Source organism: Neofelis nebulosa, chromosome 9, assembly GCF_028018385.1.
Source record: "Neofelis nebulosa isolate mNeoNeb1 chromosome 9, mNeoNeb1.pri, whole genome shotgun sequence".
Lineage (NCBI taxonomy): Eukaryota > Metazoa > Chordata > Mammalia > Carnivora > Felidae > Neofelis > Neofelis nebulosa.
In genome coordinates, this window is record NC_080790.1 from 115767697 (window position 1) to 115827813 (window position 60117).

The 60117-nt window shown below is 51.9% G+C and overlaps 2 protein-coding genes and 1 long non-coding RNA gene across 3 annotated transcripts in view; all 3 read left to right on the forward strand.

The window, feature by feature from the left end:
* The window catches only part of BPIFB3 (BPI fold containing family B member 3), a 16661-nt gene extending 4282 nt beyond the window's left edge, over positions 1-12379 (forward strand). The window contains exons 5-15 of the mRNA XM_058686364.1: positions 406-469; positions 2735-2795; positions 3458-3549; positions 3668-3847; positions 5487-5540; positions 7433-7603; positions 8483-8550; positions 9727-9769; positions 10523-10586; positions 11298-11374; positions 12070-12379. Coding sequence (XP_058542347.1) covers positions 406-469; positions 2735-2795; positions 3458-3549; positions 3668-3847; positions 5487-5540; positions 7433-7603; positions 8483-8550; positions 9727-9769; positions 10523-10586; positions 11298-11374; positions 12070-12099 — 904 coding nt within the window. The 3' untranslated portion in view covers positions 12100-12379. The remainder of the gene's footprint in view (positions 1-405; positions 470-2734; positions 2796-3457; positions 3550-3667; positions 3848-5486; positions 5541-7432; positions 7604-8482; positions 8551-9726; positions 9770-10522; positions 10587-11297; positions 11375-12069) is intronic.
* Positions 12380-18151: 5772 nt separating this feature from the next.
* BPIFB4 (BPI fold containing family B member 4) lies at positions 18152-46083 on the forward strand. The gene is made up of 16 exons (XM_058685305.1): positions 18152-18266; positions 19035-19097; positions 19863-20382; positions 21350-21454; positions 22266-22409; positions 25374-25437; positions 25895-25955; positions 27062-27153; positions 28513-28716; positions 30690-30743; positions 33833-34003; positions 35112-35179; positions 37394-37436; positions 39377-39440; positions 42542-42618; positions 45731-46083. The coding sequence occupies exons 1-16, from the start codon at positions 18161-18163 to the stop codon at positions 45752-45754; spliced, it is 1860 nt and encodes a 619-aa protein (XP_058541288.1). The 5' UTR covers positions 18152-18160; the 3' UTR covers positions 45755-46083.
* Positions 46084-57505: 11422 nt separating this feature from the next.
* Positions 57506-59059, forward strand: LOC131486251 (uncharacterized). Its single transcript, XR_009249263.1, has 3 exons — positions 57506-57732; positions 57949-58145; positions 58793-59059. It is a non-coding gene; the product is annotated as an uncharacterized LOC131486251 (long non-coding RNA).
* The last annotated feature ends 1058 nt before the right edge of the window (positions 59060-60117 follow it).

The following is a 60117-nucleotide window of genomic DNA, read 5'->3' on the forward strand; positions in this document are numbered from 1 at the left end:
ATGAATTCACTCAACAGATATTTATTGAGCCCCCGCTCTAAGCCAGGTCCTGTTCTGGACCCAAATGTCATTTGTCTATAAACGTTGGAGGAGACGCAGGGAACAGACATTTACGGAGCACAGACTGTATACCAGACATGAGTACATTCCCACTTAATCTCGGCAGCCAACAATTCTTTAAGGTGGGCATTGTACAGGTGGGGAAACTGAAGTCATCCCCCTGCTTTCCATGGCAAGACAGAGCCAAGATTTAAACCCAGGTCTCCAAAGCCTGAGTCAACCCCCTCAGCCCCAGGAGAGGAGACAGGAGACCTCCAGAGCCCCCAGTGCCCACTCTGCCTTGTCATCCCAGTTGGTGCTGTCCCTGTGTGGTGGCCACACCCTCACACTTCTCTCTCTACCCAGGCTGCTGCCCGCACCGCTCTTTGGGGTCGTGGAGCAGACCCTCTTCAAGGTGCTCCCGGGATTGGTGAGTGTGTGAGTCACGGGCCAGGCATGCCCCTCCCCATGACTGTGCCTCTCCTTCCTCGGCTTTGAGTAAATCTGGGCGCCAGGCAGGATTAGGCTGTTCCTCCCTTCCACGCCCACTGGGTAATCCCATCCTGGCCTGCCCACGAGTCCCCCAGGTGCCTCCGGCAAGTCTGCAGGTGGCAGGACACAATCCATCCCCAGCCTTCCGGATCCTGACTTTATAGCTCCAGATGACCTGAGTCCCCTGCTCCCAAATCCAAGCCCCTTTCTTCCTCCCTGCTCTGTCTTTGCCTCCTACATTATTGACTTAATAGTTTTCTTGATTTCTTTATTTTTTAAAGTTTATTTATTAACTTTGAGGGAGAGAAAGAGAGAGCAAGAGGGGGCAGAGAGAGAGAGGGAGAGAGAGAATCCCAAGCCGGCTCCACACCGTCAGCGCAGAGCCCGGCACAGGGCTTGATCCCACAAACCCTGAGATCGTGACCTGAGCCGAAATCAAGAGTTGGACACTTAACCGACTGAGCCACCCAGGCGCCCCTATGGTTTTCTTTAAACTAACTTTGAATTAAATTAAAGCAGAGCCCTGGGCTTGGCAAACATGTTCAGGAAACTGCATACACATATATTGATACATCAGAAGTTAAACGTGTTATAGTTAAGCTGCTCTAGGATGCCTGCTCATGGCCTGCCCCAGCCGTCCTGGTTTCCTCCAGGGGACGTGAGCCACACCTGAGAAAAGCTGGTCTGTCCACAGCCCCCTTTCACCAAGGCCAGTGAGGGGATGGTCTTGCTGGGGTCATACAGCCAGCAAAGGGCGGCCAGACCTCCAGACCCACAGTTCTGGCAGGACCTCTCTTGCGAGTCCTTGTGAGGGATAGCTGCGGGAGCCTGTGGTTGGCAAAGCTGGCCTGGGCTTGACAAAGCCAGTCGGGAACGAAGTGCAGGAGGAGGAGAGAAGGTCCCGGCTGCAAGGACCCTGACCCAGGCCCATTTCAGGCGGATTTCAACAAGCGGGAGTGGGTACGTTTATATCACCGTCCCTAGGGACACCTGGGTGGCTCAGTGGGTTGAGCGTTCGACTTCGGCTCAGGTCATGATCTCGCCGTCCGTGAGTTTGAGCCCCCCGTCGGGCTCTGTGCTGACAGCTCAGAGCCTGGCGCCTGCTTTGGATTCTGTGCCTCTCTCTCTCTCTCTCTCTCTCTCTCTCTCTCTGCCCCAACCCACTCGCCTTCTGTCTCTGTCTCTCAAAAATAAATAAACATTAAAAATAAATAAATAAATAAATAAATCACCGCCCCTAACCTGGACAACTGACTGCAAAACAGGATTTGTGTAGCTCTAAGAAGTTTTAAAAATAAGACTTAGTTACTAGCATTTAGAGATTGGAGGTTTCTCGTAGCAATCCAATTTCTGGCTTCTCTGGTGCAGCCAGCCACCCTAGCCGCACAGAGCCTCCTTCCTGCAGGTGACACGCACCGGCACCCAGGAGCCCTGCCCGGCCCGGGGCCCTCTGGTCTCCTCCTCCTGTTTCTGTGACATGCCTGACCCCAGAAGCCCTGGAGTTGGGGGCCCTGAGTGTAATGAAAACGCAGCCCTCTCTTGTCTCTCTGTGACCTTCTTGTCTCTCTGGGACCTTGGGCCGATCACCTTTCTTCTCCTGTCTCAGCTGTAGAATGAAGGGGCTGGACTGGGTCACTCTGGGGTTCCTGCTCCGGTGGACTCAGATTCTATGACTTCCAGACCTGGGATTCTGGAAGCCACACCACTGTCTCTCTGTCCTCAGAGCCCAGTGAACACACAGTGATGTGTGTGCAGCAGATGCCCCAGGGCACAGGCCTGACTCTCTGGGGCTGCCCCCCCGCCTCAGTGTCTGAATCCTAGGTTGCCCAGTGCCCCCCCGGATAGCGGGAGGGGCCCGAGACCTCAAAGGGGGCAGCTGCCTTTGCTCCACAGTGGAGGGCTCTGTCCCCACACCCCAGCTGGCCTCTGAACAGTGCCTCCCCCGCTCCTCCGGCATCCTTCGAGGTTTTCTGAGGGGGCCCATGGAACTGGCCCTCTGTACCACCCCCTGCCCCTTCGGACACTTCAGGCTCCAGTCCCCCCCTTGCCTCCCGCCCGTGTGTCCCCCAATCTGTCTCACGTTCTGACTTGCCTTGGTCCCCAGGACCACAGAGCAAATCATCTAGAGAAAATGTAGCCTGTCCCCTGCACTGGGCTGGGGCCACTTCCATTTTCCTGTAACACTTGTCTCTTCCGGACACAGCTGTGCCCCATGGTGGACAGTGTGCTGGGCGTGGTGAATGAGCTCCTGGGGACTGCGCTGAGTAAGCGGGGGCCCAACCCCCTCCCCCTTGCCTCTTCTCCTACCCTTCCCTCCCGGTGGGTGGGGGTACCAAGGGAAACAGGAAGGGGCAGAATTCCGGGACCTTTCACTCCCTCCTCAGACTGATGAGGCCGCCACATGGAAGAGGTCTAATGGTGGGGTTCCGGGCTGAGGCCAGTTCAGCAGGGCTTAGAGGCCCTGAGCCACCCAGGCCTCTCCCTGCCAGGGGCTGCAGGCCACTTGTCCACACTGATGGTGTGTTTGGCACCGTCCGGAGCGCGAGGCAGATATTATTATCTGGACAGACCAGATGACTGAGGCCCAGAGCTTAATTTAAGTCAGGAACCCAAAGTCCCACAGCAGCAGTGGTCCCCAGTCTCCCTGAGCCTTACAGAGACAGGGATGCCTTTGAAAAATACCAAACGGCAGAACCAGGATAAGGAGAATTAGGGGCACCTCTGTCTCTATATGTGGCGTTGTGTGACCTTGAGCTGGTAACTTCTCTGCCTGAGCCTCAGTTTCTTTATCTATAAAATGGGGACGACCATAGTGTTCAGGTGAATGCTTAGTGGAAGGCCAGGCACTCAATAAATAGTAGTTGGGCCTATTGTTATTGGGGGCTGGGCTCACGGCGTCTTTCTCCCTCCTCCCCTCCCCATACAGGCCTGGTGCCCATTGGGGCTCTTGGGTCCGTGGAATTTACTCTGGCCACGCTGCCTCTTATCTCTAACCAGTACATAGAGTTGGATATCAACGTGAGTCCCCGTCAAGGCCCTGCCCACAGCCGGGGTGTGCTGGGGCGCTGGCAGAGGCTGGGTAGGGGATGCTGGCTCAGAGCGAGGTGGATAAGCCATTCTGTCTCCTCCCATACAGCCCATCGTGAAAAGCGTAGCCGGTGACATCATCGACTTCCCCAAGCCCCCGAAACCCATCAAGGTGCCCCCCAAGGATGACCACACATCTCAGGTGGTTGTGCCTCTGTACCTCTTCAACACTGTGTTTGGGCTTCTGCAGGCCAACGGTGCCCTCGACATAGACATCACCCCCGAGCTGGTAAGTGTGGCTCCCTGTCCCACTATGGCTTGGCAGTGCTAGTGATGAGCTAGTCACATCATCACTGGTCAGCCTTGACTAGCCCTCTTCTCTATAGTTGGAGAGGGCTGGACAATTTATGGCATGCATGTGCCCACTCTTGTCCTTGTGGCAGGCATCGCTAATCGATAATGGCCCTCTGCTTGGCTAAATCTGAATGGGACCTCTGAATCCTTCTCAACGTGGCACTCCAGGAAGTGACCTTCGATTGGTCAGAACTGGCATATGAAATGTAGCTAGTTTTCCATCCCTGTACCTTATAAGTTCTTCTGGAGTCAGAGCCCGATTTTATACTAAAGTGTGAGTGGTTCACATTTCCACTGCTTTCTCAAGAGCAGAGTTGAGTTGGAAAAAAGAAAACTAGGGCTGGACTATACCAAAGGTCACTCGGACATTTGTTCTAAAGCTTCTCGGACCTCTCTGCTTCCATTCTGGCCCTTTTCATACCCTCACGGATGTCTGGAAGGCTTAATCCCCAGGAGCCCCACCCAGAGACATTTTTCTTGGTCTCACCCTTTCCAAAGGCAGTGAGTCTGAGCCACCTGGGGCCCTTGCCTGCAGCTCAGGCTGAAGGGAGCAAGGGTTGATCACTCACTTCCTGAAGGTGGGGGTCCAGAGAGCACTGTCAAGGCCTGTGGGAGGTGGGAATAGGGCCCTAAGCTGGGAGCCAGGTGTCTTCTAGCTGGGGGGGAGGAGACTGGGAAGGCCGGGGAGAGACAGAGTGTGAAAATGTGTGTGTCCGAGCAGCTTGTGGGTGTGCGTGGGTGGCAGGAGAAAGGGACCATAGTGGCTGTGTCCTGGTGCTGTCCTCCCCTGTAGGTGATAGCTGTGTGTTGGGTAAGTGTCTGGGAATCCTCTGGTCAGGAGAGAACGTGTGTGTATATTTATCCTGTGTGAACAGGCATGTTCTGAGAAGTAGGCACGTGTAGTTCAGGGACCTCAACCATCAGGGCTGGGGGCGCTGGGCCATTATCAGTGAAAGCCTGCCTGATGGGACTGTAGTGAACGAGGGAGCCTGTGCCTGCCTGCCACTCAGCTTCCCCAAGGGGATGGGGTACAGGCCCAGTGTGACCAGGTTTTCCAACTTTTTAGCCAGAGCCTGGCAAATTTATATGAAATTTCTTGATTTGATAACACTGGAAGCAAACTCATCATTTTTGAAAATACTGTTTGGATAAAGGGCAGAAATGTCTGGGACCAGATCCCTGGACCTTCAGATTGTGAGCTCTGGCAGAGGAGTTTAAAAATTCTGGAGTTAGCCTGCCCAGGTCAAATCCTGCAGTACGACTCACCAGCTTATGACCTTGGGCAGGAGCATCAGGCTTCCTGTCTGTAAAATGGGAGTAATCATAGCACCTACCTCTCTGAGCTGATGTCATAGATGCAGAAATGAGCAAAGGCACACAAAACCCTTAGCGTGTGCCTGGCGAGTAGTAAACACTCATCGTTGGCCAATAGGAGGAACTTGAGTGTGTATAGGGTTGTGTGTGCGTAATTGGCAGGGGTGGGGTGGGGTGTGGGCAAAACAGTTTTGTGTGCGCTCAAGAATTCCTGTCTTGTCTCTGTATTCACCCTACACCCCGTTTGGTCTTGGGTCCAGGTTCCCAGCAACGTGCCATTGACAACGACAGACCTGGCAGCTTTGGTCCCCGAGGTGAGTGACCCTCTCATGGGCTTTGATCCTTGTAGCTCTTTCCCAATGAGCCTGAGTGAACTCCAGAATCTTTCCCAATACAGCTCTCCAGAGAGCTGCAATTGAATGTTGAGTCCAAATCCCCACTCAAGTTTGAATCCCTTACACTTAAACTTTCCTGACAGCAGATTTTTGTTTGGAGAGGAAAGGATCAGAGTTTAACTGCCCAGAAGTCAGCTGGGTATTTGTCCTCTCCATGACAGAGGACAGGAGATTCTTCCCCTCTCTCCACCTGCCCAGCTTCATCCTGGTCTCGGTCTTCTCTGCCCCCAGGGAGAAGACTCTGGGTGCTGGCCTGGAGGAGGGAAGGAAAAGGAGAGGACTTGGCAGGGGGGTTTGACTAGTGCACATCAATCATTGTGTGGCTTCAGGGCCTGGCTTCAGCTTTCCTGACTGTTCCACTAGGGCTGGACCAGCCACTTGCTAGCCGTGGGCATCTGAACTCATACTGAAGTTGAAATGACTCCTGCAAGGTCCTTATGTAATAGCAGATTCTGATAGAGGTGGGAGTGAGGCCCAGAAGGTTTCCACTGGGGAAGATCGAGGGGGCAGCTGAGTTTGGAGACACAGAGGACAAATTGAACTCTTGGTGGTGGTGATTCAGATCAGCCTTGGTGGATGTCGTAGAAGCCTCTGCTTCTTGGAGTCCTTGGCTAAAGGGCACAGGAGTCTTAGGCAAAGGAAGAGATGGGGCTAGACATTCAGAAGAACCTCCTGAGAGCAGGAGTTGTAAGATGGAGAAGACTTGGGGAGGCAGAAGTGGCAGGAATGGGGACCCATGCCTGCAGTAAGCCAGGCCACGTCCCTCCAGCTCGGGGAGGCTGGGCCTGTCTCGGGAGGTTGTAGCCTTTGTTCTCACAGCGTCAGAGCCCCATGGCCCCCGCTCTCAATCTGGTTCCGTGGCTTCAGAACCTGTGGACACATAAGGATGGAATCTGGTGACTCCCTGTCCTTATGACCCTGCAACTCTGGGAGTCTGGGCTTGGATTGGTCCCCAGATCCCAGTATTCAAGTGATTCTAAGCTTGATTCTGTGATTCTGTGGTTCCCAGCACTTCTATCATTCTATGACGTCATGATTATGAAACTTGGACTCTCCTGAGTGTGTGATTCATACAGTCAGTCAACTACCATTCACTGAGAACCTACTAAGTCCCAGGCCCTGTGCTAGGTACTGGGCACACAGACGGAGCAAAAGACAAAAAGCAGACAAAAGGCCTCTGCTTCAGGAGCTGCCGTCCTCGTGGGGGTGACAGACAAATGAATAAGTAGAATATACATAGCATCAGAAGGTGGAAGAGAATGGGGCAGTGAAGGCAGATTAGGAAGGTGGGGATAGTGCTTTTAAGCAGGGTGCTCTGCAAAGGCCTCACCGAGGTGACATTTGACCAGTAGGCTGAAGGAGCTGAGGGAGGGAAGCACGCAAGTACCTGGGGGAGACATTTCCAGCAGAGGAAACAGCAAGTGCAAAGGCCCTGAGGTAGGAGTATACCTAGCAGGTTGGAGGGACAGCAGAGTGGCCAGTGAGTCTGGAGAGGAGAACGAGGGGCCAGTGGTTGGAGGTAAGATGGAGAGGAGGGCAGAGGACGGGTCATGTAGAGCCTGTGGCTCTTGCAGGGGATTTTGACTGCGAGGTGGGAGTCTGATTCAGCTGTCCCATGGGTTGATGTCTCCCCACTTGAATGTTAGCCTCAGAGGGCCGGGAGCAAGACAGTCTGGTTCAGGCTATAACCTTAGCACCCAGCATGGTGCCCAGGGCCCATTAGGTGCTCAGTGAGTGTTTGTTGACTGATTCTATTATCGGGGCATTGAAGCTGCCCTCGTGCCCCCTGCCCGGCCCCTGCCTCTCTCCAGGCCCTGGGAAAGTTGCCCCCGGGCCAGCAGCTCCTGCTCTTGATACGGGTGAAAGAGGCAGCCTCGGTCACTCTCCAGAACAAGAAGGCCACAGTGTCTATCCCAGCTAACATCCGTGTGATGTCCTACCGCCCTAAAGGGACCCCTGAAGCCCTCTTCGAGCTGAATGCGGTGAGTGCCCGAGGGGGCCTGGCACCGGGGTTCTGAGCAGGGCTGCCCTCTCTGGGATGCTGGGGGGCCTTCCCCCTGATTTCAGAGTGGGACACCCTGCGTGGCACAGCACAGGAAGTGCCCCCTGCCATTGTCATCGTCTGGGCCAAGCCCCAGCACCCGCTTAGACTCCTGCCTGCTCCCGTCACACATCTGTCCTGGCCCGAGTCCCGTCCGCTCTGCTTTCCTCAGAGCAGGGAGTCTCAGGAGAGACTCCCCATGTCCTCAGCCTCTGTGTGCTCAGACGTCTCTCGGGTGACCCTCGGGCTTCCTCCCGGCCCTCCACCTCTGCTAGTTTTCCCCAAGGCACCTCGGGGCAGAGGCAGGTCCCTCCCCTGCTCACTCTCTGCCCTGCCCCCCAAGGACCAAGCACCTTCACCTGGCACTCAGTGCCCTCCTGCCTCATCCTCTGCCTTTCCTTCTCCTGAAGCCACACTCAGGGCCACCAGGTGCCGGCTCCCCACCTTTGTCGGGCAGGGTCCACCACCTGCAGTGCCATCCCCTCCCCCCACACTTGGTTTCATCTTTCAAGATTCAGTTCAGGCGTCACTTCACTGGGGACACCTTTCCTCGCTGTAGGCTGGATTGAGGGTCTCTCCAGGCTCCTGGAGGCCCCGAGCTTCCTCTCATACAACGTCAGTCACTCTCAGTCCTCCGGTTTTTGAACACCAGAACCTTCAAGCCACCTCCTCAGAGCCCAGCACGGGCCCTAACACACAAGAGGGCCGTAGCAAGGATTTGTGGAGGGAACGGGTGGGTCCCTTGTTGGCCCAAGGGGACCTGCCCTCAAGCTCCTCCTGCTGAATTCATGGGTAACCTCCACCTGCTTTCCCCATGCAGGTTTTGACTTTAAATGCCCAGCTGGCCCCCTCGGCTACCAAGCTGCACCTCTCGCTGTCTCTGGAACGGTAACATTGGGTCCTGGGCCTTATCTTTGGGAACAAGAATGAGGGACCCGCTAGAACCGCCTCCCATTCACTGAGCATCAACTAAGTTACCAGCATCTTCCTTGCCTCCAGGACCTGCCAGGGAGGGGTCGGTGTTAGCCCATTTTACAGATGAGACAATAGGGGCTCAGGGAAGCAGGATCCGGAGCAGGCTTCTTCCATCGCACCTGCTCTAAATCTGACCCTGGGAGATGCACCTGCTGCCAGGACACGGGGTCTGAACTTCTGAGTGATCAGCCGCAGAGGCTAGCCACAGAGATGGCTGTGCCGTGCTTTGTTATTCATGCAGGCTGCGTACTTCTCTCAAGGGCCCACCCCCGTGGTAACTAGGCCCCATGGTAATCATAAGAGCTGAGAGGGTGATGTTGATGGCAGTCCTTCCCGACACACGCCCAGCACTTTACAGTCAGCAAAGCCCAGGCTCACACAGTGGGTTGTCCCCAGAAGCAGGTCTGCGGTCTCGGCCTCCGCTCTCCAGGCCCAGTGCTGTCACTGTTGGCCTGAGGCCTGGGGACCTGCCTGTCCCTCCCCTGGGTGCGGGGGATCTCCCAGGGGCCTCTGGGATCTGCCTGTCCTGAACCGTAGGCCCCCAGTGCTCACCTGACCCCACGTTAGTGTCCCCTGCACTCCCCTACAAGGCTCCATTACCACCATTTCTAAACTTGCCCGCTGCCTGGGTTTGCCTCCCCTTCCTGGTGGCAGTTCATGCCTCAGGCTTCAGGAAATAGAGGCGTGCATCCGGGCTCTGGCCCTGGCCCTGCATTTGGGTCAGCTGGGATCCGTCGGTGTTGCTGTCTTTAGTGCTCACGTGTTGGATGCGGGGAACCCTGTGCCCAGAGCTTGGTCTGTGGGAGGGCCACTGCTTAGAGAGGTTCAGCCACTGGCCCGGGGCCAGCTGGGAGTGACACCAAGGCTCCAGGGCCAGAGCATCAGAGGGGGCAGTCATGATATCTCAGAAGAAGTTAGATCCCTTCAGGCCCATTTTACAGGTGAGAAAACTGAGTCTCTGAGTCGAGGCCAGATAGAGGCAGAGTTGGAGCTGTCACCCTGTTTCCTGGTCCTGGAGAGCTAGGAGTGGGGCGCACTGGGGGTGTGGCGGGCGGCGGGGCCCCCCAACACCTCTCTTCTCTCCACCAGGCTTCGTGTCAAGCTGGCCTCCTCCTTTGCCCACGCCTTTGATGTAAGTTCCTGGGAGAGTGAGCAGCTTGCCAGTGGTGAGGGTCTTCAAGTGGGGGGTAGAAAGGGGTAGGATGAGTCACGGTCGTACGACTGAGCTGGCCTCAGTCTGGGCTCTGCCCCAGCAAGCCAGAGTGGCCAAACGTCAGAGCAGGTGTGCATGTGCGTGTATGTGTGTGTGAAAGAGTCATCGTCTTAGGAAGGTGAATCTCATCGTCTTGCAAAGTCTTGGAAGCTCACAAATCGTAAACATCCAGAACCTCACAAGGGTTCAAAATTCTGGAACTTTGCACAAGTAACAATGTTCCGGAACTCAGAAAGTTCTAGCGCTTCAGAGCCCCAGAGAGCCCTTAGTGTCCTGCTTCTCAGAGTTCTGAGGTCCTGGAGTCTCTCAATGGTCTCAGGTTCTAGAACATTCTAAGGGTCCCTAAATGAATAAAAATCTAAGAGCAGACCGCTCAAAGTTCTGGCATGTTTTCTGCTCTCTTTCGCAGGCACTGCCCCTTCCAGGCCCCACAGACCCTTCCTCTAGGAAGGCAACTTTTCGAAGCTCGTGGGGCCTGCGTGAAGCTGTCCTAAATCAGAGTCCCCTTTGGGGTCATTGGCAGCCACCCCAGTGGGCCCTGTGCCCACCAGGAACTGTGTCCTCAGGCTTTGGGGAGACTCAGAAGCTGGATCTCTGGATTCCCTCCCTGGGGAGGGGTGTGCTGCTCCCTGTGAAGCCACACCTCCCAGCCGTCCCTGTGCTCTGTTGCAGGCATCCCATTTAGAAGAATGGCTCAGTGATGTGGTCCGGGTGGCCTACGTGCCGAAGCTCAATGGTATGGGGGGACTTTGCTATCTTCTTGGAAACGTGGAGTGTCTGAACTCAGGATGGTTCATTGCTCTGATAGAGGCACTGAGGCTGGAGGGGGGTTGATCCCCATTTCCAAGATGCAGAAACTGAGGCACCAATGTTCCATTTCAAACCACATCGATTAGTACCTCCATCACACCAGACCCCGGGCCCTGAGAGCTATCTGACCAGTGTCCTGTCCTCAGGCTCACAATCCAGAGGGAAATAGTCATATAAACGAATGACTAGAATATGGACTCAGGGGCTTTTGCGTGGCTCAGTTGGTGAAGGGTCCGACTTCGGCTCGTGTCATGATCTCACCGTCTGTGAGTTCGAGCCCCACGTTGGGCTCTGTGCTGACAGCTCAGAGCCTGGAGCCTGCTTCAGATTCTGTGTCTCCCCCTGTCTGCCCCTCCCCTGCTCCGACTCTGTCTCTCTCTCTCTCAAAAATAAATAAACATTTAAAGAATTAAAAAAAAAAAAGAATATAGATGACTCAGAGTGTGCAGGGGGCTGACAGAACCTGAGGGGAGACACTGATGATATAAAGAAAAGGAGCGCTTTTGTTTGGGTTTAGTAGGATGGGTATGAGTCCGCCAACAAGGGAAACTGAGTCCCCAAGAACAGAAATGGCTGGCCTAAGGAAACTGGTCCCAGCCCCCACGTACCTTTGCTTTTAACCATTTCCTTTTCGCAGTGGACCTGGATGTTGGAATTCCCCTGCCTAAGGTTCTCAATGTCAATTTTGCCACTGCAGCCCTGGAGATCATAGAGGTGAGCCTCCCGTACAGGTGTGGCCTCGCCGGGCCTTCATCTTGTCTCTGGAGAGCCTCACTTAAAACTCCTGACACTGTCCGTCGGTCACAGAGTCCTTTCCTGTTGAATTCAGACACGTGTCTGACCTATAGAATGGACTCTCAGATTCGCTCCCAGAACCACAGCTCTGCTGGCCCAGGGGTGGCAAATACATGTCCTGTCTCTCCTTGACCCTGTGCCTGTGGCAGGCACGGCTAGAAGGTCATGACACTTTTTTTTCTTGCTCAATAGCAACATGGCCTCACAATCCTTTTCAGTGTTGAGTCTTGGAATGGCTGTGGGAGGTGGGCAGAGCCAGGAGTTATGGATCCATTTCTCAGATGAGGATCAGGGGTAAAGGAGGCCAAATTTTTGGCCCAAGGCCACACAGGAAATTAGCAGGAGAAATGGCCCATGAACTTGGGTCTCTTGACTTAAGTTCAAAAGTCAGTGACCTCTCCCGCACTGGATGTCATTCATTCATTCATGCGTTCGCTCACTCATCCCGTTCCTGAGTGCCTGCTGTGCTCCTGGTTCAGTGCTAACTCCAGGGCGCGGGACCAAGGGGAGGATTAGGAGGACGACACAGAGGTGGCTGCAGGGATGGAGGGCATGGCAGGGGTCTTGGGCACAAGGACCCAGATGATGTAATTGAGAACCATCGCTCCTTGCAGAATGCTGTTGTGCTGACCGTGGCATCCTGAAGCTGAGAGACGGCCACCTTTCCTCCCCGTTCACTGCCAGAGTCTGTACACCTGCCCACTCTGCCTCAGTTTCCCTCCCAGCCTCTAGCCTGCGTCGGTGACAGTATCAGTGTCCCTTACCCACCCAGGACCACCCAGGACCACCCAGGTGCTCTGGCCCTGCAGCTCTGCCCCCGGCCTGGGGTGGGGACTACAGGGCTGGCCACAGGACTCCGCTTTGAAGAGAGCTCTGGCCTCAGGGGAGAGTTGTGAGCTTTCAATAAACCACTCCTCTATCTCAGTACCTCCCGGCTGGTTTGTTCCCCAGTCACACAGGGGCTGCCTTGGCCTCTGTTTCTGGACCCTCTCCAGCTCCAGTCCAGGGCTCCTGGGAGGTGAGGGACTTGGGGCCTGGTCTTTGTAGCTTTGCATCCCAGACTTACCCAGTTGGCCTGGGAAGCCTCTGTGTCTTGTCCTGCCTTCCTTCACCTCTGCCTCGAGCTCCTCCTGTCCCCTCCCTGTCCTTTACTCCCCTCCCCCCTGTCTGTTTTTCAGGACCTGTGTCTTTCACCCTGTCTCTCTGAGCTGTCTGATTCTGAGTCTGTCTGTCTCTGTGTCTCTGAGACAGAATGGGAATTCTCTCTGAGCCAAAGGGCGAATAGGAGTCCTCTAGGGAGAAAAGGAGCCAGCATTCCAGGAAGCAAGGGTGACCTGGTCCTGCCCTGGAGGGATTCCTACTGTCTGCACATTGGCGGTGGACTTACCTGGGGACAGAATAAAGCTACACTAAATGCTCATAGTGCGGATGGGGAAACTGTTGGCGGACCCCAGACCATACAGCGGCAGAGTTGGGGTGGGAAACTGGGGGTCCCGCCTCGGTCTTGGCTCCTCCCCGTTGCTCAGGATGGGCCTCCTGGGTCCTGGGGAATGGCCTCAAGTTGGCATTTATGGGTGGGCTCAAGGTGCCAATAAAGTTTTGGGAAGTGACTCAGGATCTGGGGAGGCAGAAAAGTTAGAGCCCATCTCAAAGTTTGTCCACCATAGGAATGACCCTGTGACCACCCATCAACCCTCCCACCTTCCCACCCTCCTTCCCTCCCTCCCTTCTGCCCCCCTTCATCCACTCACCCTACAATTATGGGAACCTATCGGCATGTATGCCAAGCCCGGTGCGAAGTGGCATGTTGGGATTTATCTTTGACTCTTTTCCCTCTTCCATTGTCCCCCCACTCCTGTCCAGAGCAGGGCAATGGTTAACTGAGTGGCCCGGATTAGCTGTCCGAGTTCAAATCCCATCCTACCTGCTGATTAGCCACGTGACTTTGGGCACATCATTCAGTCTCTCTGACTCTTGGTTCTTCATCAGTAACTTGGGGATAATAGTAATAAGGTTTTGAGGGTTACCCAGCACTTAGCGTGGTGAGCTCATGCACTGCTCTGCCCTCTCACCATGGCTTCATCTACTCCCTCCTCTCCGCCTGCACCCCGCACCACACCCTCCTCATCAATCTGTCCCTCCCTCCTCTCTCCCGTCCCATCCTCCATCAGCCCCCCCCTTGTCCTCATCTGACCATCTCATCACCGCTGACAGCCCTTCATTGTCTGGATTCTCACTGCCAGCAGGAAATCATCCAAAATCCCAGGGTGGCATTTGAGACCGCCCGTGACCTGGCCTCCGTCGACTCCTCTGGGAGCACGGAGAAGGAGCAGAGTCGTCTGTGTCTCAGGCTCCTCATCTGTGAAATGGGAACACTCTCGGACTCACTCAGAGGTCATCTGAGGATTAAATGAGAAAATGTGAGGCACAGAGAAGAGCGCCTGGCCTGTGGTAAATGCACGTGATGTGGAGCCAGGCCCTTGGATGGCATTTCCGTCTTCCTGAGCACCAGACACTCCCCCCAAGTGTGCCTGGCAAATTTGCTGTCCCTCAACACGCAGGGCACCTCAGCCCCCAGCCTCTCTGTGCCACAGGCAGGGTCCATTATTGTACCCACCACATTGGATTGTCACCCCTTGGTCCCATTGTCCCGCTCGACCAAGAGCGCCGCCAGGTCAGGTATTTGCTTCATTATGGTGAGTCCTGTGGCCTCATGGAGTAGCAGTGAGAGAAGCTTGTCTCCACTGGGCCCCAAGCGTGTATCAGTCTCGTGTTACAGGCTTCACACCCCTTACCTCACTTCATTTTTATCGCGACCATAATCTGTGGACAGGGTCTCTCTATTTTACATGTGAGGGAACGGAAGCTCAGAGGCGCGAAATTGGACAGCTTCTCAGTGGCGGAGCCAGGACTTGAACCAGATCCTTCTGACCCTAGTTCCAAAGCCTGGATTTTTCACTGCTATGCTCTAAAAGTAATACTTGCTGCATTTGTCCAAGTGCTTTAGATACACCATGTTTTCGACTCTGTGAACCAACCGTGCTTTCTAGGAACTGTTTTTACCCTCATTCCATAAGTGAGGATGCTGAGGCACAGAGAGGTTAAGTGACTTACCCACAGCCACACAGCTGGGAAGTGACAAGACCAGGATTTGAACGCAGGCCCCCCTGGCTCCACAGCCCAGCTCTGAACCTCTGCACTTAGAGTAGAGGCCTGAAATGAGATGTGCAGGGAGCCCCCACCCCCCCCCCCCACCATGGACAGCTCCCTTGCAGCCCTGGCCGCTGACCATTCATGACAGGAACAGGCTGAAGGAGGGGTCAGGAATGGGAGCGGTTCTGTTTCCTGCTCCCTCAGCACCCCCTGCGTGAGCCCCCCACTTGGCCCCCTGCGTGACTCAGTCACCTCCCAGCGCCTGGCTGTTTCAGCCCCAGACAAAGGAGCCTTTTGGACACTAAGTCCAGGTGATCTCCCTGGCGCCAGTGCTGTACTAATCCTCTTGGTGCCCCAGGGGACAGGCCAGCCTCATGGCCACCAGGGTCTGGCTGGTCTCGGGACTGAGGAGGGCACAGAGCCTCAGGCGACTGAGAGAACCACCTTCCTGTGTGCACCGCCCTCTATAGTTTACAGTGCACCCGGTGGGGAGTGAGAGCATGCATGGTCCGTTCCCTACACTGGTGTCTGTGCCTGTGCTGGCTGGCAGTGGGGCACACTCCTGGTTCGCCAGAGCCACACCATATCACATGGGCTGTCGAAGGTGCTGGGTGGGCCAAGGAAGGGGGGCAGGCTTGGGGTTGTCACAGAAAGCTTTGCAGAGCAGCTGACATTTCTGTATGACTATGATCAGTGGAGTCTAGAGAAGGGTGTTCTGTGGCAAATATTGCACGTGCAAAGGCCCAGAGACGGGGAACAGAGGTGGGGAGTGGAGAGAGGAGCAGACTTACCTTGGATGCCAAGGAAGGGACCTGGGCTGTGTCCCAGCAGGTCTTGGAGGGGCAGTGGCTGCCTCTGGAGGCGTTGCCTGGGAAGGGGCAAGAGGGAACATTCTGGGGTGATGGAAAGTTCTATATTGAGACAGGGGTGTGGGCTCCATCGTTGAATAAAATTGTCAAAGTTCAACAAATAAACACTTGGGACTTGTGCATTTCACTGTCTGTAAGCTTTACACCCAAAGAAAACAATCGCAATGACATACGTATTGAAGTGTTTACGGGGAAATGTACCGTTCCCTGCAGTTTACAGTTCTTCCAAATTCACTGTATGTGTGAACAGTTCATAATGAAATATTGGGAGAAAAATCTTCAGGTCAAAAGAAGCCCATCTACTTGTTCCCTTCACACCAGCCCCAAGTTTGGAGAGTCAGCTCTATATACATCTCCCTGAATCTTCAAATCAGTCCTGTGAAGCAGGTGTTATACCCATTTAGCAGATGGAAACAATGAGAAGCAAGAGAAGGGAAGTGGCTGGCCCAAGGTCATGTGGCGAGTTGGGGGTTGAGCTGAGTCTGAATCTGAGTTAGCCTGCTGCTGAGTCCAGTCTGGGGGCACTTCCTGGCTGCCCAGGCCATCTGGAGTGGCAACCAGATGCAACTGTAGGTGTTTTTGGTTCCCCCACGTGGGGGCCTAGCTGGAGTCTCCAGTAACGTGTCTGGACCAGGGGCTGATAAACCTCAGCTCATGTGACACCATCCGGGAGTGAGTGAACGTAGCTCTCAGAATTAGCCACAAACCGCAGCTATTTGTGGTTTTGGAGCTCAATGTCTGATTTGCAGAGCAAAAAACTCTCGTAATTACATGGTGTTTCCCTCTCTAGGTCTGGACTCAGACCCAGCTGCTATATAAGGCCAGCCTCTGAATAGATTCAGGCAAAAGCAGAGGGCCTGGTGAACAGGACCTCTCAAGACTGAGCTGCCAGGACCTTGCAGGGTAAGGAGGAGCCCCTTCCCTATTCAGTGTCTGGGCAGTGGGGAGGCTGAGGCCTCAGGAAGCAATGAGGAGAGTCTCAGACTGGAAACCTGCCTGCGTAACCCCTCTCTGAGCCTCTTCTGTCTTTCCTATAACATGGACATAGAAAAGCCTCTCAGGGAGGCTCTGAAAAGGGCCTGAGTCACCCCAGTGACCTGAGTTAACAGAGCTGCATTTACAATTCTCAGGGATTTGGGGTATCTGGTGCCTTTGCTATTTCTCTGAGACTCCTCAGCTGCTTGCCAGATCTCCCTCCATTGGTGCCATCTTTTTAACCGAAGGTGATGATCCCTCTTTGAACAGAGAACTTTCTGGGTAGTGGGTTAGGATGAGGTAAGGAAACCAGAAAAAGATTTTTTTGCACATATTAACCCTTCATATTCTAGTATAAATGAGTGCTTCCAATATTCTGGGAGTAGATGGAGTGGGGAAAAAACCTGGAGGCTTTGGAAAAGGGAAGAGGGTGCATAAGTGGAGGGTGCTGAAGCCAATGATTTTACAATGTGGCCCAGAGGAGAGTCCATGGTGCTCTGAAGCTGATGACTAGGTAGACTGAGTTGACAGTGTGAGAGAAGTGGGTGAGGGCATGGAGGCAGCAAAATAAGGTTTCTTAAAGACTGAGCAGCTTATCCCAAAATGCATGCTTCCTCGCTCCCAATCGATAACACTCCACACCGACTTCTTTTTTTTTTTTAATGTTTATTTATTTTTGAGAGAGAGAGAGAGAGAGTGTGAGCAGGGGAAGGGCAGAGAGGGAGGGAGACACAGAATCCCAAGCAGGCTCCAGGCTCTGAGCTGTCAGCAGAAAGCCTGATGTGGGGCTCGAACCCATGGACCACAAGATCATGACCTGAGCCGAAGTCGGACGCTTAACCGACTGAGCCACCCAGGCACCCCCCACCCACTTCTTAGGGGTCTAAAATAATAGTGCCAAAACAGTAACAGTAACTGCTGTTTATTGCCTACTACGTACCAGAAACAGTGTGTTAGTGATTAGGAGGCAGAGGTTCGAAAAGGTAAACTCTCTTGTCTAAGGATTAGAACCCAGATAGCTCTGATCCAGAGCTCTTAATCTCAAGTACCTGGTAGAGAACTGTCTCCTTCAAAGAGGTAGGAGTGATTTTTGGCTGGATGGATGCATGAAATTGTGGCTAGATGAATGTGTTGATAGACGGATGAACTGATAAGAGGATGGATGGATGGATGGATGGATGGATGGATAGATGGATGGATTTATGAAGGGGTGGATGGGTGGACAGAAGGATGGATGGACAGATGGATGGAAGGAAGGAAGGAAGGAAGGACAGATGAAAGGAAGGAAGGAAGGAAGGAAGGAAGGAAGGAAGGAAGGAAGAGTGGATGGGAGGATGGATGGATTGGTGGGTGAACAGATGGGTAGATGCTGGAGAGATTCTCCCTAGAGTCTGCCTGCTGTGAGTTTGCTATTTTGGTTGGAGTCCTCATGACCTCTCTCCCTGATGCTCCATTCGGAAATTTCATCCTGGGGGATAATCAGACATCCATGTTTCTAGGACAGTTTGGTTAATGGGTCTGCTCTGTGTCTCCAGATTCATTTCATTCATTCAACTTAGAAGATGGCATTGGGAATTCTGGACCCTGCCCCGTATGTCCCTGAGCCTCGGGATCCCGATACGATTCTTGGCAGGGAGTACCTAGCTCCACCTGCTTCCAGGGTGGTGACTCTGATGCACTGTCTCCTCAGCAGGGAAGCAGTGCCAGCATGTGGACAGCCTGGTGCGTGGCTGCTCTGTCTGTGGCAGCTCTCTGTGGCACCCGCGCAGAAACAAACACCGTCCTCAGGGTTACCAAAGACGTGCTGAGCAATGGTGAGTCCAGGCCTGCGGCAGTCAGGGGTGATGTGGGGTGGGCAGGGCAGTCCAGCCAACTCTGAAGTCCCAAGGACCCTCTTCACGTCAGGTGGGTGGGTAAATTATTCCCCTTTTGCTTTTGGTTACCATTCCCTACACACTTACACCATGTTGAGGACTTCATGCCTGAGGCGGTAGAAGCAGTGACTAAGGGCTTGGGTCCTCGAGTCAGCCTTCCCAGGGTTCAAATACTGACCGACCTTAAGTCCACAACTTGAATTCTCTGAGCCTCAGTTTTCTCGTCTGCAACATGGATGTGATTGTGGCCCCCGTCATAGAGGACTGGTTTGAGAATGAACGAGGTAGCCTTCTGAAAACGTCCCGTTCCTGGTACATACATTGAAGGCTTCAAATGTGGGGGCCGTAATTATTCCACCCTTTAATTCTTGGGAGCTCATTTTTGTCATCTGGCAAACGAAGACCTGCTCTGATGCCATCCAAGCAGGTTTATAAGCTCTAAAGTGTGGAGCACTTGAAAGGGAGTAGAAGGAAGAAAATCTTTCCAGGTTCGGTGAATGATGTTGAAATCTAGTTAAAGCAAGAGCAGGTCCAAGTTAGCAGTCAGTGAGCCCACCTGAATGTCAGGGCTGGATTGGTCTGGGGGAGTCTTCCCATTCGACCTTGACATTCTACCGGTGGGAAAGGTGGGGCCCAGAGAGCCAAGGAGTGGGCCAGAGGTGGCGCCTGGGGGAGGAAGCCCTCACTAATGCCTTTGCTTCTCTGCAGCCATTTCAGGCACCCTGCAGCAGAGTGATGCTCTCCGCTCAGCCCTGAGAGAGGTGCCCATGGGTAAAGCTGGTGGTGATGGTGGAGGACCTCTCCTGGGGGGTCTGCTTGGTGGAAGTGGAGGTGGTGGGAGCGGTGGCCTTCTGGGGGGCCTGCTTGGTGGTGGGAGCGGAGGGGGTGGTGGTGACCTGTTGGGTGGGGTTGGGGGAGGCTTATTGGGTGGTGGAGGCAGCAATGGCGGGGGGCTCTTGGGTGGCAGTGGCGGGGGACTCTTGGGTGGCGGAGGCAGCAATGGTGGGGGGCTCTTGGGTGGCAGTGGTGGGGGGCTGTTGGGCGGCGGAGGCAGCAATGGCGGGGGGCTCTTGGGTGGCAGTGGTGGGGGGCTGTTGGGTGGCGGAGGCAGCAATGGCGGGGGGCTCTTGGGTGGCAGTGGCGGGGGGCTGTTGGGTGGCGGAGGCAGCAATGGCAGGGGGCTCTTGGGTGGCAGTGGTGGGGGGCTGTTGGGCGGCGGAGGCAGCAATGGCGGGGGGCTCTTGGGTGGCAGTGGTGGGGGGCTGTTGGGCGGCGGAGGCAGCAATGGCGGGGGGCTCTTGGGTGGCAGTGGTGGGGGGCTCTTGGGTGGCGGAGGCAGCAATGGCAGGGGGCTCTTGGGTGGCAGTGGTGGGGGGCTCTTGGGTGGCGGAGGCAGCAATGGCGGGGGGCTCTTGGGTGGCAGTGGTAGGGGGCTCTTGGGTGGCAGTGGTGGTGGTCTCTTGGGTGGCGGTGGTGGTCTTCTGGGTGGTGGCCGACACCATTATGATGACTACAGACGCGTTGAATTCCCCCGAGGTGTCGGTGGCATTCCTTACAACGATTTCCATGTTCGAGAGCGCCCCCCCAAATATACCAATGGCAAGCAGCTTGGCGGTAATTACAAGTATGGTCACATCGAGACCAATGACAACACTGCTCAGCTGGGGGGCAAATACAGATACGGTGAGATCCTTGAGTCAGATGGAAGCATCAGGGACCTCCGAAAAGGTGACTACCGCAATGCTGACAATGCATATGGCGGCCACAGGGGCCGTGGGCAGTACAGGTCGGCCGAAGGTGCGGCAGCCATGAGCAGGCTTCACCGGAGGGAGCTGCGGCCCGGAGAGATACCACCCGGTGTAGCCACTGGGGCGCTGGGCCCAGGTGGTTTGCTGGGCACTGGGGGCATGCTGGCAGCCGATGGCATCCTGTCGGGCCAAGGTGGCCTGCTCGGAGGAGGTGGTCTCCTTGGTGATGGAGGACTTCTCGGAGGAGGTGGAGTCCTGGGCGTGCTTGGCGAGGGCGGCATCCTCAGCACCGTGCAGGGCATCACCGGGTAAGGAGGGGCCAGGTTCTCCCTATCAAGCCCAAATGATGAACTTAACAAACATGGTGATCACCCCAGGGGCCTAGAGTTGGAGGGGTGACAGTCTTCAGAGCCCCATGCACTTCAAGACTTGGCCTCAGGACTGGACATCTTGAGAGTCCCAAGTTGTATGGCTTGGGGTCTAGTCACTAAACAGCCCTGAATTTGAGTCACAGCTCACCTTTTTATGTATGTGTGTGACTTTGGGCCATTGTTTTCATCTCTCTGAGTCTCAATTTCCTCAGCTACAGAATGGTCATCATCATAGTTAAAGTAGAAAATGTGCAAGGATTTAAAACTACACACATATAATTTCAGCTATGCCCAGTCTCCTTCTCATATTCTCATAGTCACTATTTAATTCAACAAATACTGAGCACGTCTCCTATGTGCAGGCCACTGTGTTGGCACTGGGGACAAGGACACATGGTTAGCCAAGAAAAGACACATCTCCAGTCCACACAGAGCTTGCAGGCCAATGGGGTATATGGGCTTTGATAAAGACGCCTGAAAATAATCATGCAGTTATAACACTGGTTAGCAGCTCATGGAGAAATAAGGATGTGTATAGTGGGGGAGGTCAGGGAAGGCTTCCTGGAGGAAAAGGGTCTTAAACTGAAGCAGAGAATTTGTAGGAAGGAACCAGGAAAAGAAGGGCAAGGATAAGCAGGGAGAATGGCATCTTTACAAGAAAAAAATTCAAAGGAAATACAAGGAAATGTAAACAGTGGGCCTCTAGGCAATGAGAGTGTGGGTCATGGCATTTTTTCCCTGTCACTTCTCTGTGTTTTCCAAGTTCTATCCACAAACCTCAGGTCTCTTTAGAGTTAGAGGGAATGAATGTGGCACAGAGAAGGGGGTGTATGACACAGGGCACCCCCAGTGAAGCGTGGCAGACCCCGGGGATGACCATCTCACCAGCCTGGGTCTTATGCAGGCTGCGCATCGTGGAGCTGACCCTCCCCCGAGTGTCCGTGCGGCTCCTGCCTGGTGTGGGCGTCTACCTGAGCTTGTACACCCGCGTGGCCATCAATGGGAAGAGGTGTGTACCCTCAGCCCTGGAGGGGTCCCCACCACCTGAGGTCCCGGATGAAAGATCTTGAGCAGGTCATTTCCCCTGTCTGCACCCCAGCCTCTTTGTCTGTAATGTGAGGAATACTAACACCGAATGTGTTACCGGCACCTGACTTATACCCTTGGGCTCAGGCCATCTTCCGGTCCCAGTCAGCAGTGAAGGTAGCCTGCATGGGTGTTAAGATCTGGGAGGCTAGAGACAGGTGACAGCCTGGCTTTGAATCCTGACTCTATTACAAGCTGTGTGACCTCTGGTCAGCCCCTAATGTCACCAAGTCTTAGTGTCTTCACCTGCCACGGACATAGTGACATGTCCTTTTCCAGGTGGCCGTGGCCGCAAGGGAGGGAAAGCAAGAAAATGTCTCCCTGATAGTGCCCGCCACAAAGTAGGTGCTTAGCGGAGGACTTTAGAGAGTGGACTTTTGTGCTGATTTCTCCCCATGGGACGAGGTCCTGTCTATAAGGCTAGGTCAGTGGGTAGTCACTTTGAAAACCAGAATTTATGTGTAGAGTTCATTTATTGACTCCTGTTCCCAGCCTTTGAGGCTCTCTCATTGACTAAGTGGGAGATGGATTTGTTCATGGATGTAGAGGGACCTGGGAAGCCTTCTGGTTTGGGACCCCTAGAGATGAGCAAGGTGCAGAATAGATGCACGACAGCAAGGGGCGGGACAGCAAAGACAGCCCAAGGTGCAAGGTGCTGGGTAGAACTGAATGAGGCTGGAGGCCTGGAGGCTGAGGTTGACTAGCCGTCTCCCTGGCCCCACGACCTCCTCTAGTCTCATTGGCTTCCTGGACATCGCGGTGGAAGTGAACATCACGGCCAAGGTCCGGCTGACCATGGACCGCACAGGCTACCCTCGGCTAGTTGTAGAGCGATGTGACACCCTCCTGGGGGGTATCAAAGTCAAGCTGCTTCGAGGGTGAGTACCGGTGGGCAGTGGAGTGCCTCGGTGGACGGTGGAGCGGTCTATCTTTGATAAACCATGTGGTCAGGAGCAGAGGCTCTAGAAGCAGCCTGCGGGTCAACCTCCACGATTCCTTGCTGTGTGACTTTGAGCAATTCTGTTGCCCTCTGAATCTGAGCTCCACTTGCTGTGTCTGTGAAATGGGCTAATTCTCTTTCCCTTTGGAATGGAGATAACGAATGCAAAACAGTACAGAACCTGGCACATTTTAAGTTTTCTGAAGAGGGGCACCTGCGTGGCTCAGCTGATTACACCTCCAACTCTAGATTTTGGCTCACCTCATGATCTCACGGTTTGTGGCTTCGAGCCCCATGTTGGGCTCTGTGCTGACAGTGCGGAGGCTGCTTGGGATGCTTCCTCTCCCTTTCTCTGCCCTTTCTCCCCTCTAAAAATAAATAAATATTTTGAAAAAGAGTTTTCTGGGGCGCCTGGGTGGCTCAGTTGGTTTAAGCATCCGACTTCAGCTCAGGTCATGATCTCGCAGTTTGGGGGTTCAAGCCCCACATCAGCTCGGTGCTGACAGCTCAGAGACTAGAGCCTACTTCAGATTCTGTGTCTCCCTCTGTCTCTCTCTCTGCCCCTCCCCCGCTCATTTTCTCCCTCTCTCTCTCTCTCTCTCTCTCTCTCAAAAATGAATAAAAATTAAAAAAAAAATTTTAAGAGTTTTCTGAATATATGTCTAGCAGGAATTTTCTGTCCCTTGGAGCCCCAACTCATGGGGAAGTTTCCCAGTTGGTTCTATCCAATGCAACCTTGGTTAGGGGTTGGGTTTTTTCTATCATATCCTCCCCACAAAATGGCCAACACAACCAGAGAGGTTCCAAGTGTGTGTGTATTGAGGGGTACGCTGCCTCCAGGTGATGGTCTTGGATGAGGGCACACCAAGGCAGCTCAGAGCTGAGCCCCTTTCTCCTCCCTCCCTGGCCTTCATCATGGGAAAGGTGTCTTTGGCTTCTCCCATTGAGGCCTCTGGCTGCCTGCTCCTCCCCCTCCTGTCTTATCAATCTCTTTGCCCCTGTCACTCCAGTGCTCATCTTATCTAGACTTTGGGAGCAGATAACCTCACTGTACGACTCGACCCCAAGAATTTCTGATTCATGTGAGCTTCTCTGAGTCTTTGTTTCTGCTCTAGAGTGGGTAAGGACAGAGAAAATTGGCCCCTGATATTTTGGTGAGAAGAGGAGGGGAGAGAAGCACCCAGAAACTTCAAAGATTGATTTTTTAAGTTTATTTATTTATTGTGAGTGAGAGGGTGCGATGCTTGAACCCATGAACCGCGAGGTCATGACCTGAGCCGAAATCAAGAGTTGGATGCTTATTCGACTGAGCCACCCAGGCGTCCTAAAACCTCACAGATTTTTTTAATTTTCTAGGAAATATTTTTGGTAGTACATGGTTCAAAGATATAACAAAAATACAAAGGCACAGACTGGAGAGCCCCCTCTCACCCTGTCTCCCATCTCCTTGCTTCCCCCCCCCCACAAGCTCACTGTGCTTGTTTCTTGATTCTCCTTCCAATTCTTTTCTACAAATGAAGCAAACATGAACATAGAGTCTCATTCCCCACCCTCCTTTTAACACAAGTGGACACATACTATAAACATCATCTTGCACTTTTTCATTTACTCTATTTGGAGATTTTCCTGTATTTGGACATCGAGAGCTTCCTTTTTGTTTAACTTTTTACAGCTGTGTGGTACTCCGTTGTCCGGATGAGCCATCATGTATTCGTCCAGTCCCCTGGTGTGGGGACATTGCAATTTGTCTAATCTTCTGCTCTGACGAATAGGTTACAGTGAATTATGTACATTTTAAACATGGGCCGATGTATCTGTTGGATAATTTCTCAGAAGGAGACAACAGTCTGTGCCCTGAATGGACATAGGTTAAATTCAAATTACCCCCACACACACACATATGCACACACACGCACGCACGCACCCATGCATGGATAAATTCTCAAGGGCCTTATCATCCACAGAGCATTGGAACCAACACAAGGTCCCTTAAGCTGTGAATCCACCTAAGAAGGAGACCAAAACGTGTACAGAAATGTTCTAATTAGGACATGATCTCAAGAAACGCTTTGCTCTGTCAAGCTGGCAAGCGTTGGACACAAGCTGGGAGGGTGCAGGCAGGGCAGTGTTCAGTGGGGACAGAGGGGCGGATTTTTAAGGGGCCAAGGTATCGGTGACACTGCGTGAGGATGACCATGTTTCGCTCACCTTCTCATCACTGCGGGGCCTCGGGAAATAAACCCTTGCCCTACAAGTCTGTCTGTCTGTCCATCTATGTGTCTTGCCTATGCATCAATACTATGATCTCTTTCCCCCCTTAACCAACTGGTTAGGACGGTTTGTTTACAGCTGGATGATGCACTTGGACCACTTCTCCAGAGCTGTTTCCTTGTCTGTAGAACCAATCCCATCTCCCAGACTTTCAACAGCAACAGCTCGTTGTCTCCTGTGGACCCCATGAGCACATTTTGTCGGCCAGTATTTCTCCTCCCCTCCGTTCCACACACATTTATCGAGCACGTACTGTGCTGGGTGCTTGGACAGAGGAATATGTTCGTTTTCCTGCAGCAAGCAGCCCGCTAGAGGGACAGATGAGCAGGAGGGAGTGACTTCTGCACACAGGAGCATCCCAGCCTGGGCCTAGCCCAGTGCAGAGTTCAAGGAGCATCTGTTGAATGAACAGATGGATGGATGGATGGATGAGTGAATGAGTGAATGAAAAGCCAAGCAATTTGCCTGGGCAGCCTTTCCGGCCAGGTCTGTGGTGAATGTACATTGTCTGTCTGGCTTTCGGAACAATTTTCCAGCACTCAGGGGTTCTCGCTGCCCAGGGCCTGGCTCGGGACGCTGCATGGACAAGCTTGGTGAGCTCCCTCCTCCTCCCCCACTCCTCTTTCCTCAGGCTTCTCCCCAACCTCGTGGACAACTTAGTGAACCGAGTCCTGGCCAACGTCCTCCCTGACTTGGTAAGAACCTATCCTGGGATGGGGAGCAAGGAGCACAGACTTTCCCCAGACGGAGGGAGCGCAGTCCAGCCTCCATCCCTGCGGGCGTGCAGGTGACCCAGAGGAGCCAGAGGGCTGGGGCCTGTTCTTGGAGGTCTGGGGAGGACCCTGACGAATGTGGAGGGACAGATGAGTGACGGGATAAGGAAGTGGAGCTTAAGAGTCACACAGTTCTGGTTTGAATCCCAGCTCGGGCACTTCCGAGCCACGTGACAATCCTATCACCTCTCTGATCTCGGTTTTCCCATCTATAAAATGGGGATCAGGAGAGCACCTTCCCCACAGGGCTGTGGGGAGGACAGTGCCAGGCACAGAGCACGCAGGCAGTAAACGCAGCTATTGTCATTGCTATTCCTGCGCCCCGCGCCCCAGCGCCCAGCCCCGGCTCCAGAACCTCATGCCATCTCTCCCCCCACAGCTCTGCCCTATCGTGGATGTGGTGCTGGGTCTTGTCAACGACCAGCTGGGTCTCGTGGACTGTAAGTCCTTCCTCTTTTGCTTCATTCAGCCAGCGTCTTCCAGCCCTGATTTGGGCCCAGCCAGGGAAGGCGCCGGGGGGCATAGCATGTCTGGGCGGAAGGTCCAGTGTGGTGGGGGCACCAGGCCCCTCTCGGGCCCTTAGAACGCGGTGTGGCTGATGTCACAGGAGAGAGGCTACCTGGCCTTCCCTCTTGGCGCCAGACATGCCCCCGGAGGGAGGAGCATCCCACCTGGCCCGGTGGCTAAGTTTCTGGACAGAGACAGTGAGGCTGGTCAGAGCCCTGGCTCTTTCCTGACAGCTGTGTGGACTTGGAAAGACTCCTTACAGTTTCCTCAACTTTAATATGGGGGGCTAGCTTCAGCCCACAGAGGGATTGGAGAGTGAATAACAGGAGACACCATGAATACCGTTCAGGTCCCTAGAACCAGGCTCTGATACCAGCCGTGGTCCACGATTTCTGAGTGAACATTCCTGGAGGCAAGCCTGCCCCGTATGGTTGTGCGGTTCATGCACAGCAGGATGGCAGGGACCTCCTTTCACATAGACTGCAACATAACGGAGGCACCTGACTTGTGAGGTGCATAGTATCTATAGCCATACAGGGCGGCCCTCTTGGGTGGCGCTCCCGTCTCTCTGGGACCCCAGGAAGTTTGGGGATGGCTTTTGCAGACGGGTGAAATTCTGTCCTTTTGTGGCCAGGAACAAGGGAGGGAGAGCCCAGAGGATGGGGCTGTTGGCCATAAGCAGTCAGGGAAATGCCAGCTTCAACTAAGCACCACGTTGTGGAACCTTAAAACTTCCTCCCTGGTCACAGTACTCCACAGTTTACAAAGCGTATCAATATCCAGAATCCCACAGACACCACAATATTGTCCAAGGAGTTATACAAACCTATTTTACAGAGGAAGAAACTGAGGTTCAGAGAGACACAGTGTCTTGCCTGAGGTCACACAGCAAGGAAGAGGCAGAGGTGGGATTTGAACCCAGAACTCTTGCTCTTTTCATGCTGCTGGAGCCTTGCTGCCCCGCCCCCTTTGGGGCATAAGAAGGGAAGGCATCTGGGAGGATGAAGGGGACTCCCTATGACCCCACCTTTTCCTGCAGCTCTGGTTCCTCTGGGGATATTGGGAAGTGTTCAGTATACCTTCTCCAGCCTCCCGCTCGTGACCGGGGAATTCCTGGAGCTGGACCTCAATGTGAGTGCCGGGGCCTCAGGGAAGGGAAGGCAGGCAAGGGTGTGAGCGCCAGACCCATGGGCTTCTACTCAGTGTCTGGGAAGCAGTGTTGGACCAGGACCCTCTTCTGATTACTTGAAGACCTTCCAGAAGCCACATCAGGAAACACAATCGCAGCCAACACTTACCAAGTGTTCGCTGCGTGGCAGGCACGTTCCAAGTGCTTTATGTAGATTGACTCCGTCTGTCTTCACAGACACTGTATGACATAATAAGGTGACCTCCGTGCTGATGTCCATGCTCTAAAGACTCCCACCATGGCCAGTTTCAAGCTACTAACTTTATATCACATGCATGGAGCTTTTGCTCTTCCGAGCTGGCGTGAGCGGGTTCCAGCACACCACTGAATCTGACCCCTACCTGTGCACGGGGCACACACACACGTTCTTCCCCCCCAGCCTGGACCAACATGGGTGCTTCCCCCGCTGCTCTGTCAGCTACAGAACTGCTGGTGAACCCCACGCTGCCACGTACACAGGATACGTGTGAACACATATACGTGCCCCCCAGTCTATTCACAAACAGTAGTCATTCAAGAGGTGTTTGTCGGTTACCTACTGTGTGCCAGACTCCGTGCTGGGGCTGGGGGTGAACCGTGAACAAGGCAAGACCTCTGCCTTAATGGAGCTTACAATCCGTTGGAGGGGCTAGGCCATCCAAGAGTCACTCAAACAAATACACAATTAAAGATCATCAGTTCTGTGCAAGAGGGTCCCAGGATATCAGAGCCTATAGCAAGGAGTCAGGCTGTATCCAGGGAGGTCATGAAGGGCTTCCTGGAGGAAGTGACATGTAAGCTGAGACCTGCCAGTAAGTGGGCCATAATAAGAGAAGAGCGTGGGTCAGGGAACAGTATGTGGGAAGGAGCCACGGTGGGAGTAGTGAGGTGGTGGCAGGGACTGACCAGGGGCAGTAGGGACAGAGTGGCTCTCAACGAGGCGGAGAAGTCCCCACAGGCAGACCACACAGCATCTGTAGAGCAGGGAGAGGGGTCTGGTCTTCAGGGAGTAGATACGCCATGGGCACTGTGCGGACACATAATTAGCTCCTTTTGGCAGGGCGGAGGGGCAAGAATCCATGTTGGACACGTATTTAAAATAAAGGGCAATAGCTCATGGCTGTAAGTGGTCATAAAGTGAGAACTGCAGGAGGTTCCATGCCATCACAAATGAAGAAAAGCCAGGGACCATAAAAGAAAGGGTAACTCAGACCCAGTGGGTTTAATCGAGGAAGGCTGCCAGGACATCACCCCAGTCTCAGCCTCCTCCGCTCATCTCCCTGTAACCCTCCCTGTGACCCCTTTCCTCTCTGCTTCCCCAGACTCTGGTCGGGGAGGCTGGAGGCGAGCTCATTGACTATCCACTGGGGCGACCAGCCATGACTCCCAGACAAAAGATGCCAGAATTACCCCCCATGGGCGACAACACCAACTCCCAACTGGCCATTTCTGCCAACTTCCTGGGCTCAGTGTTGGCCCTCCTGCAGAAGCAGGGGGCACTGGATATCGACATCACCGACGGCATGGTGAGTCATGGTCCCATCCGGAGGTGGGCTAGGCCGGGCAGCAAACAGCTCCCCGTTGGTCTTGTCTAGTCCCCACAGCCTTGGGCAAATTGCTTTCAAGTGAGAACAGTAAGTAGACAGTGCGCCCCTGACTAATTTCGCACTCACGGGCATGTATTGGTCATGTCAGTGTTTACCAAAGCACGGTGACTGAGATGATTTTAGGTGATTCAGAGACGTGGCATTAAAGAACATCAAATCATATGATGATGATCTCTATTCAGTTCTATTTAATTTTATGTCACTCCTTCTTTAAAATCATAGTATATATTCTTACATACGTATCTCAATATAAATGGTTAGGATCCTTTTACTTGGTAAACATTGATATTAAATAACTGAAAGATACATAAGAATAAGGTATGCTCCAGAATGATTTTCTTTCCAAACGTTTTCTTTTAAAAACGTCAAGCCTTCAGAAAAGTTACAAAATAGCACAATCAGTGCCCAAATATCCTTCACCTAGATTCACCAGTTAATATTTTGCCATATTTGCTTCATGTCTACGGATCCATCCATCTGTTCACCCACTGATCTACCCACCTACTCATCCGTGCTTCCTTCCTCCCTCCCTTCCTCCCCTCTTCCCTCCCTCCCTCCCTTCCTTACTTCCTCCCTTCCTCCCTCCTTTCCTTCCTCCTCCCTTCCTCCCTTCCTTCTTTCCTTCCTTCCTTCCTTCCTTCCTCCCTCCCTTCCTCCCTCCCTCCCTCCCTCCCTTCCTCCCACCTACTTATCCATGCTTCCTTCCTCCCTCCCTTCCTCCCCTCTTCCCTCCCTCCCTCCCTTCCTTACTTCCTCCCTTCCTCCCTCCTTTCCTTCCTCCCTCCCTTCCTCCCTCCCTTCTTTCCTTCCTTCCTTCCTTCCTTCCTTCCTTCCTTCCTTCCTTCCATCATTCCATTCATCCACCTATCTAACCTATCTATCAGCAAGCTAGCTAGCTATTGTTGAACAATTTAAGTTTTTAGAAACATGACATCCCACTCCATAAATTTGTGTGTGTCTCCTAAGAACAAGCTATTCTCCAAAAAACCACCATATGAATTATGTCCATCTTGATTCCACCAAGAAGTCTCCATTTGGTGCTAGTATATAGTCAATCCTCTCTTGTACTTTTAAGTGTCCTCCTTGTAACTCAGAGAGAACAGGACTCACCCCCTCAAAGCCCTCCACAGGCAACAAGATCCATGGAGAATATAATGGCACTGTTTCATTTTTATTGCATTTACTTTCACAGTTGCCATTTCTTTCTGCCAAATGGTACTGACTTTTCATTTTTTAGTATTTGAGGTTTTCAAAAGCAGATCTTTGGATATGGCAGAATTATGCATTTAGTGGACACTGGGTTATGCACATGGACTCACCAATGTTCACCTTGTTTTGATAAAGAATTACATTTAGGCACGCCTGGGTGGCTCAGTCGGTTAAGCATCTGACTCTTGGTTTTGACTCAGGTCATGATCTCACGATTTGTGGGTTCAAGGCCCACGTGGGGCTCCAAGCTGACGTGCAGAGCCTGCTTAGGATTCTCTCTCCTTCTCTTTCTGCTTCTTTCTCTCTCTCTCTCTCTCTGAATGAATGAATGAATGAATAAATAAATGAATGAATAAATAAATAAATAAATAAAATAAATCAACAAAAAAAGTTAAGAATTACATCTAGAGGAGAAAGAGTCAGGTCTTTTCTTACCTCCTGCCCCATAAAGTCATGCCTATAGTAAGCTTAAGTGGCTGGCCCTGTCCCCTTAACCACAAAACGGCTGCCATGATTAGTATGTGGGTTGCCATTGGACAGGCAGGACCTCCCAAGGGGTCTTTGAAGGGAAGAAGATGCCCCTGCTGGTTGCCTGAGGGTGTGTAGGAGTTTAAGCACTGTGTTAGCAACTCCTGTCTGTCCCTGCAGCCTCAGGGACTCACATGCCCCTTCTTGCCCTGCAGTTTGAAGAACTTCCTCCTCTCACCACGTCCACGCTGGGAGCTCTGATTCCCAAGGTACGTAAAGCAGATGCGTCCCCTTGTCTTCAGCCCTCCCCTCCTTCTAGGTGTCCCGGGAACTGGGTCAGAAGGGGAGACGCCCACAACCAGGGTGGGGTGATCCGAGTGCAGTGACAAAGGTGTGGTGTCCAAATCCCCATGCCAGGAGGGCATGGAGGGTTGAGGTGGAAAGACCCTGAGCTGTAGCAGTGGACTGGTCTGCACATTTCTAATCCTCGTCTGGCTACTTCATCGCTGTGTGTCTTCAGGCAAGAGTCTTAACGTCTCTGAGCCTTGGCTTCCTCATCGGTAAAAAAAGGATGCGAGCTCCTACTCCACACCTTCGTCTAGGAGAGTGAAGGAGATGAAGGTGATGATGGTTCACGTAAAGGTGCTGACACGCGCAGGTGCATGGTGGCTCAGATGGGAGGAGCCAGATTTTTGGAGCAAACATGAACTTGAATTCCAGCTAAGCATGTCTCAACCATACTACCATAGGCAAATGACGTCTCTCTGAGCCTCCGTTTTCTCCTCTGGGAAATGGGGCTAACGATGCCCACTTCACCGTGTGGCTGTGAACCTGGGAGTTGAACATAAGCACAGAGTAGGCATTTGATAAATGTTCACTATTATTGTTCTTGTTCATAATAACAAAGTCTTTTTTTAAAAAAAAAAAAAAGGGCAAGTGTGCTCTTGTCAGATTATTAGCTATATACGGTTGGAACAAAGGCCTTTCCGATCCCAATTCTTGTCCCAGCGCTGGTCCAAAACCTGTTAACCTGCATCTGGCAGCAGAGAGCTTCTTACACAGTAAGCGCCATGCAGGTACAAAGGATTGCTGTAACCTACGACCATTTTAGACATTTTTCATCTCTTTTCCACCTGTTCTGTTCTGCTCCTGGTTCGACTTCAGAAGCAGGAAAGGAGACCCAAGTCAACAAATGATCACTATCGCCCTCATGTGGTTGGAAGCTGAATGGCATAGCACCATTATCTGAGGTCAAAAATAGCGGCAGGTCCCAGGGGCAGGTAGAGTTCTATCAAATGGACCTTTTATTTACTGGACCACTTCTATGTCCACTGCACTTTACAGCTTATGAAAAAAATTAATAATCCCCTCTTTTATTTGGTTTTAATCATCCCCCTCATTCATGGAGCCGGAAAAGGGGAGAAATCCATTTCAAGACAGGGAAACAGAGGCTCAGAGAAGTCACACAACATGGCAAATGCTGTGCTGGCACAAAGACTCAGACCTTGAAATGGGACTCTGGGTCTGCAGCAGCGGAGATTCAGGCTAGACACGGGAGAGCGTCCCCCGGAGATCCAGGCTTAATCAGAGCTGGGGTGTGCATCCTGGGTCTCCTGCTGCTGTGGGGAGAGTTTGAGGTGACCTCTCCGCGTCCCTGTGAAGGAAGGTGTTGCTAATTATTGGAGACCGTGTATGTTGGGGTTGGCTCCTCCAGGTATCCCCAAAATCCCCTTGTGAAAAGCCAGTTACCACATTATTGATTTGTTGAAAGCCAATTTGCCAAAGGGTGAATTCGCTCAGTGGTCATTTGGCTAAATCTACTAGATTCGCCAACAGATCAAGAGTTTGTTTAAAAGAATTTCACCTTGGGATGCCTGGGCGGCTCAGTCAGATGCGGTTAGTTAAGCATCTGACTCTTGATTTTGGCTCAGGTCATGATCTCTCCGTTCGTGAGTTTGAGCCCTGCATCGGGCTCTGTGCTGAAAGCATGGAGCCTGCTTGGGATTCTCTCTCCCTCCCTCTCTGTCTGCTCCTCCCCCGCTTGTGCTCTCTCAAAATAAATAAATAAACTTTACAAAAACTTTTTAAAAATAAGTAAGAATAAATAAAAGAATTTCACCTTGACAATGTGTTCAAGAACATGGGTAGAATCTTCTTAGTTCCAGGATCCACACTGCTGCATTGCCTGTGGAGAAGTTTCCATTTACATGGATTTCTTTTTAAAGTAACTTTGTAGTTTTTCCCATATAGTTAAATTCATTTAATATATATTTTTAAAAATTGTTTTAATGTTTAGTTTTGAAGGAGAGAGAGACAGAGCGTGAGTGGGGGAGGGGCAGAGAGAGAGGGAGACACAGAATCCGAAGCAGGCTCCAGGCTCCGAGCCGTCAGCCCAGAGCCCGACGTGGGGCTCGAACTCACAAACCACGAGATCATGACCTGAACTGAAGTCGGGCACCTAACCGACTGAGCCACCCAGTCTCCCCCATTTAGTATATTTAAGAAAAGTGTTCCTTTGGGGCATCTGGCTGGCTCAGTCAGAAGAGCATGCAGCTCTTCATCTTGGGGGTCATGAATGTGAGCCTCACGCTGGGTGTAGAGATTAAAGTCTTTTTTAAAAAAAAGAAAGAAGAAAGAAGAATGTTCCTTAAAATAAAGTTTTTGGTAAAGCAGTAATTCAGCACATATGGGAACTGACTTTTTGATGAACCGTCCCTTTAGCTCATTAGCTTTTGGGGAGTCCATTCACGGCAAACAGGCTCAGATTCCTCCCACCTGGGGGGCTCCAGAGACCCCTGCAAACCCAGGTAGGCTGTGCCTTGCTCTGAGTTTTCACTGTGAGGTGCCCCAAAATACAAACTTTCTCATTCCAGGTGGGGTGTCCAGAGGCAGCAGGAGGGGAGATGGGCCCTGGGCTTCTGAGTGACACAGCCCTGGGCTGCCATCTCAGCTCGCCTGCTGACTTTGGACCATTTGCTTGAACCTCAGTGTTTTAACTCTGTCACACGGAGAAAATAATACGCTATGGATTTGTTGTAATGATTCGATGCGATCGTGAATGTCCGGACAAACCCATCTTGCTCAGTTGCAAATTCTGAGCATTTCCATGCATCGGGCATTGAGCTCGAGGCTTTGCCAGCACCCCCACATTTAATTCTCGTAGCAACCCCCTGTGAGGGGCTCGGAGAGGGCAGCCCCCTCCCCAAACGCGGCAGCAGGTGAGAGCCCTCACATGCATGCAGGGCTCTGGCATTGCTGCAGGTGCCCAGGGTGACACCCTGTGCCGTGTGTTTAGAGTTGGCTGCTGACCCCGCTACCCAGGGCCCCACTCACTCTGGCCTGGTGTCCCCCCCGCAAGGTGTTCCAGCAGTACCCCGAGTCCCACCCACTCACCATCAGGATCCAGGTACCGAACCCGCCTTCAGTGACGCTGCAGAAGGACAAGGCACTGGTGAGGGTGTTCGCCACCTCCGAGGTCATGGTCTCCCAGCCCAATGACGTTGAGACCACCATCTGCCTCATCGATGTGGTAAGTATCAGTGGGGGGGAGGGGACGCCAAGTGGTCTTCCGGAGTCCCCAGACCCCCTCAGATCCCCACAAAACCAACCGTAGTGACTATAAGCCCAACCTGGGGCCAGATGATCTGATTCAGATTCAACCTTTAGCACTTTTAGCTATGTGAGCTTGGATGCGTCTCTCTCTCTCTCTCTCTCTCTCTCTCTCTCTCTCTCTCTATCTCTGCCTCTCTTGCGTTACTTGGTTTGTAGCCTTAACCTGACACTATAAAATGCATTTGTTAGTTTATTTCTGGACAGAGATGTAATTTGTCTTATTCACTACAGCATCCTCAGAGCCTAGCCAGAGAGTGCTACACATAGTAGGTGCTCAGTAAAGCACCTATTTGTTGAAGCAATGTGCTGTGTTGAGTGCCATTTCCCCCTTGGTGGTTAAAGCTCAAGATTCAGACACTTAGGGTTCTGCCCCATCTGCTATGTCTTCTCAGTCTTTCCTCCCAGGGCTCAAGACCAAATGAGCCACTTCTAATCCGGGAAGTGAGTATTCTCAGCTAGAGCATGCCAAGCCATGGTGTATTGGGGGTCCTTTCTGGGCATCATCAGATGTCAGATTCAAAGGGCTGGTTCTCACCCAGGGAGTGGACATGGCTGTGCCTGATTCAGTCCCCTGTTGATCAGCCCCTGCTGTGTGGAAATTTTTCCATCAATAGCCTAAATGTCTGTATGATCCAGCTCAGAGTCCTGCCATGGCTCTCCAGTGCCTCCAGGATGCAGCCTTGATTTTTCTGGTCCTGCCCGATCTGGCCCCTTCCCACTCAGTCTCCTGCAGCCCTCTTACCTCCTTGCTCTCTGGCTTTCACTCTTCCAACTAACGCCATCCTCTTTCCTGCCCCAGGGCTTTGGCACATACCCTTCCCACTGCCTGGATCACTCTCACACCTTCTTTTTCATCTGGCCGAGTGAGCGTTACTGGGGCCTCGGCCGGCCCGTAAAAGGAGGTTTGGCCAAGACCTCGGGGAACAGCCTGTGTTACGCTGAGTGCTGACCCAGCGCCCAGCCAGCGCCTGGTGCACAGAGCGCTCCCAGTGGCCACACTTCCTTCTCATCCCTCTTTCCTCCAGGACACAGAACTCTTGGCCATGTTTTCCGTGGAGGGGGATAAGCTGATGATCGACGCCAAGCTGGACAAGTAAGGGGGTTGCAGACTCGGGCCCCTGCTGCTCAGAAAGGCCTCCTTGGTGTTGCCGTGCCTGGTGCCAGCTCCTGAAGGGACACATCTGGGAGGTCACCGGAGGTCCCCCAGCATGGCTGTCAGGGCTGGGTAAATCCAAGAGGCTGCAAAGGTGAAAATGGGCTGTGACCGCCAAGGCCGCTGGCGTGAGCTAGGCAGTGGGGGTGATGCCGTGAGCTTGCTAGAAGGAACCTACTGCCGACAACAACTACCATATCAATAATAATAATGGCCGTGATGATGATGGGCCAGGCTTTGCACTAGGTATTTATGTGCATTCTCTTGTTCAGCCTTGCAATGGCCCTGCGGCATCTCCCATCTTAAAGAGGAGACAACTAGGGCTTAGAGAGGCGGGTTGCCTTACTCAGGCCCACACAGCAGGTCCAGAGAGGGGCTCTGGGCCAGCCCAGGTCTGTCTGAGCTGGAGCTGCATCGCGTGGTTACAAGTGCAGGCTTTGGAGCCAGGCCATATGAGCTCAGATCCTAATGTGACCACTGACAGGCTGTGTGACAGAGGCCAAGTGACTTTGCCTCTCTGAAACTCAGCTTTCTCATCTAAAAATGGGGATAATAGTCCCTACCTCATAGGACTCATAATAACACTATGTGCCAGGCATTCAGCTAAGCCCTGAATGTGTTTCAATTCATTTCATTCTTGACCTCAGCCTATGGCAGTAAGTACTATTCTCATTCTCACTTCAAGATAAGTGAGACTGTGTGTAAAATTGTCAGCGTGTGCCTCGTTCATTATCACTTTTTCTTCTTATGACAGTAGATCAAGCCCAACAATGGGAATTACTCAAAATAAGACATGACTCAGAGCCATCCAAGAATTTCTAAGGAGGTGATGCCCGACCTAAGTCCTGGATGATGAGAAGGGGCCAGTGGGGGCTTGGGGGCAGCCAGAGTAGTGCAGGCAAACTTTAAAGGGCAGGAAAAAGCTGCAGTGTCGTGGATGGAGGGGCTGAGGGAAAAGGAGGGAAGGGAGTGGAAGTCGGCAGTAAAACACTGGTTTCTGTCCTGCTGGATGCCCTACGGCCCCAATGGCTTTGCCCCATGGGTAAGTCTGGTCTGGCCGCAGGTAGGGCTGTGGGTTTGCAGGTGAGATTCGGGTGCAGTGAGACTGAGACCCTCACAGCACAGACAGGGACCTCAAACCCAGGCCTCGAGCCTCCCTCCTCAGAATAGCCCAGCAGCCAAAAACGTACCTCAGGGCAGAGTCCTGGGCTCTCCCCTCTGAGCTCTGTGGCCATGGCCAGTTACCCCAGGAGCCTCAGGTTACTCTCTGACGGGGTTGCCGGAAGGATCCCGCGAGGTAGGGATGATTGCTTATGTGTGCATGGCACGCACCATGTACCAGGCACGGGCTTGACTTGGATGATTCCTTTAGTCCTTGCAGCCACTCACTTTGCAGACGAGGAAACTGAGGCATAGAGAGGCTAAGTACTTTGGCCAAGGACATACAGCCAGTAGGGGTCACAGTTATGATTTGAGCCTTATGTACAGACAGTCCCTCCTTATCCGCAGGGGATACGTTCCAAGACCCCCAGCAGATGCCTGAAAGTGCAGACGGTGCCGAACCCCACGTCTACTGGGTCTGGGTCTTCCGGTACAAATGTACCTGTGATAACGTTCAATTTATAAACTAGGCCCGGTAAGAGATTAACAACAACCATAATAAAAGAGGACAATTATAACAACACCCCATAATAAAATTTACGTCTCTCTTTCTCAAAATACTGTGCTGTACTCACCCGCCTTCTGGTGATGATGCGAGACGATAAAATGCCTAGGTGCCGAGATGAATGAAGCTGGGTGAATGATGTAGGCACTGTGATGTAGCATTAGGCTACCACTGACCTTCGGCAGCACATCAGAAGGGGGATCATCTCTTCCAGACTGCAGCTGAGTGCGGGTCACTGAGACCACGGAAAACAAAACCTCCGCTAAGGGGCTCCTGTGTAGAGTATAAAAGCCTCTGCGTCGCATCTAATACATAGTTGGTGCTCAATACACAGAGATCAATGTCGTTCTTACTGACTGCCCCCCCGGGTCAAGCAAGGTCTTTGTGAGGATGTTCGCGGAGGGGCTTTCGATAGTTTATGGGAATATAAACCCTATATGATTCTCAGGCAATCACCACTTCTAACAGGTCGTTTGCTTTATTGGCAGGACTCACCTCAACCTCAGAACCTCAAACGTAGGCAACTTTGATGTAAGTACTAAGCGCAAGCTCAAGGGCAAGATATTCTGGGAACGGTGTCCCCACGTGGCTAGCGGGGGCCGAGGGAGTCTGTGAATTCCTAAACATTGGCACCATCTCTGCCAGGCCTCCTTTACAGGTGGGGAAACTGAGGCCCCAAAGCCAGTGAGGGGCAGAGTACACACTCACAGCTCCAACTCTGCCAATGAGGCTGTCCCATTTTAATGGTTTTTATTTTTTATTTTTGAGAGAGAGAGAGAGAGAGAGAGAGCATCAGTGGGGAGGGGCAGAGAGAGGGAGACACAGAATTGGAAGCAGGCTCCAGGCTCCGAGGTGTCAGCACAGAGCCCGAAGCGGGGCTCGAACTCATGAACCGCGAGATCATGACCTGAGTCGAAGTCGGATGCCAAACCAACTGAGCCAACCAGGCGCCCGAGGCTGTCCCATTTTAAACCACCTGCTCTAATGGAGGCAACCTAGCCCAAATCCCTCTGCTCTGAAGCAGGGGGGCGGTAGGGACAGCCACGTCCCAGGACCCCTTCCTTTCTGGATCTGGAGGCTTGGCTTTGCCACTGACTCCCATGTGACTTTGGGCAATACCAACCCACTCCGAGCCTCAGTTTCCTCATCTGTAAAGCAAACAATCCCGGATATGTTTCTAACCACCCCTTTACCACCACGTTCTGAAATTCTGCCTTTCTAACCAGAGAAGCTCAGATTCTAGGGGTGGGTCCCGTTTCATCTGTTTATTCTTGGGTCCCCCCCACACCATTTCTTGGGTCTCCAGAAATGCCCCTCTTCTCTTTTACAAATTGACAACAGATGTTTGCTTTCTAGAACAGTCGTGGTGAGACTTCCATGTGCACAGAGAGAGTCAAATACCTACCGTGTTGCCCATTTTTGGGTTTTTCCACCCCCAGCCTCCACAACCCATGTTGCTGGTGTCACCAGCCGCATTTTATAGATGGAGAAGCTGGGGCCCAGGGCTGGGCAGCGACGTGCCTCACAGCTGCCTGGGGCACAGCTGGGACCAGAACTGGCATCTCTGGACTCCGAGAAGAAAAGAAGCTCGCACAGTGTGAAATTAGAGACTATTTCTGGGGCCACAGAGACTGGCACCAAATTAAGCTTCTTCTTCTTTTTTTTTTTAACCAAATTTCTCTCGTTTAATCCTCACAACAAACTTATGATTTGGGTAGAGCTATTAGCCCATTTTCCAGATAAGGCAGCCCAATGCAGAGAAGCTGGGGGGCTTGCCCAAGGTCACAGCGCTGGGATGAAAGTCCCGTGCTCTTGTCGAGGCCACACCATGAGGTTCTACAGCAAGGCGGGGACTTTACATGGAGGAGTTTACATTCGGCTTTTACAACCGCTGTACGAGAAAGGAGTATTCACTCCTATCTTCAGCTGTGGAAACCAGGGCTTAGAGAAGTCAAGAGCGTGCGCACATGAGAAGTCTCAAGGCCAGGTATTTTACCTGATCTGCCTGTGATCCTCGCCGCATCCTTGCAGGCTGGGCTTGCTGGCCCATTTTACAGCTGAGGAAACTGAGGGTCAGAGAGGTGAGAGAGACTTCTCAGAGGCCCACGGAGACTGAGCTGGGATGGAACCCCAGAGTGTTGGCTACACAGCCTGAGGGCCTTCCATGACACCAGGGTGGCTGCAGAGCGAGCCACGGTAGACCAGTGCTCCGGGCCTCCCCCAGTCCCTGCCTCACCATGAGCCTGGGACCGGTGCTTGCCCTGCTCTGGGCCTCAGTCTCCCCAACTACACCGAGAGCAGGTGCACAGATGCGCCTTGCGGCTGTCCACCTAGGTGGTTCTAAAGTCACGACAGCTCCCAGATTCTCCCAGAGCAGCTCTGCGCCTTCCGGCCACAGGTCAGGGCCTCAAGGGGCCCCTGGGATCTGAGCGAACCACTGCCTGGGTTGAGTTCTCGTCCTTTCCCTGCAGGTTGGTCTCTTGGAGGTGCTGGTGGGGAAGATCTTCGACCTGGCGTTTCTGCCCGCCATGAACGGTGAGAGCAGTGCCTGTGCCTCCGCGGGGGTGGGGGGCGGCTTGGGGACCTGGTGGCTGCTGGTCATGTTTGACACACAGCCATTCTACCTCAACCGTATTCCTGAGAACTTCATTCTAAGCTTATTTATTTAACCCTCTGAGTGCAAATGTTGCCCCAAGGGTGCATCAACTTCCATATTTGCTGCTTCTGCTGCCTTCTTCTCTCCTTCTCCTCCTTCTCCTCCTTTTTCTCTCCTTCCCCTCCTCCTTCTCCTCCCCCTCCTCCTCCTCTTCCTCCTCCCTTTCCTTCTTCTTCACTTATTTGGCTGATTTTTCTGATTATCCATGTAAAATTCTGATCACACATGAAAATTATATGCGTGTAAGTTTTAGAAAGTCCTGAACAGTTTAAAAGGTAAAATCTCGGAGCGCCTGGGTGGCTTCGTCGGTTAAGTGTCCGACTTCGGCTCAGGTCATGATCTCATGGTCCGTGAGTTCGAGCCCCACATCAGGCTCTGCTGACAGCTCAGAGCCTGGAGCCTGTTTCAGATTCTGTGTCTCCCTCTCTCTCTGCCCCTCCCCTGTTCATGCTCTGTCTCTCTCTCTGTCAAAAATAAATAAATGTTAAAAAAAAATTTTTTTAATAAATAAATAAAGGGCGCCTGGGTGGCGCAGTCGGTTAAGCGTCCGACTTCAGCCAGGTCACGATCTCGCGGTCCGTGAGTTCGAGCCCCGCGTCAGGCTCTGGGCTGATGGCTCGGAGCCTGGAGCCTGTTTCCAATTCTGTGTCTCCCTCTCTCTCTGCCCCTCCCCCGTTCATGCTCTGTCTCTCTCTGTCCCAAAAATAAATTAAAAACGTTGAAAAAAAATTTTTTTTAATAAAATAAAATAAAATAAATAAATAAATAAATAATAAATAAAAGGTAAAATCTCACCTCCCAGAGGCAATTAGTCTCGACTCCTGGTTATATTTCCTATTAAACTCTTTTTTCTCCATTAAAAAAATATATATGGCATAAGATATTTCCTGTAATCTTTGAGGTTTATTTTTAGTCATGGTAAAATACCCATAATGTGAGATTTACCTTCTTAATCATTTTTAGGTATATAGTTTAGTATTATTAGGTATATTGACATTGTTATGTCCTTGATTGATTTTTGTTTTTGTTTTTTGTGTTTTGTGTTTTTTTTTATCTTTGATATCACGTATTTAATTTTACATGCAGAGACAGTATGAATACATTATTGTTGTAGAAAGTTTCATCAGTACAGATAAAGCTAAAGTTGCTCTTACTGATCTCCCCAGCCTCCTAACCCAGAATCCGCCCCCTAGGCAGCCACATTATCATGAGAGAGTTTTCTTGCCCAACTTCATAAAAAGAAGGGACTGAGCATGATTCCCCCTCTCTGTGGTGCCTCAAGGATGTTATCAGGAAGCCACATGACCTGCAGGGCCACTGGAGGCTGGGGTACCTGAACCCCGTTTTAACCGGAAACCTCGCCCCCAAGGCCTCCGCCGGTCTGGCCACACCCTCCCTCTCCCTGCTTCTGCATCATGGAGAAGAGGACAGAGAGGGGCTGCTGTGAGCTCTACCAGCGAGGGTTCATTGGGGGTGCTCTTGATGTCAGATGGACCTTTATCCCGAAAACTGTCACCAGAGGAGGCCAAATCTCAATCACAGAAAAGCCCTGGTCACCAAGGCCAGGCACGTTCGCCAGTGGGAGAGGACGATGTCAGGAGCTAGGCTGGGCTGGGCTGACCTGTGAGGCAAAAGGTGGAGACTCTCACCCTGGCTTGGTCACTAAGAGGTGGTGTGAACTGGGCAGCAGGCCCCTTGGTCTCGCTGTAATGCAATTTGCCATTCTCAAAAGTGAGAGATTGGAGAAGAGCCAAGATTCTCAAAGTGGGTTCCGTGAAAAAATTCATCCCATAAGATACTCTTAAGGAAAGGGTTCCGTGGCACCAAGCAAGTTTGGGAAATTCTGAATATACTACTCTGGGGTAGGTTTACAATGTCCCTTGCTCTCTGAAAAGTCCTGCTGGAGGCAGAAAATCTGTTTGACTTCATTTAATCCAGATTCCTTCACTTGTCTTTTCATCCCTCTCTTCCTTCTTATGTTCTTTCCTCCCTTCCTTCCTTCTTCCTTTCCTTCCTTCCTCCCTCCCTTCCTTCCTTCTCTCCTCCCTTCCTTCCTCCCTTCCTTCCTTCCTTCTCTCCTTCCTTCCTTCTCTCCTCCCTTCCTTCCTCCCTTCCTTCCTTCCTTCTCTCCTTCCTTCCTTCCTTCTCTCCTTCCTTCCTTCTCTCCTCCCTTCCTTCCTCCCTTCCTTCCTTCCTTCCTTCTTCCTTTCCTTCCTTCCTTCTCTCCTTCCTTCCTTATCTCCTCCTTTCCTTCCTTCTTCCTTTCCTTTCTTCCTTCTCTCCTTCCTTCCTTCTCTCTTCCCTTCCTTCCTCCCTTCCTTCTCTCCTTCCTTCCTCCCTTCCTTCCTTCTCTCCTCCCTTCCTTCTTTCCTTCTCTCCTCCCTTCCTTCCTCCCTTCTCTCCTTCCTTCCTTCCTTCCTTCCTTCCTTCCCAGAACATGAATCAGTATGAATCTACTTCAGTTCTGCCAATCTAAAAGCAAACAGCACATCCCATGGCAGTCACTTGTTGGGGCCCCATGTGTATCCTTCCATACCTCCATTCAGCAAACATCTGTCTACTCCTCTGTGCCCAGCCCAGGGCTGGGTGACACCGGGGACACAGTCCTTGCCTGCAAGAAACTCACAAGACAGGTAGAGGTGACAGATGTGGAAGCAGAGAATTAGCATTCTGTGATTTCAATAATGGTGGGGGGGGGGCAGTTCGAGGGAGAGGCAGGAGCCCAAGGTTGCTCGGCCTGGGGTGGAGGAAATCTCATAGAGGGCATGACATCCAAACAGTCCCGGGGAAGGCTCAGAACCTGGCAGGCAGTCAAGGGTGAGGGAGTGTGCTCTAGGTGGGAGCATCTACAAGGACAAAGGCCTAGAGATGGAGGAGAAATGGCTGGTTTCCTTGAAAATATTGGTAGCCTCCTGTGTGGCTGACACGTCTTAGCCACGCTGACTGTGCCTGACCATTTTGTTGTTGTCTCTTTTCACAGCCGTGCTGGGCTCTGGCGTCCCTCTCCCCAAAATCCTCAACATCGATTTCAGCAATGCAGACATCAACGTCTTGGAGGTAAGGGAGGAAGAGCTCTTTTCGCTCTCCGCTCCATGCCCAGGAATTGGGAGGAGGAAGAGAAGGGAGGTGAAGGGTGGGGCAAGAGGGGCTTGTTTCCTCAAAGGGTGGGGCTGGGGGAACAGGACACCAAGCTTAAGAACCCTTAAATAAAGTTTTCCAACCCACCATCTCATTTCGTCCTCATGGCAGACGTCCTCGCCTCCATCTCGCAGATGGGAATACTGAGGCTCAGAGCAGTAAGGCGCTCACCCAAAGTGGAAGTGTGATGTAGTTCATTGGAAAAACTTTTACTGAGCACCTTCTGAGTGCCAAATAATGTGCAAGGGGCTGGGAATACAGCAGTGAGCAAAATGTACAACCCCGACCCTTGCAAAGCTCGCCCAGCCAGTGGGAAGATGGGCCTTTGGATAAATATTCCTGAAGTGATTGCTAATTATAATCATGGCAGTTGCCTTGAAATTCAAATGCAGGGGGTCTTGTTCCACTATAAAAACCACATATGCTCATTATCTGCAATTTGGAAAATACAGAAAAGATTAAACAAACACCTGTTTATCCTCTTAGACATATTTGCAACCTAGAAATGAACATTTAGAGCATTTCGCTGTTTTCATCCCAGTCTTCCTGGAGTTTTATTTTTAAACACAATTTTGATCAGTAGCATTAAAGAATGAGGGTGCTAGAACCCAACAGCCTGGGTTCAAATCCTGCCTCTGCCAGTGTCCTGCTGGGAGACCCCAGATAAGTTACTTAACTTCTCTGAGCCTGTTTTCTCCTCTGTAAAAAGGGGCTAACCATAGTACCTAACTATAGGGCTACTTTTAGAATAAAGTGAGATTCGACGTGTAAAGTGCCTTAAACAGCCCCTGGCACACAGTGAGGAGTCTAGAAGGGTCCATCATCCTCAGTGTCCTCATTGTAATAAAGATCCTGGTGCACAAAGGTGTTTCTGGGTCTGGGATTCAGTATGCTCCTCAGAACACACTTCCAGAAATGGAAAGAATGGGCTTTTCCCCCAGAACAACCATTTCCTTTTCAAAAGATGGCCCCGTCCACACCGCCTCCAGCAGCGTGCAGAGAGCCCAGCTCCTCACACACCTGTTGGGCTTGGGTCTCAGCCCAGGGGTGGCCCCCACCACCACCTCAGGGGAGCAAAGGAGGCAGGCAGTGACCTTGAAGGGACAGTGCGGACAGAGGTCAGATGTAGGCGCTGGGATGGTCCTCAGTGGTGCGTGTCCTGGTCCCATCTCTTGAGCTCCTGGAGGGCCTCGGTGCTGCCCTGAGCCTCAGTTTCCTCATCTGAAAATGGGGACGGTAATGCCCCTCTCATAGGGTTTGTGATGAGAGATTAAATGAGATACAGCATTTTATTTATTTATTTATTTATTTAGAGCTCCTGCATGTGAGCAGGGGTGAGGGGCAGAGGGAGAGGGAGAGCCTGCTCAAGATTCTCTCTCCCTCTATGTATCCCTCCTGTATCCCTTGGATAAATTCCTAGTAGCAGAACCACTGATTTAAAGACCCAGTCCAGTCTTGGTCTCGTACAACCTCTGTAAATAGTAGCTAATTCTTCTCCTTCTCTTCTCCTCCTTCTTCCTCTTCCTCTTTCTTCTTGTTATTATTATATGGGTTTAGCCATGTATTTTAATTTTTCATTTTCTTTTTTTGTTGTTGAGAGAGAGGGGGTGGGGCGCAAGTGAGCAAGGGGCAGAGAGAGGAAGAATCCCAGAAGGGGAGAGAGAGAGAGAGAGAGAGAGAGAGAGAAGCAGGGATCACCCGAAGCAGGGTTCATCTTTTACCTGAAGTGGGCTCGTGTTCACCCAAAGCAGGGCTTGAGCTCACCTGATGTGGGACTTGAACTCACCAACTGTGAGATCATGACCTGAGCCAAAGTCAGATGCTTAACAACTGAGCCACCAAGGCGCCCCTAATTTTTCATTTTCAAACAATTTTAGACTTACAGAAGAGTTGAAAAAATAGTACACAGAGCACTAGAACACTCTTCACTCAGTTTCCCCTAATGTTGCCATCTTATATACCCAGAGTATAATGATCAAAACCAGGAAGTTCACACTGATACAAAACTATTAACTGATGTACAGGCCTTCCTTGACAGTTTTCCCACTGATGTCCTTTGTCTGGTTTAGGATCCAGGATCCCACTTTGCATTTGGTCATCAGTCCAAATCTGCGACAGTGTCCTCCAATGTGTGACAGTTGCTAAATTTTCCCTTGTGTTTTATGACCTTGACATTTCTGATGAGTCTGGCCCGTTGTGTGGGGTGCCCTACAATTTGGATTTGACAGATGTTTTCTCATGATTAGATTGAGGTTATGTATTTTTGGCAAGAACACCACTGAAGCGATGCTGTGTGCCTTCTCAGTGCACCGTATCAGGGGCACACAATGTCAACGCCTTCTTCCCAGGGATATTGACTTTGATCATGTGGTTAAGGTGGTTCCTGCCAGTTTCCCCACTGTTAAGTTACGATTTTTCCCATTGTAACTAATAAATATCTCACAAGGAGATACTTGGAGATGACCCAAATATCCTACTTCTCATCATGCTTTCTGCCACTCATTTTAGCATTCTTTAATGGTTCTTGTCTGCAACAGTTATTAGTGCAGTGTTTCCCCAATGGAGACTCTATAACTCCTTTCAAATTTATTAGGTAGAAATCTCCTACGAGGAAGAACCATCCCTGCTCACCATTTATTTATTGATCCAATAATTTATATCAGTACAAACTCATGGGTATTTATTTTGTTCTGTGGGTTAAAGCTATTATTTACTTTGTTGTAGATATTTTTAGTTGTGGAAATTGGATTTGGGGAGAGCGTGGACAGTGGCCCAGGCCTGCTTCTCTTATCTGGGAGAATAAAGAGATGAGGGGTGGGGAGGGAAGTGTCTTGCCCAATATTCCCCTGTACAGGGCAAGCCAATGGCATGGCCAGGGTGATCTTCAGACCCCTTGCCCCCAGTTGTCTCCTCTCTTCAGAACTGCTCCTTCCCAGAAATGTGACTTGCCCAATCCAAACGCAGGTGACTACTAGGCTGCAGGCAGAAGTCATCTCATCCATTAACTGGATTCTCTCTTCTGTTCTCCAAGGACCTTCTGGTGCTGAGTGCCTGAACAACAGAGGCAGAGATGCTGCCGAAGCCCTGGAAGAAGCCAGAACCAGCCCTGGAAAGGCTCTGACTAACACAGCCCCTGGCCCCGAGTCCCTTCAGCCCCCTATGACAGTCCTTCCCCAGCCCTGCAACCCTCTTCCCACATGCCCCCACCCAAAAAAGGAACCAGCCATCGGCCCTGTGGGCAAACAGTCCCACCCACGGTTAGCCTTACAGTCAGCACCCACAGGGGGAAGGAGGTCACCTGGAGGACTGAGGCCTTTTGGACTCCATGCCAGACTCCACACTGCATACTTTACACTTTCAATAAAAGATTCCAATTTCCCTGCAGTTGGGGCAAGTCTCCACAAAGACCTTCCCTCAGGGTCTGGGTGTTTCTTCCCTCGATGGCTGGCCAGGGGCAGCTGGCAGCTGTAGCTATGACCTGATGGAGGATGGTTCAGGTCATGAGTGAAAAAAATGTCAGATACCTATGAGGATCCTACAGATGGACAGGAGGGGATTTAATTCAGTTCTCACTGCCTTGGTTCAGGGCTCAATTTGGCTGATTCCTCTTGCTTCGGTTTCCCCCCCCCCCCCCCCCCACTCCTCAGCACACAGGGAGGGCCCAGACTCAGAAGCAACAAGTTCAGAATCATCAGGCTCCACACTGCCAGAGGAACTGCCGTCTAGCCTACCTCCCGTGTGCCATGATGACGAGGGTCTCCTCTCCTTCCTCAGCTTTCAGCTGCTTTCTCCCTTCCTTTCCTCTTCTGTGCCCCCAGAAAGACTTTCCCAGATCCTAAAGGGTGGATGGCTGTATCCCAGATCCCAGGGCACAAAAAAAAGATACCCTTCTGCCCCATCTTTCTGAGAGCTCATGTCCGTCAAGGGCTTAACTACCTGCTGAGCCCTGCACTCAGGCTTTGTGTCTTGATCTCATTTAACCTCATGAGAGCACCATGAGGTAGGTACCAGGTGGGTCCCTATTTTGCAGATGGGGAAACCGAGGAACCAAGAAATGCAGGGACTTGCCCAAGGTCACACAGCTGCAAAGTGGCAGAGCTGGGGTTGGAACCTGATGAGTGAGCTCCAGAGCCCATGTCTTAACCACCCACCACACTGATTCTGTTCATAAGCTGCAGGGAGAAGCCCCACTGAGTTTGGCCCCAAAACTGTATAGTCCTGAGCAGAAAGAAAGCACAGAGAGTCACACACCTGTACTGCTCCCATGCATCTGCTAGGAAGAGAGGCATATCACTTCTTCTCATATTTCATTGGCCAAAGCAGGTCACATGACCCTGCCTGACCTCAAGGGGTAGGGAAGTGTGATCCTTTCCTATGGTGAGGAAGGGGAGGAAAACCAGACATATTGCTGAGCACAGGCACTATGTTCCACGCTCTCCCATGTCCTCCTGGGGAGATGAGGCTAGGACAGGGGGATAGCAAGACTCCTGTTGCACAGAGATTCTACAGAAACCCAAGGCACCTCATGCCTTCAGGTCCAAACTGGGGAGGCCCAGATGCAGCAGTAGCCCAGAAAATGAGGTTCACAAACTGGTCCTTCTCATGCATGCCCTTGGTTTCTAGAAATAAAGCCCAATGACTCCAGGTTCGCTGAAGCCCAGACCCTGCCAATGTATTGTCAGTTCAGAGTACCTGTTTGGCTAACCCACACCCAAAGGCTCCTGGAAACCCTATCTGCCAGACAGCGAGGGGAACAGCCAGTGTCTTCATGTTCAAAACAATCACACGGCATTCTACAGAGAGGTTCCCCTGCCAACAAGACAGCTTTGTGCGTCACTAAACTCAACTCTGGTGTCAGGAGGTCACTAGAGAATAAGCATCTTGGCGTCAGAAGGATGGGGCTCTTCCCTCTCTGCCAGTTGGTTGACTTGGTGAGACCCTTAGCCTTCTGAACTTCGGTTTTCCCATCTGTAAAATGGATAATAATAATTGTTATCACACTCTAAGTGTGAAGCTATTTAAATGAGATTTTTTTTTTTTCTGAAGTGTTTGGCACTAAGGCTGGCACACAGTTAAGCACTCAATCTGGGCTTGCTGTGGTTAGTGCTAGTGTCGCAAGTGTGAGCCCTCGGGGCCCCTTGCCTCTGATCAGAGCTAAACTGAGAACAAGGAAGGGCATTTGACATGCTGGCAAGAGAGTGCCCAAGGAACCCCTCCCAGAGCAAGGCAGAGGCTGCTCTCCCAAACGGCTCCATGGCTATGTTTAGAGCCACAGGGCACATTCAGAGTGGTTTCAGCAGAGCTATTTGATCCCAGCTTCCAGGCTTGAGAGGGCACAGAAACACTGAAGTCCCTTTTACAGAATTAAGATAGCTTTTCCTCCCAGGGATTTTTTTTAAAGACTTTTTTTGTTGTTGTTTTTGTTTGTTTGGTTGGTTTGGTTTGGTTTTTCCCAATAGTTTATGTAACTCAATAGTGTATTGGGTGTATTCCTGGCTGCATCCTTCCTTCCTTCCTTCCTCCTTCCTTCTCTGAGTGCCCATTCTGCCCTCACGAAGTTTAGAAGCTTAGATTCTAGTCCACAAGATACACCTTAAATAATAAGGCCGACGAAAACAATAAGCAAATGACCAAAAAGGCTATTTTGAGATTGTCTTGAGGGTCATAAAGGGAGGGAATAAACAGGGACACGTATCAGAGAGGGAAAGGAGAGGGGGAGGCACCATTGGGTGGTCAAGGAAGGTCAACCTCTCCAAAGAGGAAACACACCATCATCAGACAGACCTCTCTGGGGCAGAAGTTTAATTTCTTCTGCCATTTAATTTTCTACGGGATTTTTAAAACTTTTTTTTTTGAAACTTTTATATTATCACTCTTCTTCCTAGCGGAAGGATCTAGGGTCTCTTTCTCCCCTGGTCTCCTTGGTAACCCCCAAATCCTAGCCCCAGAAACGGGGTTGGGGGGGGGCCGCTCAGAGAGAAGTGGGGCAGGACTTCCTGTCCAGTCTGTTCTGGGAAAGGCTAGAGGAGAGGAAGTCCCGCCTTAGAGGGCGGTGTCTGTGAAGAGAATCCGGAACTTGGTTCCCAGGCGGATGGGTCATGCATGGCTTTGCTGTTCCTACTGCCATTGTGTTAGAATCAACTCCTGTAATTCCCATGAATTCGTCCATTTGTTTCTATTTCTACCTCCACCTTGGTTCCTCCCATCATCTCTCTTCTGAACCATTCCAACTTTGTCATTGGTCTCTGCTCTTCCAGGCTGGCACATACTATCCATTTTCCACTCAGTGGCCAGAAGGTTTTTGTAATTGCAGACATCCAATCACCTCCTTTCCCTGCTTCAAGCCCTTCTATGGGCTTTTCATGGCATCCAGAGCAAAATCCAAATCCCACATCACTGTCCACAAGGACCCCTGTAGGGTCTGCCCCCAGCCATGTGTCCCCTGGTCCTCCCTGGAGGAGGGGCAGTGAAGCTCTCCATAGGCCCCTTACAACCCTTCCTCAGACATTAAAACACACCCGTATGCTCCAACAAGTTTAATTTCTTCTGCTATTTAATTTTCTAAAACTTGGGGGGGGGGGGTGTAGAACTTTTGGATTATAAATAACTTGTTTCACTTTCCATCAACTGTGGTTTCTCAACATTCAAAGGACACGTTCAGTCATTCTTTAAAGTAGGAAGACGGAAAGATTTGGAAGAATAGGGAAGGAGGAAGGGACGAGGTTGGATCATATTAGAATTTAGGCAGAGCAGCACGGGGTTGAGGGTCCAAATCATGATACAAGGTCCAGAATGCTCGGACTTCTGGGGCACTGGCGGGTGCTAGTGGAGGAGTGAGGCATGATGGGATTAGATTAGTGCAGCTGATACAACAGGAGAGGATCATCAACACCTGGCCGGATTGCTCAGGCCTCGGACCACGCTGGCCCATCCTCCTTCAGCTCACAATGATATTGACCAAACCACCAAGTGAACAGTTGTTTAATTTTACTTTTTAAGATTTTATTTTTCAGTGATGTCTGCACCCAACGTGGGGCTCGAACTTACAACCCTGAGATCAAGAGTTGCACGCTCCACCGACTGAGCCAGCCGGGCACCCCTAAACTGCTGTTTTAAGTTTAAAAGCGAGAAGAGCCTCTATTAAGCAGTTCCACAAGCTTCGAGGCAAGTGGGGCTGCTTGAGCAGGTTCCTGGCGGGATATGGCCATGAGACTTGCCATGTAACTTCACTGGTCTTCTTCAGTCATAGCTGACGAATAGCAAACTCTGGAAGCCCCCTCCAGGAGCTCATTTAGAAGTTTCTGCTGCTAAGCCTGAGTAACAAGCCATCTCAAAACTTGGTGACATAAAACACAGTCTCAGTTTCCTCACAGATTCTGTGAGTCATGACAGCTTCTCTCTGCTCCAAGATGTCCGGGCCTCAGCTGGGAAGAATGGCCGAGAGTGACTTGAGGGCTGCAGCTGGAATCATTTGGAAGCTTCTTCACTCACCCGTCTGGGGTGCAGCTGATGTTGGCTGCCAGCCAGAACACCTCCACGCAGCCTGTCCATGTGCTTGCTGGGTTCAAAATGTGAGCCTCCCAAGGGCACAAAATGGAACCTGCGTGGCACTTTATGATCTAGTTTTGGAGGTCATGTAGTGTCACTCCTGTTGTACTCATTTATTTTTTTTTATTAAAAATTCTTTAAGCTTTATTTATTTTTGAGAGAGAGAGAGAGAGCGTGAGCGTGAGCAGGAAAGTGGCAGAGAGGGAGGGAGACACAGAATCCGAAGCAGGCTCCAGGCTCCGAGCTGTCAGCACAGAGCCTGACGCGGGGCTCAAACACACGAACCGTGAGATTCTTTCCCAGGCTCACGCAGGACATTAAGAGACTCAGTGGGGTTCCTGGTCTTCCTTAGAAACATTACAATCTGACAAGCACAACTCCCCGCAGGTAAAGATGTTCTGTGGAAGACACGTGCGTGCGTGTCCCACATTCTCCTTTGTCTCTGACACAGAAAGGGATCGGACACAGGGTGGAGCATGGCCTTGAGTAAGGCTGCCTGGTCTAATCCTGCCACCCCTGCTGTGTGACCACAGGCAGGCTCCTTAACCTCTCCAGGGCAGTGTAAGGGTTAAATGCATGAATGTGGAGAAAGTGCTCAGAACAGTGCTATGTGCCACACACAAGTTTTGCTGATTTAATATCTGGGCAAGGGGCGCCTGGAAAATTACAGGAGAGGCGTAAGGACAGTAGACAATCGACCGGCCCCATGGCTTCCAGGAGCTTCTAGCTGGTGCCGTGTGGTCGTGGGGGTGGTGGTGACAGCTGGGATGGCGGTGGTGGTGGTCTTATGAGGAATAACAAGAAAAAGGCTGAAAGGAAAGAGAGAGAGAGACCCCACGCATGCTTTTCGGTGTATTGGTTTTTTCTGGAGGTGGTGGTCATCTCTGTTGTCCAGTGGTCCATTTGGTGGAGCACCCACGTTGGGTCCCCTGGAAGGGTTGCTCAAAGATGGTGATGTCATCTGAAAAACAAGAAAACGCACAATGAGCCACACACGCTGGCCTGTGGCCCGTGGCTCCCACACTCCCCACGGCTGGAGCTTTTCGGCTCTGAGCGTGACCCTCCCCTGTGCCCGCTGAGAGAGCCTCTTCTTTGAATACAAACTTCCCAAGGCCCCTTCTGCCTGTCCATCCCCACACCTCTGGTCACGGTCTTCTCAAAGCCATTTGGGAATCTTTGAGAAGGCAGTACCCAGGGCCCCACCCTGGGGCTCCTCAGGTAAAAGGAACCTTGATCCTTCTGGTGTTATTGGGTTGGTCTTTGGGTCGGGCAAAGCACGGGAGGGAGACACGACATTCTGAGTTTATACCCACTAAGGCAGGTCGGGTTAACAAAGGGAGAAGGATGGAAGGGGAAGTTCTAGCAAGTTCCAGGAGCAGTGACAGGCACTTCCTACCCATTATCTTGCAAAATCCTTGAAACTATTCTGGGGGACAAAGGGGATGATCCTCACTTCATAGATGAGGATGTGATGCTCAGAGGGCTCAAGGGACTTGGTCAAGTTAGCACAGCAAGTAAGTAGAGGGACAGGAACATGGCCCAGGTCTGACTTCAGAACCTGCTCCTTTTCACTTCACCACAGAGAGCAAAGGCCAGAAGGAGGAAAGCCCAGAGACTCTGGGGAGTACAAAAAAGACTAGTCTGACCAGAGCAAGTGAGCAGTGGAAGGTGGAACTTAACTAGCAGGAAGCTCACAGCAGATTGTGGAGGCCTGCAGGTTTGGCTGAAGAGTTTGGATTTCCTCCCGTCGGCAGTGGGGAGCTATGGAAGGTTCTTGAGGAGGAGAGGAACCTGATGTTGGTGTTGGCTATGCTAGTGTGGACAAGGTAGACCACAGTGGGAAAGGCTGGAGCCTCAGTCAGGGCCTTGGAGGAAGAGAGGAGACCACTGGTATAGGCCTGGTTAACCGGACATTGACATTTCATTTTCCCAGGACCTCCCTGTGTGAAAAGGACTCCCACCCAGTCTGAGGCCTAGACCCCTGCAATGTCCCTACCCCCGAGCCCTGAGGTCTGAGCTTAGGCAAGAGGGCCGTCCTATGTCCCCAACTGCCCGCTGCCACACTGAGGCTCTCTGACTGGACACAGGACTTCACCAACGTCACCAAAGCTTGCCCTCAAATGATTCAACTTTCCATGTTTCACACAATTCTGGGGGAAGAGTCAATGTCTGCGATTCAATGATCCATCAGCCTAAAAGCCACAAAGGTGGGGTTCTGGACACCTGGCGGGTGCTCGAGAAATGCAAACCCCGCCCCCACCCTTTGTGGATCATTAAGTATAGCCTTTCCCATTTTGGAGATGGGGAAACTGAGGCCCAGAGAGGCAAAGGGGCTAGCCCAGGGCTACGCGCCAGTAGTGTGGCAGGGTCAGGACCAACTCTCTTGAGTTCACATCAAAGCCCCTTCCACTTCATCACTGTGACCGTCTGTGTCACACCCTGGTGAACATAGAATCCCCAGGGCAGCATGTAAAAATGCAGGCCACCAGGCCCCCTCTCAGTGCTTCTGACTCAGTAACTTCAAGATGGGGAGCTGGAATCTGAGTTTAATAAGCTTCACGGGCGGATTGGGGGAAAGACCTGGAGAAACACTGTTTTAGTTGACACTCTTAATGGTGCAATCAGTGAAACTGAGTCTGGAGAGAGCAAGGGGCACATAGCAAGCAGGTGACAGAGTTGGTTTTGGGACCCAGATATTTGATGCTGAACCCAGCTGGGCCTGACTGACTTGAGGGCGTTTCAAGCGATTCCCCAAATCCCATGAGTCTGCTCCTGTCCCCTGCATGGAGGTGACTATGACAGAGAGCCAGCCCAGCTGTCAGCTCCTGGCCCCCCTGCACTTTCCCCACAAGAGGTGACTTGAAAAAGGGCAAATGCAGAAACTGGCCTGGCCTGGACTTGATAAAAACAAGCCAGGCTGTTGCCCTAGGGGAGCCACAGGGCTCAGCTCTCAGGAGCCTTTGTTGTCAGCCCTGAGCCCCCTGCCTGGCCCGGCCCCCACCTCCGCCCCATCTGAACACTAACATCTCACCTGAAGCCCCCCCCCCCCCGATTCACCTGCCCCCCTGGGGAATTCTGCACCGCCCCTCACCCCCAGTCTCTCTGGCTGCACCCTCACAGCTCTCTCTGTCCTCCCTCTACCTGCCCTCATCCCTCATCCCGGATGTGCAACCGTCACCCTCTCTCCAAGTTGTCCAGATCGTTCAAACTGTTTATTGGCATTGTCCTGCTTCAGGGCCTTCTTCCCTGGTTTCTGCACCAGAAGAGTCTCCCGGCTCCTGTCCTTGCCCAGATCTACCCTTTCATGGGCCACGCATCTGATTCTTCATCTACCGATCGTTCATTGAGCAACTACTATGTTCCGGGGCACAGGATGAGTAAGACAGCCTCCCCTGCCTCCTGTTCTTTGAGCTTAGGCGGCTCTACTGTTTGAGAGGCCATGCTGGATCTTGGGAATCTTTGCCAAGGCTGCCAGTCTTGGGATCTTGGCCGCTACGCAGCCTCTAAATGCCAGGGTCCTCTCCTCTCTCTATGGCACTGGCAGAGAGCAGGGTGCAGGCCCCAGCTCCTCTTCCCAGACTTGGGCAGACCCTCCCCGACTGGAGGGTTACAGAACGTGCTGTAGCTGTGATTCATTCGACCCTCATGTGGGAGCTGTGAGGCAGAGCAGAGGTTGGGATTCCCATTTCACAGACGGGAGACTGAGTCATGGGGCATGGGAAGGTGTGACTTCCCAAGGCCACCTGGTGAGGAAAGGACAGGGCTCGGTGACAAGCCAGGCCTCCTGCTCACGCCCAAAAGACTCCTTGCCCTCATCCTAAGAGCAGCCGTGGTTCGGGCTTACTTGGTGCCTGACACGTGATGTGCCCTTGGCAGGCGACTCAGCCAGCCGTCACAATAGCCCTTTACTTCAGGTACAAGCACTAACTGCATCTGACAGACAGACGAGGACACGGAGGTTCAGAAAGGTAGCTTGGGGCCACCTCAAGCGTGAAGAGCAAAGCTGAGATTCAAATGCAGGTTGTCCTGACTTCAGAGCATGTGTCTCTAACCTAAGCCACAGAGACAATGGGGTGACATTTAAACTCAGCCAAACACGGGGTCATGAAAAATGACCAGAGGAGCAGGGTGTGAGGCTGGGAATCAGCAGTCCACATCATCTTACCAGAGCGTTCAAACTGAGCTCTTTGACCAAATGAGAGTTTCCGGGCAGCCTGATAGAAAAACAGCTTTGGGGGTTGGGCCACTTGGGTTGCAGGACAGTGGGCTTCAGAAGCCCTGCCCCTCCAGGCCCTCTCACTCCCAAGACAGCCCCTGGTCAATGAGGATAATAGTGGTGACAGTGGTGACAAAGTCCTATTAAAATCTTTTCACAGAAGCAGCAGCCAAGATTCTCTGAGCACTTGCCATGTGCTGGCCAGACCATTCGTCACTGCCTTATTCTTGTCCCCGTTTACAGATGAGGAAATTGAGGCGTAGGCGAGTTGGTCAATCAGTATGAGAACACACTGATAACGAAGGGCAGACTCAGGATTTGAACCCAGAGCCCGCAATGCGCTTCCTCACTGAGTCCCGTGGGATGGAGCGGGGATACAAGAGAACTTTCTATGGCTTCATCTGTAGGACTGGTCACGAGAATCCATTTCCTCATTTCCCGATTCTCAGTGTGTCTGTGTTCTCTTTCCCAAGAACCTTCCTCTCAAAAGTGGCTTCTCCCACAAAGCTCCCCACCTTCCCTTCTACAGACATTCCTTCTCCCCCTTTCTGAAAGATAGTTCCCTTTCCGACCCTAATCTCTGTTCAAGGGCATCGGCTGGGAGCCTGGCCGCCAGGGCTCTGAACAAAAGGGGTGTGATGGCCCCACCAATGCCCGGGAAGCGAGCCAGGTGGTTTTCAATTTGCTTGCAGCAGAAGAGGAGTGTTATTGCTGCTACCAATCTACTTAGAGTTATTGGGAAACAATCTTTGATCACAATCTCGTGATTTTTGGCATAAATGTTGGAAGCAGTTCCGAGAATTGAGCAACACCGTCTTAATGAAACTCCCCCATGTCCACCCGTTTGCCAAACAAATAAACAGCAATTTTTTATAGCACTTAGTTCTCCGAAGTTGAAAATTAGGTCTCTGCTGCTTTGCTGAATCCTGTCCCTTCCAGCAGTGACTAAATTCATGTGCGGATAAAAGAACAAATTGAGAAAAAGCTCTGTTCATTTCCATAAAACATCCACTTCCAAATCAATATTACTTTGTGTTTAATCATTATTAAATTGTTAATAGACTATCCATGAATGTTAATTGCAATAACAATGTAAAAGATTATTTTAAACAGTGCCTTATGGTAAAAAACAAAATTGAAGAACTTTTAATCAAGATACGTATTTTTGATTCAGAGGAGTGCACTTCCCTCTCTGCCTGCCAACCCCCTCCCCTGTTCTTTTCCCATTTGTTAGCTTTGCGACAGCCCTACTGACCTCTTAACTACTCCTCTAACACACAGGCACCTTTTCCACCCCAAGGCCTTTGCACATGCTGCCCCCTCTGCCCAGACAGCTCGTCCCTGAGATATAATTATGGCCTCCTTTCTCACCTCCTGCAGTCTTTGCTCTAAGTCACCTTCTCAGTGAGGACTTCTCCGACCTCTGTATCAAAAATTTCTCCCCCTTTCTCTCAACGCTTCATACTCTCTGCCTTGCCTTTTTCCCTCTTAGCACCAATCCCCTCTTTGCATAAAGACATCGTTCAGATTGAATTAGGGTTGACCCTCATGACCTCATTTTAACTTAATGACCTGTTTAAAGGCTCTCTCTCTCTCCAAGTGTGGGCACATTCTGAGGTGCTGGGAGTTGGGATTTCAGCATATCGATTTGGGAGGTGGACACAAGCCAGCCCTTAACACACGGGAAGCTTCACTTCATGCTAATGCCGCCAGCTCTATGCTTATGATTTGTGCACTTTGTGTTTGCATGTTCTGCTTCAGTAAAGATGTGAGAGGCACATGGTTTAAACCAAATTGTATCAGTACAAACAAAATGATTTGGAGTCTGCTCAGGTGGAGGTTTCTCTGTCTAAAAATTAGTGTGTCTTCCGAGGCTCTGGGATAATGCTGCATGTAAATCCCCAGGGCTGTGGACAGATGGAGAAAGGGACAGCCCACAAGGTTCTGCATCTGGACCCCGAGATGAGAGGGAGAGCTGGCCCGGCTGATTTGCCCCATCCCCCCATCTCAGCAGATAAACCTCCTCCCAACCCTCCCCAATGGAGGTCTCCAGACCCATATATGTGCCCATTTTACAGACGGTACAAACTGAGGCTTCAAGAGAAGGGACTTACCCAAAAGCCACCCTGGCTGTTTGGTTGTGAGCGTCCTCAGCCCTGACTGAGACTGGTCACACCGTCCTATCCCTCAGGACTGGCACCGTCCCACCATTTCCCATGAGCGAGGTGCAAAATGGGCAAAGAGCCTACAGGCAGAGAGGGAGGCCAGCCAGCTCTTGCCAGGCAGCCTGCCCAGCCCAGGCGTCCTTTGGCCTGGTCACCTTGTGGCCAGGTCCGGATTCCCACACCAGTGGCATCCTAAGGACACAGGGCACAGCCTGGGTGCCTGGGAGGGATGAGAAAGTGGGGTTAAGATGAAGTGAGACCTCCTCCCCTGTGGAGGTCAGGGGACCTAGGTCCCTCGTGCAGCACTCATTTGCTGTGTGATCTCGCTGAGCCCCTTTGCCTCTCTGGGCCACAGCCTCCTCTCCCAGGAGAAACACACTAAGGATGAGTGAATGGCGACAGAAAGACCCATCCTCATGGCCACAACAGCCCTCCAATGGCACCACCCTTTAGAGTTTGCGGTCAGCCTTCCCGACCACCAGGGAAGCACTGCTGAGGCCAGTGCCTGGAGGGCATCTGAGACCCTGTGATAGGACGTGACACATTCAAGATTCCCCAGCTGGCCAATGACAGAGCCCCTAAAGCCACTCTGGGGACTCTGGGCCCAGCCTGGGGGCTCTGCTGCTCCTTTGGTGACCCCTGGGAGGAGGGAGAATTCCCACAGGAGTACTGGCATTTCCAGAGAAATTGTGGCCCTTCTCTCAACCAGAACCAGAATTCTCCCAACACCACTGAGACTCCTTAGGGATGTTGACAATGCCCTGGAATTCCCTCAGGATTAGTGCACCACCCCACATCCTACCCCCAGACACTATATTCTTATAGAACACTGGTCTTTCTGAGCTGTCATTAGAATTCTTAGAAACAAAGGCTCTTCAACATAGAAAAATTTCATAAGGAAAGGTTAGCATTTCTCAAGAATTCGAGTGTCCTCTCAGAAATGTGAGTTTCCTTACAAATTTTGAGATTTCTGACACCCACAGAAAGGCTGACAGTCTGCCCCAAGTCAGTGATTCTCCCCCAAGAAAACTAAGAGACTCCACAGGAAGTTGCCTAAAAATGGGAGCTAACTTCCGGGGCACTTAAGATGCCTCAGGGAATCATGTAAAAGCCGTGGCCTCTTCCCAGAACTTTGCAAGATGCACACCAAGAGACGTGGGTGCCTGCAGAGAACCCCTCCACACACACACCCACACACACAATTGCGTACATGATGCAACACACACACAGACACACACACACACACACGCAGGGATTCATGGTGGTTTCAGGAAGTGACAAGTTCCCACCCAGCTGACCTCATGGCCTCATCCTCCTCAGGCCTCCTGTTCTCCACCCCACCTCCTTGCTGGTATCAGCCACAAGTGGCCAGTCTTCCAGAAGTTCTGCTTAGGGCCCCCAGGGCACCTGCCCGCCCCCTCCTGCCTGCTACTTAAGCTCTTCTCCACCGCTGGCTCTCACTCCAGGGGCAGGTGGAGGAGACCCGAAGGCCCCAGGTGACGGGAGCCATAACCCAGGTAAGGGTCCCACATTCCCTGCTCTCAGAGGCCTGGAGAGCAGCCGGGTGGTGCTGGATAAGGAGCTGGAGCCCTGGGTTCTGGTCCTAGCCGTGATGCTGACCTGCCAGATGACCCTGGGGCCTCAGTTTCCAGATCTGCAGAATGGAGACCCTCAACCTTTGGTATATTATGTCTGTCAAATAACCAACACCACACCTATGGGAAATCCAAAGCCCATTTGTCCAAAGACCAGAAATGTGTCGGCTTATGAACACACTGTGTTGATTTTGCTCATTTGTGGCAAATATTAAGGATTCAGAGCACTCCCTGCCTGGGAGGAAGGGACACAGAGATGAGAGATGAGTGCTAAGCGCAGGGCCCAGAATCTGCTGGCGCAATTGTCATTGTCATTGTTCTGGGGGCTATTAGCCCAGAGAGCCCACGAGCTCTGCTCGTGTGTGAGACCGCTTTGGCCACCTCCCCACAGGTCCCAGGCCGGAAGGGGGCATGAGCTCCCTTCACATGACCGGAGTCCTGTGGGGGATCCAAGGGGGTGGCGGGGTGGGGATTGCAATTGGGAGTCTGCAAACAACAATCATAACTGTAGTTGTTCCATTTCTCGGTCCAGTTTATGAGGGCATAATTCCCCCCTCCTTCATCTGCAGGGTGCTCGAGAGGGGACCCCGCGGGCACCACATGACACGAGTCTTTTGTACGTACTACCAAGAAAGCCAACGCGCTGCGAATTAAACACATGAATTGTAAGATGCCTCCTGATTTCAGAGACAGTCCTGTGAGAGAAAAATCTGGGTCAAAGCCACTTAAACGTGGTAGTAAAAACCAGATGGTGTAATAGATATGATGAGCTTCTGAGTCCTCCAGCAAAGGAGTGCCCTCCTGCCTGCCCACTGTCTGTCTGTCTTTCTTCCTTAATTCCTCCCTCCCTTCCTTCCCCACTCCCTCCTTTCTTCCTTCCTTCCTTCCTTCCTTCCTTCCTTCGTCTTTCTTCTTTCTTCCTTTCTTCCACATTTCTTAAAATTTCTTTAAATTTTAAAATTTCTTTTTAAATTGAGTTGCATACATAAAATGTACATCTCGATGACTCTTTCCTTATGTGTACGCCCATGTAATCACTGCCCAAATCTCAAGACAGAACACTTCCATCACCCAAGAGTCTCCCCTATGCCCCATCCAGGTCATACCTGCCCCCAGAGGGGACTACTCTTCTGACCTCTATCCCCATGGGTGAGTCTTGTCTCATCCGCTTTTGATCTCCATGGAAGCAGAATCGTACTGACTTCTTTTGTTCAACATAATGCCTGTGAGATCCACTCGTGTCTCTGCGTCTGTCAGCTCTCTCTCATATTTCTTTCTTCTAACTCAAATGAAATCCAGTCCAGGAACCCTGGCTCCTCCCTTCTTCTGCCCTCCCCTCCCTGGGATTCACTTGGGCCCCAAACAAGTCCCCCCTGTGTGTGTTGGCTGTGCCCACTGCCCCTCACCCAGGCTGCAGAGTGGCCCTGGGAGGTCCTGCTGCCTCCTCCCTCAGCTTTCTGGTCAACCTGAGGCCTGGAGGCACTCCACAGGCCATTCTTTCCAGCATTTCTCACATTCAAGCCTTCGTGAGCATCCATCAGGTGAGAGCGCAGACCCAACATTCCATATCTGCCTCCTCACACCCAGGGAGGGTGAGGTCTGCCCTACTCTGGTGACCTCCAATCCCAAGCTCCTTGTGTCTGTTTTCCCTCCATCCAGCTCGCTCAGCTATAGTTCGAGGCTTGAGTTCTTAAACTGGCAGTCCCAGGGATGGAGCCCAGCAGTGTGAGTGCACACGCGTGTGCACATGTGTGCATGTGTCCCACAACATATATTTGAATCACTTTTTTAATTAAGTTTACTTATTTATTTTGAGAGAGAGAGCATGAAGAGGAGAAGGGCAGAGAGAGAGGGAAAGAGAATCCTAAGCAGGCTCCACACTGTCATCGCAGAG

Coding starts and splice junctions, on each gene's coding strand:
- BPIFB4 (XM_058685305.1), top strand. CDS start 18,161: ATGTGGACAGCCTGGTGCGTGGCTGCTCTGTCTGTGGCAGCTCTCTGT. Junction 25,956..27,061: donor CCAGCTGGGTCTCGTGGACT/GTAAGTCCTTCC, acceptor CTTTTCCTGCAG/CTCTGGTTCCTCTGGGGATA. Junction 42,619..45,730: donor CAGACATCAACGTCTTGGAG/GTAAGGGAGGAA, acceptor CTGTTCTCCAAG/GACCTTCTGGTGCTGAGTGC.